The sequence below is a fragment of the Candoia aspera genome, chromosome 4 (genome assembly GCF_035149785.1).
Source record: "Candoia aspera isolate rCanAsp1 chromosome 4, rCanAsp1.hap2, whole genome shotgun sequence".
In the NCBI taxonomy this organism is placed as follows: domain Eukaryota; kingdom Metazoa; phylum Chordata; class Lepidosauria; order Squamata; family Boidae; genus Candoia; species Candoia aspera.
This window is the reverse complement of record NC_086156.1, coordinates 49,882,754-49,954,842: the sequence shown is the minus strand read 5'-3', so window position 1 is coordinate 49,954,842 and position 72,089 is coordinate 49,882,754. Positions and strand designations below refer to the sequence as shown.

At 40.7% G+C, this 72,089-nt stretch overlaps 1 protein-coding gene across 1 annotated transcript; it reads right to left on the bottom strand.

The window, feature by feature from the left end:
* Positions 1-31,006: 31,006 nt before the first annotated feature.
* DCLK3 (doublecortin like kinase 3) lies at positions 31,007-64,471 on the bottom strand. The gene is made up of 5 exons (XM_063304091.1): positions 64,341-64,471; positions 38,731-40,616; positions 37,232-37,364; positions 35,586-35,753; positions 31,007-33,017 (listed from the first exon to the last, which is right to left on the bottom strand). Exons 1-5 carry the CDS (start codon positions 64,420-64,422, stop codon positions 32,821-32,823), a joined length of 2,466 nt encoding a protein of 821 aa, XP_063160161.1. The 5' UTR covers positions 64,423-64,471; the 3' UTR covers positions 31,007-32,820.
* Positions 64,472-72,089: the final 7,618 nt, after the last annotated feature.

Genomic DNA, 72,089 nt, shown 5'->3' with positions numbered 1-72,089 from the left:
CTTCCGCAGCACCATTCATACCATGCAAAACTTCAGCCATCACTTTCAGAGGATCTTCAAAATGGTGCCAACATAGTACCCACAGTACTTGCCTATGCAGGCAGACACAATAGATACCTCAGCATGTGTGAGCAGACTGTCCACCTGGTCAACAGGCCACTCAAGAGAGCTGTGGTCTTAGATGCAATAAAGCAACTGCTCTGGACTGGAAACAGAGGAACAGGCTGGGGACTTTGAACTAATTTGCTGCTCATCCAAGTCCACATCCTGTTTCATTCTGCCTAATGGTAGGATCAACCTTCTACTTCTTCCAGCAATATATCCTCTTTCAAGTAGGAGTCCTCCTCTGCAGACAGCCATGCCATTTCCTCCAAATAAAGCAGTCTACATCTCCTACTCTTCCACCCATCCTCACAGATCTCTCCCACAGATCTCAGACAGTATTAGATAAATGAGTATGCTGAATCCTCACTGAGTTATTTTGACAGAGATTTTCTTCCTTTTAGATTATTTTCCCCCCCTCTATGTATTCATTTTTAACTTACTTTACTTACTTGGCTACTACATTATTGCATTAAGCAAAGTCCAACAGCAATGTTCTATGCATCTATTGAAGTAGAGTGAAGCTTGTTTCATGCCATGATAAATGTGTTAGTTATGCAAATGTCAGAGTCCTATGAAGCACGCTGGTACCTCTTTCCTGTTCCTGGGTGGACTTGTTTGGCTCCAGAACCCCTCAGGATTTAACCTTTGAACTTGCTAGGGCCATATCAGAATGAACTGAACATTCCAGGGCTGGGAATAGAGATTCATCAGTCTCCCAGGCAGGGCTCCAAAGAAAGCAACTCATCTGGGACTGAACTCTGCTCTCCACCCCCCAGATGTTTTTTTGAGAATTGACAGCCACAGTTGGTGCTACAATTGGAAAGGAGGACCATTTCAGGGCATGGGAGTGAAGATCTGTCTACCTCCTCCTGGGCAGAGCTCCAGGAAAACTATCAATCATCCATTTAACCACAGCACCTCTTTAAAAATAAGCTTCAGGCAGGTGGCTGCCTGTAAAAAGCAGCATCCTCAGGGGGTTTTGCAGGATGGTTTATTTATGGTAAAGTTTGGATGCTTTTGTTGCTTGTCAAATAAATAAATAAATCCATATCATTTTCATTTGGCCTTCTTTCCCTCACCCTTCCTGCTGCAATTTTTCAACTACTTAATTCTGGAGGGCCAAGCTATGCTAGAAGGAAATTTGTGACTAGGTCTCTATAGCCTTAAAACTAACCGCTGAACATCAGTTTATATAGGGGCTGTAAAAATGGTGGACTATATTCATTTTTCCAAATACCCACTTTCCTTGATGGAAATATTTATCCCACAGAAAGTCTCAAAATAAAATTTTGGTAAGCATTACAGCTAGAATTTCTGCATTTAATTTAGTTATAGCATGAGCATGCTTGGGTTAAAACTGGGCTTTGTCTGCATTTATAGCATACTGGCCAAAATCTGCCCAAACTGACTAGTACTGTCCTTCCTGTGAGGAGGAAATGCTGCATGCTAGTTACTTTATCGACACGTTATGTATCTATTAAATGGTTTTATGCAAAGCACTAAACCAAAAACAAACAAGAAATCTTGTATACACTCAGGTACAAGGAGGATTCTAATTCATGAAAATGTATGCCTGAATACATTTCTTAGCTACAAGACTCCTTGCTGTTTTCGCAGGAGAATCTAAGCTGAGCAATGGCTAGAACAGGTTTGCAGGGGCCGGGTGCAAAGTGTTGTCCTTCAAATGTTTTCAACTCCCTCTATCCCTTATCTGTCATGCTGGCTGGAGATTTCAGGAGTAGAAGACCCTCAACTCTGCTTTGGGAGAACTGAAAATAGAGGGGGAATAATACTGTTCCCCTGAGGACTCAACTATAGCATGCTTATTCAATATTACAAGCTGTTTAGAATTATGAATGAGCTTTATTTTTAAGATGACTGCTGCATGGAACACCTTTTTGTGAAAGTCTTAACTAAGTTGTAGAACTTAGGACATATTTTGTTCAAATAACATAGTGAACTACTGAGATTTGATTCTGTACTTTTCTGAAAGGTAGGCTTTCCAATTCTTATCTTTTAAGTAGCTCTTGAGAACACACTTTGTCTTCAAAAATCCCCTGTTAATACCTTAAAATATGACAAGCGTGTTGAACAATGTGTACCTTCATTGATACAGAGAAAAGATGTCCTGTGTGAAAACATATTTAAGAGTTTTAAGCACTGGATGAAGGAAGTAAAATTGAGGGAGACCTCTTCAGAACTGTCAGTAGAAAGAAAGAAAGTCTTTGCTGCCCCAGAAAGCAATTAAAAACACCATTCACATGTAGCATTGTATGACATTTCACATAATTTCTTATGTACCTTTTCTAGAATTTCCTGTCAAGATGGGAGTGTACTAAAAAGGATACTAAAGAGCGACTGAAAGTCCATCTTAGAACTCCGATATGTAGTAAAGCTTGGTTTGCTGTACAAGTTGAGCTAATTTTTGAGTTGTGTTTATCCTTTGCAACCAGTTTATAGCTTAGTGTGTTGTTTGAAACAATAAACCAGATGTGGTTTATTCAATAAACCATGGCTTGGACAGGAGTGAGAAGTCCATTGGCCACATCCAGCATCCCATCTGTAGTCCCTGAAGTACCCCAAGATCATGTTATTGAAATCTGATGGCAAAATGTTTGGGAAATAAGCAGTGTTAACACCTGTTTGGGAAATAAGCAGCTTAACCTACTGCCAATGAGGGAGAACATGCCTTTGCATTATCAGATGTTGGGAAACAATTGTGGGAAAGAACACTTGCCTCCTTGTGGGTTGAAGACATCTGTCTAGCCATTATGGATGCTTGGCTAACTCTTCTTATTTTGCATTATATCCTCTGTTCTGGGCAATTGCTACAGTTACAGGTAGTACTCACTTAATGACCATTCATTTAGTGATGGTTCTGACTTACAACAGTGCTGAAAAAAACAACTTACAGCCAGTACTCACACTACTGTCGCAGCGTCCCTGTGGTCACATGATTATAATTTGGGTACTTGGCAACCAGTTTGCATTTATGACTGTCACAGCATCCTGTGGTCATGTGAGTGCCATTTTCAACTTTCCCGGCTGACTTATGGCAAGCAAAATCAATGGGGAACCTCATGATTTGCTTAACGACCACATGGTTTGCTTAATGACTGCGGTGATTTGCTTAATGACAGCTGCAAAAATGGTCGTAAACTTGGGTCAGAGTTGCTTAATGACCACTTATCAACCAACATTCTGGTCTCAATTGTGTTCGTTAAGCGAAGACTACTTGTATAGGAATCTTTGCATCTGCCACTCTCAGGTGATGCTGGCTTCATAGTGAAAACACATAGGCATCTCCAAAAGGGTTTTTTAAAAATCACTCTAGATTTCTAATGTCTTGCTTGCTTTGGTAGATTTTATTATTTAGCTATGAACTGTGATTTAGAGTGAGGTCATGTGGGTGTCCTTATTTTATTAGGCTGAATAATATAGGAATGTTTTCCAAGTTCTAGAAATGAAGCATTGCCACCTGTACATTATTCATAGTTATTAAGCTATGTTTGGCATCAGGCTGTTAGAAATGTTCCCCAAGTCAATGATTTTCAAATAAAGCATAGCCAAATGCTATTCTGGCTATGAATCGTAGAGCCAGAGGTGCCAGATTAGGAAGGTGGCAAACGTAGGAATGTGGTATGAAAAAAAACATTTTACCATCTTTGGTGGACATGTAGGAAAGCAAAAACATTTTGGAATCAGATTCATATTATAATTCAGAAAATATTAAAAATTAGAATAATAAAGAAACCAGAATTGTTCCTACTAGGTATTATGGATGAAGAATTGGAAAAAAATCATGGAAATCTGCTTCTACACATGACTATGGCCGCTAGAATGCTATACTGAATGCAATATTGGAAAGATCCACGAATACCATCAGAAGAGGAATGGATAATTAAACTGTTGGACTTAGCCCAAATGGCAAAATTAATGGACCGGATGAGAGACAAGAACACTGTCAGTTTTATGGAATCATGGCAACCATTTGTGGACTATTTGTTAGAGACCGAAAAAGATGAAGTAACGATTATGGGATTTTTCATAATAAGGAAGTTATGGAATAGAAATAATGGAAATCTATATATATAATCAGTAGCAAGAGAATAAGATATTATAATCTAGATATTTCTAGTCACTTTTCTTCTTTTTTTCTTTCTTTTTCTTTTTTCTTTTTTTTTTTACTTCTGGTATGTATGTATCAATGTGTACGTTGTATATACATGTGTTGTTATTCTTTTCTTTTTCTTTCTTTTCTTTTTTCTTTCTTTTTTTAGGGTTTTCTTATGTTTCGAGTATTTGTTATTAATGTTGGTTATTACTGTGTTGACTGGTCTGTATTTAGAAATTCGTTTGTGTTCGTTATTTTTGTTTTAGTTTTTGAAAACAATAAAGTTGATAAATGTCATTAAAAAAACTCAGTAAGGGCTGAAAACTAAAGTCGGGTGTGGTAGTGAAAGAGTTAAAGGAGAAAAAACTTTGTGGTGTCTCCATTACCTTGGTGCCTTAAACAAGTGCTTATTTTTGCTTAATGGTTAATCCAGGGCTGATTCCTAATCATTAATGCTAGGCCATAGGTGGGACCACAAACAGGGCCTCCTTAACTGATCTCAGTGCGTGACTGTATGGATATCCACACCCACACCACACACGCATAGACACATATATAAAGCTATGTTAAAAACTGTTTTGCAAGTGCATTGGTGCAAGCAATGCACTCTGCTTGTTGGAAGCCAGCTGTGAGGCACCCAAATCTTGAACATGTGACCGTGGGACTGCTGCAACAGTCGTAAATGCGAGGACCAGTCATAAATATACTTTTTCAGTGCTGTTGTAACTTTGAACTGTCGCTAAATAGCGCAGTCATTAAGTGAGGTCTGTGTGTGTTGCACATACACCTGTATGTGTGGCTGCAAGTTCATATCCCAGGGGATCTGTCTCAGCCCTTTATCCTTCAGAGGTAAAATGAACTTTTCTGCCTTCTTTGTATAGATCATTAAGGGAATCCTCATAGGAACTGAAAGAGAACAAAGACTAAGTCTGTATGTATGTATACTGGTCAACAATAATTCCCATGATGATACGCTGGGTCAATTTTTTATTTGCATTTTATTGTGTTTTTAAAACACTGAAGTGATTGTTTTATTATTTCATAATGAAATGAATGAAAATTTACATGTGAGTCAAGTATGCCTAAGTTCTTGTCTATAGCCCCAGTATTTAAAATCTGTCAGGACTTTTTGTCAGGATGGTCAAAAGCATTATTATACAACAATGGAATATTTTCTTGAAAAACTATGATGGTTTGTGTTGAAGGAGTAATTTTTTCAGGGAGCACAATTATATCTAAGCCCAATAGGATATTTGAGAGAGAAAGAGAGGGAAGTGATTTGAATTTAAAACCTGGAACTGTTTTTGCCAAATCCAAATATTCCTTAGGAGGAATCCAACTGCCTTCCCTCAGAGAAAGAAGAACAGCAGCTCTTCAAAATCTACCCTTCTCTAGAAAGATGAATGATCCTCCAGAAGAGAAGAGAAGGGAAGGGGAAGAATGGCACTTAACATTTTAAGGAAGCAAGGGCCACTGTGGAGAGAACAATTACATAAAATAGGCCATGTCACCTCATGGATGGAGCCTGGATCTTTTATCTAGGTTTCTGGAAAACAAGGGGTTCTTTGTTTAAATGGGGTTAGATCTATGTTAAAACTTCTACAAAGCTTTCATGTGACCCTCACCTCAAAGTTCCTGATTAGAAGGGGCTCACAGGCTATAAAAAAGAAAGCTTGGTGATGTCATTTGATCCTAGATTTAAAGGTTGCCCACCTTTGCACTTTTTTTTTTAATCTATTCACTCATGTCCGATTCTTGGAGACTGCCTGGACTAGTCCTGCAGTTTTCTTGGCAAGGTTTTTCAGAAGTGGTTTGCCATTGCCTCCTTCCTAGGGCTGAGAGAAAGAGACTGGCCCAAGGTCACCCAGCTGGCTTTGTGCTTAAGGCAGGGCTAGAACTGATGAGCTCCCGGTTTCTAGCCTGATGCCTTAACCTCTACAGCAAACTGGCTCTCTGCTTTTGCACTACTGTGATGGTTGCCTTATTCCCAAAGAGACACAGACTCACTTAGTCAGGGCTAAGGATTTCCGGTTTATTAGGAATAGAATGCATACACAGAAAAAGATGGGAATGAGCACATGGCGTGCGAGGTAGCCGGTAAATACCCGCAGTGCGGACCTGGTCCTTCTCCATCCCCCATTGTCCCAAAGTCCTGATCCGGAGTCTTGATGGGCGATCAGGGTGCGATTCCGGAGTCTCGATGGGCAATCAGGGGGATTAGCACTGATCACCTCTGTCCTCTTCCTGGGTCCGGCGCAGGTGTGTCCCCCGGGGTAATGCAGAGATGTCAGGGAGATAGGATGATGGCTTCTCGGGTCAGGGCAAAGGTATGGCTCCTTTGTCCTTTATTGGTATTTGTCTTTTAGTGCTTAAAGGATTATCACTAATTCCTTCCTCTTTCCTTCCCTTCTCCGGAAAGGCATGTTCCCCATTGTGATGCATGTATGCATCGCAATGGGGGACATGACAACTACAAGAAGCCTATTAGATTTTCTAAGTAAAGAAGTGGCCTTTCATGACCAAAATAAATCCAAGTAGCTGTTACATGTGATAAATCAGATAATTTTACAGATTATCCTGTAACAACTTGTATATAATGTTAATGAACATATTGTATTTTACATACGGATAACTATATGAATACATGGGCCAAATATCTGCATAAACAGATTCTGTGTCAGCTGTAATATCTGAGTATCCTTTTATTTTACCGAGACAATATAACAAGACCCAGGTAAGTATCTTCTAAAAATGGCCACTTGGAGACTGGCCTTTTGAATCAGAAGCTAGTCCCCACCTCTAAAAGAGAGTTTGGCTTCCATTGATGGAAGCAGGCCTATGGGCATACCCACTTTTCTCTTTTTTTAAAAAAAATCATTGGTACACTGTTTCTTTATTTTTCCTGTAACTTGAGATGGAAAGATTTCACCTCAGCTTCCAAATAACCCAAATGAACTGGCTGTCTGGGAGCTGAGTTTAAAAGGACGAGCAGGGGCGGGGGGGGGGGTGAGGGGAGGAGAAGAAAATTCAGTGTTTCAGGCCCTGAAGAGTAGTTGATAGTACAAGGACATAAAAATTGTAATTAAAAAATCTGCTAGATTTCAAATCAGTAACATTCTGCATGTTAGGCAAATGTTATAACCCCTAAACTGTTGGAACACTTGGCTACATAAAAGAATAGCAAGCTGCAGGGCATTCCTCTCTCAACATGCAGTAGCCAACCAAAGTGCAGGGATTTACCAAGAAGAAAGTAGTGCAGCAACAAACCAGACAGCAAAATTTCTGCTGTCACAATCCAGAATCAGTACTTCCAACACAGAGCAGGAAAACACAGGTGGAGGTGGCATTCACATTGGGCTGGGAGCAAAAATAGGTTGATATCGTCAATTCCAGGAATGGTAGGTTTCCCATAGTCATGATGTGTCAACCTGGCATTATAATATGCTCCATGTGAAGTAGGTTCAAACTCTAGTTTAACAGTAAGAAGGTAATTTTCTTGGTCTATGGAGAAATTTATTTTATGTCAATAAAAATGTTGTGAAGTTTCAAGAAAGCTCTGTTCAAAGAACTATTTAACACATTTTGAAATCTGCAGACCTAGAGATGGATATCTTTATAGCTTCTCCGTTTGTGAGTCCCCAATGCTCTACCTCATCAACTAAACATATGGCAATGTTGCAAACTTCTCTCAAAAGCTATCAAAGGATGTCTTGCGGGTTAGCTGATGTCATGCTTTTTTATTCTTAATATTTCTATCAGGTGGCAACAACCTGCTTCTTCCAGTTTCCATCTGGGTTTCAAAATATACTAGCTTCCTCTTTTCCTTCCAGAAGCTTGCAAGTCTATTGCATTATACATATAACTGTCTTCCCATTATATAAATTTTAACAACAGCAACAACCACCACCACCTCTGCTGAGTTCTTGAAACGTTTTTGATCATGGAGCTTTTGTGAACAATACACTCATGAATTTTACCAGATTTATTCTGTGAATATCTGATTCTTACTTACATGAACTCTCAGGATTTTGAGACCCTGGCCTCCTTCAAGAACAATTTCCATCCAAAAATAAGTTATTCAAGCCTCAGGTAAATATAGATCAGTGCCCTCCCACTTGCTGTTTCAGCCAGATTAGCCTCTATGAAATTCTTCAAAATTAATCATTTTGTGTAGAAAATTTAATATACTATAGACCAACTTTTCCTCAAAGAAGAAAAACCTGCTGCCAATCCTTAGAACATCGTCCAAAATCAGCTCAATTAGCTGAACTAAACTTAGATTCTTAGTAGTTTAAACTTGACTTTCTCTAGTCCTGATCTAATATGGAAAATATAATAATCCCATAACTTCAATAAGTTTCCCAATGTCCATAGTTACTGTATATCACTGGACAGTACTCAAAGTAGTTCAGGACAAAATACAACTGTACTTATTTGAAGAGAAAGATGGTGCAAGCATAACCCGAGATGGTTCACACAAGTATACATCTCATATCATTTGTTTTACTTCATTTACAGGTGAATACACAAACAGCTTCCACTGAAAAATATTCATTCATTCATTCATTCATTCATTCATTCATTTATTTATTTTTCAAACTTCTATCACCGCCCATCTCCCCCAAAAAGGAGCACTCTGGGCGGTTGACAGTAAAATCAACAATTAAAAGCATGAAAATATAAATTACAGTATAAACAAACCAATAAATAAGAATAAAATAGGTACAAAATCCAAGGAGCAAAGATCTTATGTGTTGGGAAGGGATCTGTGGTGCCAGACACCCCCAGGAGGAACTGTTGCCCCTCCCACTCCAGGCAAGGTGGCAGAACCAGGTTTTCAAGTTCTTCCGGAAGGCCGGGAGCAAAGGGGCCTGCCTCACCTCCCGGGGCAGAATGTTCTAGAGGGCAGGTGCCACTGCAGAGAAAGCCCGCCTCCTGGACCCCACCAAGTGGAATTCCCTTACCGGTGGGGTATTCTGTATCAGAGGATTCTATTCATATATTGTATAAAGCAAAGTACAGAAGGGTATATGGATATGGTTGAACCATATATAGAAAGCTATGAGGAGGTATAATGAGTGGTATTAGTGTAAACTGCACTTAGCTATCTTTCCTTTTCTTTTTCTGATTTCATGCCTTTAATTTCTTTTTTCCTACTCTTTACTCCATTTTTGTGCTTTGTATAATTTTTCTTATCCTGTAAGGGAATAGAATGATGGGGAAGAGAAAAAGAAAGAGGAAGAGAAGGATCCTAAGCCTCTTTCTGGATAGCTAAACTGTCCTAACAGCCAGGAACCATGCTGAGACAAGGAATGGGTCTCTAGTGTTTATTACTGCTACATTAGACAGAAAATCCTAACAAACTGAAGAAGCGTGGGAAAAACCCAGACAGATAAACCCCAAAGGTTAAGGTGGGTCTGATCTGTGTCTCTTTGAATGGCTGCTTAACTCCTCAGTACTACGCATGCGTTTTCCCCCCTGGATAGGGGCCCCTTCCTGCTCACCATCAGTACTCATGACATAAACTGTGTTGGTTCACTTCCATATGTTGGACATCACCTGATGTTATTATCCTCAGATAGTGACTGTGCATGTGTGGAGTCATCTCCATGGAACTGTGGCATCTAGATTATTATACAATACAGCAGCACAATACAAGAAAGTTGTCTATGTCCAGCTGGGTACCCTTTGATTCACCTACTGCTGCCTTTATACATGAACATCCTTGCAATGACATGCATTTAAGTGGACTGGGCACACAGCTCTCAGACACAGATCAACTAGATTAGAGCCTTTACTACAGACAAGAATGAAGCCTGAACACAGCAGTGGAATGCTTTCTGCAGAGCAAAGAATTCAAAGACGTTAAATACCTATTTTCCAGAGTTTGAACTCTCACTTTTACCTCCCACCTTCCTGAATTAACAGATACTTGGCAACTTGTTTGGGGACCACTGGTTTCCACCTCACCAGCTTCAGCCACTGCAGGTGCCCAGGTTGGATAGGCTTATCTACTCTTTATCAGCATCATATATAAGGAGTTCTGTTCAGCATATAGATGCCCCTATATCTCAAGAAGTTGTGGGCTAATCTATGCTGCAGCCCATTTCTTTTGGCCCCACTGTAATAGCTTGTTCTTGTAAATACTGACATTGGAACTCGTGCAGTGCACAACTATCCATTGTGTTTACAACACTGATGCATGATATCTAGCTGCAAGAGAAATATACCAAGTTGGGAAAGTTACTTTCTTACTTGTTACTTAGGTTACTGATTATCATTTCCATATGGAACAGAAATTCCATACATTTGAAATAGCACTGCAACTGCAGGAAAAGCAGGAGATTATGCTGTCATTTCAAGTACCTTTTTTTTTCCAGGTAACTCTGTGAAAACTGCACTAGCATGCAAGTTTCTGTCTGAAATTCTTTTCCCACCTGCTGGAGATCAAAGGAGAAACTGAGGGAAAATGGAGCAAAACACGTTCTAAAGCTTTAGAACCCCTCCCAACACATTCACCCAAAGTCATGATAAAATTGGCATGGTGAGAAACACACAAACACACATACACACAAACGGGGAGAGAGAGAAGTAGAAACAGGACTAAGAGACCAGATTGAGGAATCCTTTGTGGGCCAAAAGAGTGATCCCATTAGCACCAGGCAGGGATGTCTGCAAGAGAGATAAAAAAAATCAAGATGACAGTGGTAACTGTGTAATCCAAGCCCTGCCCCCTTTTTACATGCTGCAGTCTTGACTTGGATCCCCTGCACCAGGATAAAACATTAGATTATGCTTTCCTCAATCCATTTGTTTACGCAATAACTGACAGTGAGTGGGCGGGTGGGAGGAGGATTTAGTCTACCTACATTTATGGTTCAGACTATTGTCAAAACCTTCCCAGAGAATAGGATGATGCTGCCACCAAAAGATAAGAAATGGCAACATATGTATGTTGTTAGGAAAAGAAGACCTTGAATCCATTATAGCAACTGCTATTGTCCAGATCTGTCAAGCTCTGGCAGTTTAGTATTAGTTAGAGGACCATGGAACGTGCTTGAACAAAACCCACCTCGATAGAAAAGTGTTCTCCTAGGGCTGAATGTCTCCTTACAGTGGCCTCATTCATTTCACCATCATTGGCAGCAATGTCCATTCAAGGTATGGCTGTGAGCTGAATGCAATCTCCAAAATGCACCAACGGCAGGATGCATAACAAGGTTATAGCCATAAGCAGCGTAAATGTGCTCTTTGGAAAGAATTCTAAAAATGGATTACAGGTCAGTGTTCTTGCAAATTGGTTATGTTTTGCTCAGGTTGGCTCACTGACAAAGGCTTGACTCAATGCCTCTTATATGTAGGCACTGTCAACACCTCATGATTCTAAAATAAAATGGTGCTTGGCTTATTCATTTCCTTGCATCTAAAATATCTGCTCTGCTTTTACCGGTGTCTGTTTGGATGACACCTCCACCCAGGATTACAGAGCTCCTGAGACTCCAAATATTGTCTGTCTAAACTTCTAGAAACTGGTGTGCAAAAGAAAGAGACAATGGCTCATAGGCTCTAGAGTAGGTACACAGTTTTTCACTAGGGATAAATGTACAGAGAAAAAATAACCTGGGCTGAAATAGCCAGACCTCATAGTATGTTTCAAAGAAAAAGAGAGGGGAGATGTTATTTAGATTGCCTACATTTGCTTCAAAGACAAATGCATAAACATACACACACACTAACACACATGTCCAGGCTGGGCTGGCAAGTTGAAAATAGTTTCTAAGGATTCCATTAACAAGAGCTAATAAATGACAATGAAGATATCAAAGTGGTAAATAGTTTCTGCCTTGTAGAATTAACCATCTACAATAAAGCAACAAGCAGTCAAGAAATATGCTGCAACATAGCACATGGTACAGCAGCCATGAAGGCCTTGGAAAAGATTATTCAGACGCTGTGATGTGTCTATACCTACAAAGATGAGATTCATGCAAGCAATGGTATTACCTATGACACTCTATGAAAGTTAGACTTCAAAGAAGCGGGAGAGAAAGAGTATTGAGGCTTTTGAATTTTAGTGTTGGAGAAGACTCCTGAGAATACCATGGACAGCCAAGAAAACAAACAAATGGATCAACCCAGAGTTCTCATCTAAGGCACTAATAACCAGGCTCAAATTATTCTACTTCAGACACATTATGTGAAGACCTAACCTTTGGAGAAGGCTCTAATGTTGAGAAAGAGAGAGGGAAAGACAAGAAGAAGATGACCAGAAGCAAGGGGGATGGATTCAGCGTGGCAATGGGTGCACCATTGGAAGACCCAAAGGATCAGATTAGGACAGATTGTTATAGAGAAAATCTATGTGGTTGTGACCTCTGGGGAAGTAATGACAAACTGAAGACAGCTCCGCGAATAGTGGAGCTGACGACCATGGCTGAATGAAGAGCTGGTGAGTAAACCAGCTATTCATATTCCTCTCCAGACAAGAAGAGGACTTGAGATCACCCACAAGTGGTCCAAACAGTTGCTCCTTGTGAGGAGACTGCAAGACAGTGGTCTCTGGCAGGTTTAGAGCTCTGGGAGTCATGGGAATAGCTGTCTTGCTCAAACTGCAGTTGGTGCCTTTAAAGACACTGGGTTCACGTACTTCCTTTTCTAATCACTTTCACAAATTGCTTAGTAACTGCTTTTCAGCTATTAGGAACTTTTGGATTGACAGGTTTTACAGCACCAGGTGAGTTTCCTTTAACTCTTAGTGAAGGAAGTTTTAAATACAAGTTTAAGTACTTCAAAGAATTTTTTTCTGGAATTAACAGCAAAAGGATGATCAAACCTTTGATTTTAGAAAGTTACAAATGGGGTAAGGGTCCAGATAAATTTGTAATAATATTTCTGAATTAATTATAAGGAATTCTTCCCATGGGAAAATGTTTTTGTTTTGAATTCTTTAAAAAAACATAGTAAGTCTTTAAAAATTGGACACTAGAGGGAACTAGAAAAAACTAAAGATTACAATTAAAGGAGAAGAACACTCAAATTCAACTTATTAATACAGAATGAAACAAAATGTTTTAACATTGGACATATTGAAGGATATTTTTGAACAATAGACCCAGAAGTTAATTTTAAGGGTGTCTGCTTCTATAGATAAACTGTGTTTAAAAGATGCTATGGAAGAGGAACAAGTTTTATCTGACACGATTGAGATTGATTTGAAAGTGAATTTAAAGATGACAAGCTACAAGAGTGACATGGAAAAAGATGCTGCACTGGACATACAAAAGAAATCAGCTGATGTCTTAATAATTAAAAGGGATATACAAATAACAAACCAAGAGAGTGACCTGGATAATTTTCCTATATTGGATTTACAAAAGAGGCTTGTTAAAGCTTTGAAAAATTTTGTGAGAAGGGACAAAGAAGAAATCTCTTTTGGGGGAGATGGACAGCAACAAAATTTGAAAAATAAATAAATAAATAATAATATGAAAAGAAATCAAGTTCTAGGACATTATTTGAAGGGACTAAAGATCAAGATTGTTAGAAGCAAAAGGAAGGAATATAAAGTTGGTTTATTTGATCAAGGTTAAAATAGATATATTGTTATCTCTGGTAACCCTTAATGGACTTTTGCTGACATCAGGACTGAAATGACAAGGTTTTAAGGATTCGTTTATAGATAAGAGACGGGATATGGGAAAAAGAGATCATTTGTTGTAGTTTAAGAGAAGGTGATAAGTTACTAAAATTGTTTATACTTGTGATGAAGGGGGAAATCACTTCTTTATATATTTTTTTCTTTGCTATATTCTTATTTTTTAATTTCTTTTCTATTTTTCTTTCTATTTATTGTCTTTTTTATTTCCTGCACCTTCTATTTTTTCTTTTTATTCTTTTATTCTTTTTTTTTTAGTTTGTTTTAGTTTTTATTGTTGTAAATTGTAATCTTTAATAAGATTACTATAAAAAGGGACAAAATTTATGTGGTCGCTAACAGTCAACACTAACTTGATAGCATGTAATCAATCAACCAGTAAATAACAATTAGCAATCGCAAGGTGCCTACTAAATTGGCAACCCATAAAGCATCACCATAAAAATTAGGATTATCAGATCTGAGCTGCAAAAAACTGGGGAGTTACAGTTTTCTACATCTACTTGCTGCCATCCAATGGTCACTCAGAGTTTTGCAGCCCAGATCTGGCAGCCCTGATCAAGATTGGCTACAGCTGAAAGCAAATGCTAGCTAGCTGGCTTAATGTAGAGAGTAAAGAAAGATGGCCTTGATATGCAAACTCTGTTACTAAAGCGATGGGGGATGAAACATATCTTAAGCCCACAACATAATATTCAGAAGATATTCAAACACCTCCATAATTCACAGGAGTATAAGAAGGGGATGGAGGTACAGCACAATCAGTCTTGCAAGATTATAGCCCATCTCAATAATAGTAATTTTAGCCTTCCTGTGGAGTTGATTTCCTAGTCTGGTCTATATTGTGGGGCTGACAGTCTAGGGAGACACCACTTTCTTTAGCTTGAGAAGGTTGGTATGCCATATTCGGGGTGGGGGGAACAAGCTTTGTTTCATAGTAGACCCAAATCATTCAACTGACTGACATGCCACAGAAGTTCTTTCTCTTCTTTACAGCTTGCCCCCAGATCATATGTCTACCCCCATGCATCCCATTTCTGCAACACCAGGACATACCCTGCTCCTTCCCTCCCATTTTTTCCATGGTCAAATGACACCCTACAGTCATTAAATCTTCATCCCTCCTCCAGGCTTCTTTTTAAAAAGCATGCATGAGCTCTTTATGGAAGGGTTTGGGGGTCTTTTTCCTCCTGAAAAGCAGGATTAAAATGAAATGAAAATGCCTGGTTTCTGCTTGTTCAGAATCAGCATGGGGCTTCTTCCTTGATGAAGACTTAGTAAACAACAACAACAACAAAAAAGCCAAGGGAGTTGAAGAATAGCAGCAGCAGATGGTCTGAAGTGAGGGCATCACTTGTGAATGTCATTATAACTGGAAGAATTTTCATGAAATACTTTTCTGATTTCTCCTCAAAGATCAAAAGGGATAAACATGCAGTGCAGGCTTAAAACAAAAACAAAACCTATTTGGTTCACAGAAATATTTAGTTGGGAAACCATGTTATCTACCTTTTTTCTTTGCTAATGCTACCATCTGCTGGTCACAATGAAAACTGACTGCTAAACAAGCCCTGCCAACAACTATTTTAGAAGGTGAACACTTCCACTGATTTGCCTTGATGGCTGAAATCATGGGCATTGTAGCTTAATACATCTGGAGGTCACCAGACTGGAGAAGGCTGACTTATAGACTGCTTCTAATCTAAAGTCTCAAAAATGTTCAGTAGATGCAACTTATTTCAATGCAGTAAACAGGAAAGTATTTGCTTCAAAAAATTCTGTCTTACTCAGTGCATGAATTATGGGAAGGGTGACCAAGAGAAGCTTCTATGAAATCAAGAAACCCTTGAGGCGTTTTAGTCTTATATGTAACAAGATTCTCCATATCACTAAAAAATAGTAGCAAAGAGGATAACCGAGGTCCTTCTGCCCTCTAGTTTTCACCTCCCTAGCCATTCTCTGTGATTTAGGATAAACTTAGATGGTTCAAGTTTCATTTACCAAAGTAGCCTAAGTCATCAGAAGAACAATCTAGTTAAAGGAAGTAGCAACACTTGAGTCTGTGAAGTGATTCAGCAGCCATGAGAGCTGGGAAATATAACTCTACCCACAAATTAGCAACATCAGCCATTTGTTTCTTGCGTCCTCTTAGATGGTCCATGCAATTAGATTCATGCTGTGCAGATCTCTCATTAATCAGCATTGATTAGCATCTCCATGTCCCAATAATGTTTGTAAAATCTGTTTTATCCACAGCACAACTGAGCTGAAAGCACATGGCACTCTGCTTTCGGAGGATTCACACCAAACTTCCTTTATTGGGGGCTTGATAGAACAAAGGTGGATAAAGGCTCCAAGTCTCTGTATATAAATGAACTTAGGAAGAAATGGTGTTGGCATTGACAGATTTCTGCCTCATTTCTCCAAAGATCATTGCTCTTAGGCCTGAAATGAATTTAATCTATCCTTAAATCCATCTAAACATATCCTGCCTCAGGCAGACAGGCAGGCAGACCGGCAGGCAGAAGGACAGTTGACTAGGAAGACAATCATGGCTCCAATTGCCCAAAATGATGAGGATGCTGGAGAAAAGATACCACATTTAAGGCTTTTTAGCCTATGGAAAAACAGTGAGGGGGCACAGCAAAATGTATAAAATGTAGCTTGATGTGGAGAGAACAAATACAAACAGGGTTATCCAATAAAGCAGCACATATACTAAAATTGGAATAATACAGAGATAGAGCTGAGTGGTCAAAAGTTCAAGACAAAGGGAAGTACTTTTTCATGCAGGCCATGGTTTATCAAACCAAGTTGCACTTTAACACTGATGTTAAACATAACAATATTTAACAATATTTGTAGAGATCTTAGAAGTTTCATAAAAGCATTGAACGTGTGATTTTTCATATTGGCTGAATGCAACCATTGCACTAAACCCTGGTTTGTTTCAGTATAGCTGGGTTCCCACAACATGCTAAGCAATAAATCATGAACCAAGATGGCTACTTTTTTCATCTTCTTTCAAGATGGAAGGAGAGCCTGAGGGTTATGCTTTGGTGAGATCACAAGCAGAGCACAATGGTTATGGCTTTATCCTTAGTAATCAGATTGAGCTGGTAGGTAAAAAAACATAGAAACACTTTATGACACTTTTCCAGGCACTTAAATATAAATGTCATTGGAATCATTCCTCAGTTGACTCTTTCTTAATTTATTTCTGTAGTGGGGCAGTGACAGTTTTATGACTGCTAAGGTTTTGCTTTCCACCAACATATACTCACTGCCTTTGCCTCACATCTAGGGAGTGATAATCCCTACAGAGGAATATAAGGTTATCCAAGCGTTTATGCAGAAGCAACTTCCCCCAAAGCCACACAGAGATAACTAGCAAATAGCAAATGGAATGCTAACTAAGCAGACAAAAACATTCTTTCATCTCATCCCCTGAAGATTTGTTTGGCTGTTTACAATGTTGATTCACATAAGAAATTACCATCAGGGAAAAGAAAAGGCCAATCTTCTAATTACTGAGGCTCACTTATGCAAGATATGCCTATTGACTTCAGTTTGGGTGCCATATCTAAGCCATATTCTAAAACACAAATGTAATGCATTATTCCCAAATGTGCCATTGTAAATCTCAACTATGACTCATAGACTATATATAAGGGAATGCCTTCCCTGCCTGTTCAAGGACTAAGCCTGCATCCTGCCCTCAATGACTCTGATCACATCTACATATGCATCAGATTCCTAATATAGGTATTTACCCTATATGCTGCTGGTTCATCTCCCTGGGACCAATTTCACCAGCACTTGACCCCTACCCACTCTTATCCATGTGACCAAGGTTTTCCAAATTGACTGTCTTCCAAGCAAGCATGCATTAAAGCCAGCAAGCCTTAGTGGTGCTGGAGGGCTTCAAAACTGGCTACATTCAGTGTTTGCTGAGGCCATTTTGCATTGCTCCCAATAGTCAATATACTGAAGCCTTGCACATTGGAAGACCTTCATTGCACAGGAGGAAGGACCAGAGGGGCAATTTCAAGCCCATGCTGTTGGCAGTTCCAAAGTTGCCCAGTCTTGGGCTAATGAGAAAATTCTTCTTTCACAGTGTTGACTGAAGAACTTCCAGACTGAACAATGCTATAAAGCCTGCAGAATTGCCTGCCATTGTACTCTGAAGGCACCAAGCCTAGAACCCCCTTGGTACATGAAGAAGTCTTAAAGGCTGGTTGGCTTTAGTGAATGCTTGTCATGATCGCCGTTGCGATGTTTGCGACATCGTAACAGCTCGCATAACAAAGCGTGGATGCGTGTCAATGGCTGGAGAGGTGCGGGCGATAAACCGGACAAAGAAGGTAATGGGGTTGGGAGATCTACTGAACAAACGAGGTCCCATCGCCCGGTAATCGGCCATTGACGCCCCTGATAAAGAAAGGATCAGGGCGAGGTTTGGAAAGGCGCGTCCGGGCTTTCGAGGAATATCGAGGTCTAATCGCCCGGTAATGGACCATTACCTCACAGGAAGATAAACAGGGCGATGCCCGGGGCGAATGGGGCTGGACGACCTCTCACCTATCAAGTCTTGATGGCCTGTCACTCCGTGGAACTCGTGGGGCACACCCGGGAAGTGTGGGGGTGGAGCGCCGTTTGGCGCGAAACTATTTAATTCAACTTTTGGCGCGCTTCCCTCACTCTCAGCTTTTTACTGGTGTGCATTCTATTCTAAATAAAAGCCAGAGCTTAAACTTGATTTAGAGTCTGAGTCTTTTATTTGGTCTGAGGCGTTCCTTACATAAAGCTGAGAGTCTTTTAAGAACGAACCTCACTAGCCTCTACCAGGAATATTTTTTTTTTGCGAGAGAAGCAACTAGCGATGACTGAACCGGGGATGATCCTGGAGTCGACGCTTCAGAGCGGAGACGCAAAGGACTCAACGCGAGTGGGGGAGGCGACCAGACAGCTTCTGGAATCGGCGCTCCCGAGATGGGACACGAGACCCCTCCCTACCCACACCGCACCCCAGTTTGGAGCCTGGAGCCCCAGCCCGGAGTGGAGGCCCCCGATGGAAGAGGGGAGTTGTGAGTCAACAACACTTCAGGTGGGATGGCATAGCGGACCCCCGGCCGGGGACATCCCACACCACTTGGAGACTCCAATACCCCCAGATGCCCAAGAGGGAATTTGCAGGACTGCCAATCGGGCAACAACCAGCAGCACCGAGGATGGACGATCCCATCACACTGGACAGGATCAGGGCTCTGGAGTCCAAGGTGCAATCGTTAGAACACATGCTGCGATCCATGTTAACTGTGGTGAGTGAACTCACGAAGAGTGCTGCTGTGCAGGGCGCAGGGAGGGGTCTCGGCATCCCACCCACCCTATCGCCGGCCCCGAGAGGAAGGGGCCAGGCGCAGGACTTTTTCCCAGGGCCCCGTGATTTTATTCTGGTGGGGGTTACCCCTACTCACTCACAGGTTGGGGTTTCTCCAGTTGGTGGGATCGCTAAAGACTTTCCAATAAAATTTGATGGCGACCCCACGAACCTGTCATTTTTTTTAACCAATGCAACAAATTATGTACAGCAATATGGACATTGTTTTGCATCAGAAGGGGCTAAAATCTCGGCTATTGCCACAAAACTTAAGGGCAGAGCCACGGACTGGTACGTACAAATGTCAGAGTCCAGAGCCCCAGCCCTGGCTACCTTCCACACCTTCCTGACCACCTTGAAGCGGTACTTTGAAGACCCCCTGGCGAAGGAGAGGGCTAAAGGCACTCTTAAAGAACTCAATCAGGGGCAGAAATCAGTCGCAGATTACACCCTAGAATTTAAGGTCTTGGCAGGGAAGGTCCCTGAATGGTCAGAGGCCACCCTAATCAATATGTTTAAGGATGGCCTCAATCGAGAGGTGTTGCAATGGGTGCTGTACAGAGACGATCCGGACTCACTGCATGACTGGATCTGTCTTGCCGGGAAGGCTGAACATGCCCAGCGCACCTTCATGCTGGCGACTAAGAGAGACAGGCATCCTCCCAGCAGGAAAGGGCCAGTGCCACAGTCGGGCCTGACATGGGACGCCGAAAGACAACGTTGCTTTGCCTGTGGGCAATGCATCAAGTGCAGTAAGTCAGGTCACCATGCGGCAGAATGCCACAAGGCTAGGACGGCGGATCGCCCACCTAGACCGACGCAGAAGGCTCCGCAGAAACCACCCAACCCTCCCCGACGGCTGACAGGGGCACTAGCGACCCCGATCGAAGAAGAGGATGTCTACCTCGCGGGGGACGGGTTGGCCGCCCTGGAGCAGCCAGAGGAAAACACCTTCCACCTGTCCTAAACAGCACCACTGGGCAGGTGGTGGAGAATGGGCGCGATACCACCAGGGTGAGTGTGGACTGTCCCATCCTGGCCATAAAAATTGAACTGAGCTACTGCTCCAAGACCATCGAAGTTGGGGCTTTGGTGGACTCCGGGTGTTCCAGATGCTTGATCCACCCCAACCTAGTCGCTGTGCTAAATTTACCCTGTTTCCCTCTCCCGAAGCCGCTGATCTTCCAGCAACTCAATGGTTCCACAGTGGGGGGGGGGGGGCAGCCACCCAGGGTACAGGGAATGTTACCCTACAAATAGGCATGCACAGGGAAACCATAGAATTCGTGGTCACCTCGGTGGGCAAGCCTACAGTGGTTCTGGGAATCCCCTGGCTAACTTGCAACAATCCCTACATTAACTGGAGGACCCGTACAATAACGTTTGAGGATGGGTTCTGCCAGGCGCCAGCTAAGAGGAAATCCCTCACTTTGACTGTGGGGAGGGCTGAGATTGTTGACCGTCAAGTTCACGCTTCCCCCATGGAGGGGTTGCCGGAACAATACACAGACTTCACTGATGTCTTCGGGGAGGAGGAGGCGGACCAGTTACCCCCCCATCGCAAGACGGACTGTGCCATTGAACTGCTCCCTCATGTCCCATTGCCTAAGCCAAAAATTTACCCAATGACACAAAAGGAATTGGCGGCATTGTGGGACTTCCTCAATAAAAACCTCGCTCGGGGCTTCATCGAACCGGCAAACTCACCGGTTGGAGCGCCCGTTCTGTTCTGCGAGAAGAAGGACGGTACCTAAGACTGTGTACAGACTATCACGGGTTAAATTCAGCCTCCTTGTCAAACAAGTACCCCCTCCCCCTCGTGAAAGACATGTTGGCACACTTGTCAACTGGAAAGGTTTTTTCCAAACTTGACCTCCGCGAGGCGTATTACCACATTCGCATCAGGGAGGGGGACGAATGGAAAACAGCTTTTAACTGTCCCTTGGGCTCCTTCCAGTATAAGGTACTGCCTTTTGGTCTTTCAGGGGCCCCGGGGGTTTTCATGCAACTAATTAATGAGGTTCTGCATGACCATTTGTTTAAAGGAGTACTGGTTTATCTGGACGATGTCCTGATATACTCCAAAACTGAGAGAGAACACGAAAGATTGGTAAGACAGGTTCTCACCAAGCTCTGGCACGCTAAACTTTATGCTGAGCTTTCCAAGTGCAAATTCCATAAGTCGCGCCTGGATTACTTAGGTTACAGAATTTCAGATAAGGGCATTGAAATGGATCCTGCAAAGGTTCAGGCTGTTTTGAGCTGGGAGCGCCCACGCACCTGGCGCCAGCTCCAAAGTTTCCTGGGATTCGCAAATTTCTACAGATCCTTCGCAAAAGGGTTTGTGGAGATTGCCCTGCCCTTGACTGATTTGTTGCAGACCAAAGGCGTTGGGGAAACACGCAAGGTAAAAAACCCAGGGGCCATGCTCAATTGGACTCCCACCTATCAGGCTGCTTTCGACCAGTTGAAAGCTCTCTTTACAGCGGAGCCAATTTTATCCCATCCCGACCCCGAATGACCTTTTGTCGTTCAGGCTGATGCCTCTGATTTTTCAATTGGGGCTATCCTATTACAAAAGGATTCTGCCGGACTCTTGAAGCCCTGTGCCTATCTCTCCCAGAAATTTTCCGAGACGGAAAGGCGCTGGCATGTCTGGGAAAAAGGCATTTGCAGTAAAAGTGGCACTGGAGGCTTGGTGTCACCTTTTAGAAGGGGCGACTTGCCCTTTTGAGGTCTGGACAGACCACCGCAACCTTGAGGCGCTCTGCACGCCCAGGCACCTCAGCCCTGAGCAGATTCGCTGGGCTCAATTTTTCAGCCGTTTTAACTTTCAGCTGAAGTTTATTCCGGGGAAGAAGAATTTTTTGGCAGATGCACTTTCCTGACTGCCCCAGGACGCGGAGCCTATCTCCAACGTCGTGGGGACTGTGCTCTCTGAGTCTCAATTGGGTTTGGCCACTGGCACCCAGAGCCATGCTCGGGAACAGCCTCCCCCCCCACTTGCAAATGACTCCGGTGCAGCCCGCTCCAGGCTGCAGGCAACCACAGATGCCAGGTGGGTTGCGTGCAGATTTTGCCCTCGCATTAAAGTCTGATCCCTGGCTCCTTGCTAACCCTGACAAGGTTTCCATGGAACAAGACCTCGCCTGGGTGGAGGGACATTTATACGTCCCTGACTCGCAATGATCAACTATCCTCAGCCGGTCTCATGACAGCAAACAGGCTGGTCATTTCGGGTTTCTCAAATCCCTCCACTTGACCCGACGCCAATTTTGGTGGCCCTCGCTGAGGAAAGATGTCAAAACGTATGTGGCATCCTGCCCTGTTTGCGCAATGTCTAAGCGACCATCCGGTAAACCCCAGGGGCTGCTGCAGCCCGTGGCTAACCCTTCACGCCCTTGGGATGAAATCTCTATGGATTTCATCGTGGATTTACCACCCAGTCAAAAGAAAACAGTCATTTGGGTAGTCAAAGACTATTTTCCCAAACAAGCTCATTTTGTCCCCTGTGCCTCTATCCCGTCGGCGCAACAGCTGGCGAAGCTCTTTTTGGTGCACATGTACCACCTTCACGGCTGCCCCTCTTGCTTGGTGACCAATAGGGGCACACAATTTACCTCACGGTTTTGGCAGGCTTTTTTGAAATTAATTGGCACCGAGCAAGCATTGTCAACCTCCTGGCATCCCCAGACTGACGGATCTACTGAGATCCTCAATGCCACCCTTGAACAATTCCTCCGCTCCTACATCAACTACCACCAGGACGACTGGGTGGATTTGCTTCCTTTCGCGGAGGTTGCAAACAATGACGCTGTGCATCAAAGCACAGGACAAACCCCCTTCAGGGTGGTATCGGGTCGGGACTTTGTCCCCATTCCCGAGCTCCCACAGCCCCCATCTCCAGTAGTGGCAGCCTGTGATTGGGGTTCTAAACTTGCAGACTCCTGGCCCATCATTAAGGACACTCTCAATGAGGCACAGACCTCATACAAACTTCAGGCTGACAAGCACAGGCACCAACAGCCACCTTTTCGAGTAGGGGACTGGTTTATCTCTCCACTAAATTTATCAAGTCACCTCAGCCTTCCAAGAAACTGGCCCTCAAATTTATTGGCCCCTTTCAGGTTACACAAATTGTGAACCCGGTCATGGTGCGTTTGGATCTACCTCATAATTTGAAGCGGCTGCACCCTGTGTTCCACTGCAGCTTACTCAAGCTGGCCAGTGACCCCTCCTGGTGGCATCCACGCACTCCCCCCCCCTCCACCCGTCATGATCGATGGACAGCAGCACTTCGAAGTCAAGGAGGTTCTCGACTCCCGCAAGCTTCGTGGCTCTCTCCAATACTTAGTGCGGTGGAAACACTTTCTCCACCCTAAGTGGGTCGCTGCCCGTGACATTCAGGCCCCCGAGCTAGTCCGCAACTTCCATGTTGCATATCCCTCCAAGCCCTCGGCTTGATTTTCTTCAGGGGGGCGGTATGTCATGATCACTGTTGCGTTGTTTGCGACATCGTAACGGCTCGCATAACAAAGCGCGGATGCGTGTCAATGGCTGGAGAGGTGCGGGCGATAAACCGGACAAAGAAGGTAATGGGGTTGGGAGATCTACTGAACAAACAAGGTCCCATCGCACGGTAATCGGCCATTGACGCCCCTGATAAAGAAAGGATCAGGGTGAGGTTTGGAAAGGCGCGTCCAGGCTTTCGAGGAATATCGAGGTCTAATCGCCCGGTAATGGACCATTACCTTGCAGGAAGATAAACAGGGCGATGCCCAGGGCGAATGGGGCTGGACGACCTCTCACCTATCAAGTCTTGATGGCCTGTCACTCTGTGGAACTCGTGGGGCACACCCGGGGAGTGTGGGGGTGGAGCGCCGTTTGGCGCGAGACTATTTAATTCAACTTTTGGCACGCTTCCCTCACTCTCAGCTTTTTACTGGTGTGCATTCTATTCTAAATAAAAGCCAGAGCTTAAACTTGATTTAGAGTCTGAGTCTTTTATTTGGTCTTAGGCATTCCTTACAATGCTATGGGCTGCTCATCAGGACTCGACTTAACCTTTTTCTCTAGAAGATTGGGCCTCAGATTGCTTACATGCCCCATAGCCCTGAAAGACTGTATTGCGAATGATTGGCCATTCACAATAGTCATATTCTATAGAAAATAATGTATCTCATCATCTATACAATGCAAAGTAAAAATATTTAAACTTATTATTATATGACTTGAAAAACCTCCCCATGTGCATCCTGAATGGAAGATTAAACCTTTGTTTTTCATTTGTTTAAACCTAGAAGCCAGCAGCTTATGAGATTTCTCACCTTTTATTAGGACTTCCCAGCCTGGTGCCTTTAATAAAAAAAAAAAATCTGTTTCAGCAGCATAAAGCTTATTCATAGTTAACAGAAAGCAAGGCTCTATATTACTCAAGAAATGGATGGGAGGCATAAAAAACTGTTAATTCTATAACTTTCTCATCTGGGATTTACTTTTAACTAATTGCAATAATACAACCTCAAATAAATGCTTTGACAATGTCATATATAAGAGACAGAGACTTCAGTATCTGTTAACAAGGAGAAAAAAATTCTGCCCTCTCCTGTTCCATTGGCTTAATAAAATATTTAGAATTTAACAGAGATATAATCAAGAACCAAAGTAGATATGAAGAAAGCGGCAAAGGTTAGAATAATAGAATATAAGGGTTGGAAGGGATTTTAGAGATCATCTAATCCAACTCTCTGCCCAGTGAAGGAACTCACTACTACAGCATCCCTGGCAGATGGCTACCCAGCATCTCTTTAAACACCTATAGGAGAATCTACCACCAACCACCTCCTGAGGCAGTCTGCCTCACTGTTGAGCAGCTCTTACTATGAGGAATTTTTTTCCTGATGTGCAATAGAAATTTACTTCCTTGTAATTTAAACTCATTTTTTTTAATTGTCTTCTGAAACAACTCTGAACAATCCAGCCCCATCTTCAACATCAAGACCTCTTGAAGTCAGCTATTTCTCCTTGCAGTTTTCTCCAAGCTAAACATACCTGCCTCCAACCATAATTCCTCATAAGTTTTTTTTTCTTCCAAATTTCTTATCAACTTGGTTTCTTTTCTCTGGATATGCTCTCATTTGTCAATGTCCTTCCTAAAATGGGTGCCCTTAGCTGAATGCAGTATTTTCTGTGTGGTCTGATCAATGCAAAATAGAGGGGAATTAAGACTCTTCTTAATCTTGGTAATATACTGTTATTGCAACCTAGGTTACATCTATTTTGGTATCTGCATCACACTATTGGTTCATTTTCAGCTTGTAATTGATCAGTCTACCTACATCCTTTTCTCATATACTGCCCGATATGGTTCTCACAACCTATAAATTCCATTTTTTTATACCCAAATTTAAGATTTTGATTTGCATTGTTCCAGCTTGTCAAGAACCTCCTGAATTTTGATAATGTCCTCCCTTTTGTTATCCCACCTTTGTGTCATCTATAAATCTTATAAACATATTTTATAATTTCTCACCCAAGGCATTCATTATAAATATTTTGCCATCTTCTCTGCTAGAATCTCATGAGAGAGATGCTTTGCTGAAGACAGCAATCTGAAACATAACTCTGAATCAACCCTGAAGTATTTACAGGAAAGCAACATAATGGTTTTGGAGTGGCCTTTACCGGAGTAATATTGAAAAACTGTATGGGCAATCTCAAACATGCAGTGCATGCAAGGAGATGTAAGAATATTTCTGGGCTAGAAGAGCACTGCAAGAAAAGTAGGAAAATTTTCAGAAGTAGGAATAAAACTTTTAGCTGGTTACAGAAAATGTTTGGAAGCTCTCATTTCTGCCAAAGGAGGTGCTACAAGGTACTGACTAAAAGGATGTCCAGACTTTTGCACCTGCCATATTCACTCTTTTCTTATGTTAAACATATAAACAACTTCACATAAATAGTATGCATGTATTCAAATTTGCAGAAAGCTGCCATGTTTAATATGTACTGTGTAGAGGTTGTGTCAGCTTCTGTTCACTTAGGAATTAACTGAAACATGCAATTTGACCAGAGGTATCTAAACCTTTGCAACTGTAGATGCTATTACTATTGCAGACCATGTTCCTAAATAGCTAAATTAGCTGGCCTATTATAAAGAAATTTCGTACATTTGAAAGACCATGTTTTTCATAGTTACCATCTCAAGGTAACAGACAATCTGAGACTAAGCCAACTAACCATAGAAATATGCTATCTATTTATGTGTATATGATTCCTACTGCCAATGATATAATCTGTTTATATGTATCTATCTACCCATATCTACTCATATCTGTATGCGTATGTATGTATACATAGTAGAAATCTCCCCATGGTATCTTCTTAAACTGGGACTCCACCTAGTCTCGGGAGGCAGCATAGCATCACACCCAAATCAGAAGGCAAACAGAAGGGAAGGAGAAAAACAAGTGAATGCAACATGCCCAGTTTAGCTCTGGTTTCCTGGGCTGTTGTCTGTATAACTACAATGGGAGCTAAGTAAACAGAGAATTACAGTCTCCTTTCTGGGCTGTAGTAATACAAAGAACACCCTTAATAATTTATTGTAAGCAAAATCTTCCCCTCCTATACGGAACAGAAAATTTTGTGTGTCTTAAAGGACAAGAGAGCACAGGCTCATTCCAGTGCAGAAGAGGCACTGAACCTGAGAATATATAATCATCTCATTCAATTCTGTCCTTTCAAAACTTACTATTTGACAAAGCGGCAGGCATATCTGAATTTACAAGCCAAAGTGGTGTTCAGTAAAAATCCATGAAATCACCAGTTTGAGAAGCAGCCAAACTTTACAGCAATCTCTTCAGTGAATATGGATGAAAGGCACACTTTAGGCAATATTTGTGTTGTTGTTTATTCATTCAGTCGCTTCCGACTCTTCGTGACTTCATGGACCAGCCCCCGCCAGAGCTTCCTGTAGGTCATCAACACCCCCAGCTCCCCCAGGGACGAGTCCGTCACCTCTAGAATATCATCCATCCACCTTGCCCTTGGTCGGCCCCTCTTCCTTTTGCCCTCCACTCTCCCTAGCATCAGCATCTTCTCCAGGGTGTCCTGTCTTCTCATTATGTGGCCAAAGTATTTCAGTTTTGCCTTTTATATCATTCCCTCAAGTGAGCAGTCTGGCTTTATTTCCTGGAGGATGGACTGGTTTGATCTTCTTGCGGTCCAAGGCACTCTCAGAATTTTCCTCCAACACCACAGTCCCAAAGCATCGATCTTCCTTCGCTCAGCCTTCCTTATGGTCCAGCTCTCGCAGCCATAAGTTACTATGGGGAACACCATTGCTTTAACTATGCAGACCTTTGTTATCAGTGTGATGTCTCTGCTCTTAACTATTTTATCGAGCTTTGTCATTGCTCTTCTCCCAAGGATTAAGCGTCTTCTGATTTCCTGACTGCAGTCAGCATCTGCAGTCATCTTTGCACCTAGAAATACAAAGTCTTTCACTGCTTCTACATTTTCTCCCTCTATTTGCCAGTTATCAAGCAAGCTGGTTGCCATAATCTTGGTTTTTTTGAGGTTTAGCTGCAAGCCAGCTTTTGCACTTTCTTCTTTCACCTTCATCATAAGGCTCCTCAGTTCCTCTTCGCTTTCAGCCATCAAAGTGGTATCATCTGCATATCTGAGATTGTTAATGTTTCTTCCAGCAATTTTAACTCCAGCCTTGGATTCCTCAAGCTCAGCATGTCGCATGATGTGTTCTGCGTACAAGTTGAATAGGTAGGGTGAGAGGATACAGCCCTGCCGTACTCCTTTCCCAATCTTAAACCAGTCCGTTGTTCCGTGGTCTGTTCTTACTGTTGCTACTTGGTCGTTATACAGATTCTTCAGGAGGCAGACAAGATGACTTGGTATCCCCATACCACTAAGAACTTGCCACAATTTGTTATGGTCCACACAGTCAAAGGGTTTAGAATAGTCAAGAAAACAGAAATAGATGTTTTTCTGAAACTCCCTGGCTTTTTCCATTATCCAGCGGATATTGGCAATTTGGTCTCTAGTTCCTCTGCCTTTTCTAAACCCCGCTTCTACATCTGGCAATTCTCGCTCCATGAACTGCTGAAGTCTACCTTGCAGGATCTTGAGCATTACCTTACTGGCATGTGAAATGAGTGCCACTGTTTGATAGTTTGAACATTCTTTAGTGTTTCCCTTTTTTGGTATGGGGATATAAGTTGATTTTTTCCAGTCTGATGGCCATTCTTGTGTTTTCCAAATTTGCTGGCATATAGCATGCATTACCTTGACAGCATCATCTTGCAAGATTTTGAACAGTTCAGCTGGGATGCCATCGTCTCCTGCTGCCTTGTTATTAGCAATGCTTCTTAAGGCCCATTCAACCTCACTCTTCAGGATGTCTGGCTCTAGCTCACTGACCACACCGTCAAAGCTATCCCCGATATTGTTATCCTTCCTATACAGGTCTTCCGTATATTCTTGCCACCTTTTCTTGATCAATTCTTCTGTTAGGTCCTTGCCATCTTTGTTTTTGATCATACCCATTTTTGCCTGGAATTTACCTCTGATGTTTCTAATTTTCTGGAAGAGGTCTCTTGTCCTTCCTATTAAATTGTCTTCTTCCACTTCCACGCATTACTTGTTTAAAAATAATTCCTTATCTCTTCTGGCTAACCTCTGGAATTTTGCATTTAATTGGGCATATCTCCCCCTGTCACTGTTGCCTTTTGCTTTCCTTCTTTCTTGGGCTACTTCTAGTGTCTCAGCAGACAGCCATTTTGCCTTCTTGGTTTTCTTTCTTTGGGATGTATTTTGTTGCCGCCTCCTGAACAATGTTGCGAACATCTGTCCAGAGTTCTTCCGGGACCCTACCTACTAAGTCCAGTCCCTTAAGTCTATTCTTCACCTCCACTGCATATCCCTTAGGAATATTAGTGAGCTCATATCTAGTTGATCTGTGGGTCTTCCCTAATCTCTTTAGTCTGATCCTAAATTGTGCAGTAAGAAGTTCGTGATTGGAACTACAGTCAGCTCCAGGCCTTGTTTTTACTGACTGTATAGATGTCCGCCACCTTTGGCTGCAAAGGATGTAGTCAATCTGATTTCGGTGTTGTCCATCTGGGAAAGTCCATGTATAAAGCCGTCTCTTAGGTTGTTGGAAGAGAGTGTTTGTTATAGGCAATATTTAGGCAATATCAAAAAGTTCTTTTTTTAAAAGTAGAATAAAAATGTCCATTTCTCACCTGCATTAGAAAATCACTTGTGGAGATGGGCAGCTATGGAAATCAAATAAACAAATAAATAAATTTAAACATCTCATTTTTCAGTGCTGAATCCATATGGGAAAACTTGACATCATAATAAAACTTTCTGTCTTCTTTTGTTTTATGAAGCTGGGGCCAAGACTGTATTAATAACAATTGTTTCTCAAGGATGGATGGGGGGACATAACAGATAAGATAAAAGGAAACCACTGTAAAGAAGAAAGCATAAAAGAGTAAAGCATAAGACAGTAAGAAAGAGGACAAAAAGATCTTACACTTAAATTCCAAAGAGGTATGCTGCACTAAAAACCTTCAATTTTATGTAATAAATGGATACCTTAGAAAGCCAAAAAAAAAAAAAACCCTACTACTCCACTTGACTTGTCACAGGAAACGCCATTGCACAACCATGACAAATCACCCTCTTTGAATTTCAAAAAGGGAAATGAGTATACATCTAAATTTCAATTGTTTCAACTGGGTCCTAGAAAGGAGGCTCCCCAGGTGAATTAAGAATTATTGCTTCATGCAAATCAACCATAGAGAGGACCTATGCTCTCAGAATGAGCTTTCTGATGTACTAGTAATCCTGGAGGAGGTGAATCCAAAGGATGTACAATGTATTAATTTTGAGGATTTAATTTGGTGGGCAAATCTTCAGGTACCAGTTTCTTCATGAAGAGGATACAGCAGCATTTGCAATAGAACCAGCTCGGTTTGCAGACTGTTTATTAAGCCAGCATAAGAATTCCCTTGAGGCTTGGAATATTTGCTGTAGAGAACTTGAATTATCATGTGAGAAGGCCATAGAAAATAAAGTAGTGGAAAAAAATACCCATTTTGATACAATAAGATAAATCCTTCTTACACAGAATTTTAGACATGAATGAGGGAAGTACATAAAAAATGTTACAGTATGTTCTAACTTGCAGTTAGTCTTTCCCAGTATAGTACCTTTCCGAAATGTTGGATAATTCCCATTATTCCAGTTAACATAGCCAAGCAGGCTGGCTAGTAATTATGGGGAGTATTTTGATGACACCAGCTTGAGGAAGACTTGAGTAGATTGCCCCTGAAAGTGTGATTTTTTTTCTTTCTTTAACAATAAAACACCAAAATACTGCAGAAAATCAGCTTTATACCATTAAATACTAAATATATTTCAATTCCATCAATATACTGTAGGTGACCAAGGAAGTAACCCATACTAAATAAAGATCAAGAGTATTTTCAAGTGTCCTTTCCTTTAATTAGTCTCAATTCCAACAGTTCTGGAGATGAACTTTTCCCAAGGCCAATATTTCATAAACAAATACAATTACCTTTTTTCTGATAAAGAAAACAAAAACCAAGAGGAAGATATTCCTGAGTTTTTTAATTTTTTTTTCTGCTCATCAGTGTTACATTCAAGCCCTGTCAAAAAAAGAAAAAAGAAAAATACAGAGAGAAAAAATAGCCTAGAAAATAAACAACTGAGGTCTAGCAATAGATTCAATTCCTCTGACTCCACCACAGTGGAGCCAAAGAACAAAATGTCATTATTGTGCAAATTGTGTCACAAACATCTATGCTAAAGAGAAATGTACACATTTGGATGCCTGATCCACATATTCCTTTACAACAAACATCTAGTGTTTCTGCTGGAACTGGCCTTTGCATTGTGGGAACACACACATACACACAAACACTCAATGAGCATTAGAATTTTTTTAAAAAAATCTTCCTATTTTTTCTTTAAATCTGTTATTCCTTTGTGTTTCTTCCCATTGCTTATCACAGTATTGTCAGAGCTACAGTAAGCAATATCAGATCTATATCAAGAACCAAACACAGAAGCTGGATTCCTACAGGGAAGAGCTATAAGACAGAGTTCTAGTGATTGAATTAGGACCAATGGTGAATCCTTCACTACTTATTACAGAGGTGGTCATATCTCAGGATTCATATTGCTAATCCCTTCCACATCTGAGGTCTAAATCTAACAGCCAAGGCAGCTTACTACTGTAAATCGCAACCTCAGATAGTTCTTATCGAAGGTCCAGACTTCTTATTACAAGTTTTATCAGAGCAGCAACTTTGTCTGAAGCACAATTCACAGTAGCAATTTAAACAAGAAGGTCCTAAGAAAAAAATCACAACATAAAAAAATCTCTGGTTATGCAATATTGGAAATAATCAAAACATGTATATAGACACTATCTGGGATATATCTAGCAGTTTACCTAAAAGAAGAGGGCCATTTTTTTTATTTAATCCCATCTCTCTCTCTCTGTCTTTGGATAAGGAAAAGTAAATAATCTATTGGTTTTTCTCATAATCTGTATTTTGAATCCGAAGTGTAATATGTATCTACACACAATTAAAACAAGGCCCTGGCATGCATTACACTGTGCATGATTTATACAAGAAATCACTCCCACCCCTGATATACAAATATTTTATATATTCAAAATGTATAATATCAAGGATATGTTCAATAGTATGGTTCCAAAAAAGCTAGTTTTATATGCCCCAAAGGATTTTTAAATTTTTATCTCTTAAGCAACTCATGCCACAGCATGCTTTTGAAACCAATATTTTCAAAAAAGAGACAGATATTCACAATTGTTAATTAAAAACTCCAGGTAGACAGTCCATTTCCCAAGACATTAAGCATGCCTAAAATAATTCTCTGGAATCTGGCCTTTTTGTAAATATATTTAACATATGTGAATGGTTCAAAAATAGATTCAATCTTATCCATTTAACCAGCAGTTTGACAAGTTCTTGGATGAGTCACATTTTTCAAGATCTATTTTAAAAATATGTTTCTGTAACAAGAGCATTTCCTAATTCCTAAAGACAGGTGTAAGACAGAAATATACTGTACAGATAAGTAGGTTAACACTAAGTAACTGTTTAGATATCTATGGAAAAGACCACATATATATTACCACCACCACTAATCCCATCTCCTTCCACTTTGGACCCCAAAGAAAAATGTCTTAATCATTAAAATGCATGGCAACTGAATCAAAAATCTTGCCTTTTTCTCACATTTCAGGTGGGTGTTCAAGACTTTAATTTGTTCACTTAAAAAGAATTCCTTTCTAAAAAATGGAAAACTAGTCTATAAAAAGAACCAGGATGTGACTGCATAACACCATAGAAGTCAGTCATAATGACGTACTCAGCAGACTTCAGCCCCAACAGAAGTAATGTATTAGGCTAACATTTGATCTCTGAAAGAAGATTACATCAGTACAGAATGGAAGAAATACGTTTCCTCGGTGGGTAGGATCCTTTATGAATCTTCTTTGGTAACTTCTGACTTGCGCTGACTTCGAAAGTGTCGCTCAAGATTGATGGTCACCTCCCTTTGGAGATTTCTATTGTTGGTTTTTCCAGCTGTGTGGATCCACAGATGCCGAAGAACTTGTTGAGCAGTATAACGCTTTTTGGGATCAACTACCAGGAGTCGGTTTATCAGGTCTTTTGCAGCTATTAAGAGCAAAGACAAGTATAATTAACATGACCTTGCTTTGAACAATTTCATACAATTGGAAGAAACGTAATAAAAATTTAACAATTTGGAAGGCCAAAATTACAAAAAACATTCAACTGTTCTGCACCAAGAAAGATTTATAGACAGATCCTGGGAAACCTTTCCTCTGCCTGTCACAATTTTAGGATAGAGTGTTAAAAGTAGTTATGAAATAAATGTTCAATACACTTTCACTTTTAATAAAGGTAAACTTTTCATACCAAAAAAAAATGGGACACAGAATAGGAAAAAATGTTTTGCACCAAAAAAAGGTAGCATTCTGCATGATAATACTTCAGATTCTACACAAAAGAATTATTATGTAGACAAATCACAGCATGACTTTGCTTCTCCATTGATAAGGCTGCAACATCAAAGTTTGTTTTTAGACTTGTCATTGTTTGAAGTATCTTCTAAACCACTGTTTTGTTTTTTTCAAGGGATTTTTTAAAAAATTATAATCTCTATTATTTTTATAACAAAACAACCTTTAATCTTAAAGAAAAAATACAAACCAAGAAAACAAAAGGAAAAAAATCTATCTTATATTTTATACTAATCAATAGTCCTTGGTTTACCAATGGATTCACTACTATAATATGAACAGTACAAGGAATTATTGTAAGATATCACAGAATCTCTGCCATAGTAACACAGATTGCTGCTTCCTTTGATTAGTAGAGAATAGTGCCTTTTCCAAAATAGATAAATCACTCATTTCCAACAATCATTCCTTGACATCTGGAATAATACCTTTTCCAATTTCTTAATATAATTCCTTTTGCTACTCCCCATGCTTGATGCAACCACAATTCCTGATAAACAGTCAAATTCCAAAGCACCGGTATACAGGTAGTCCTTGCTTAATGACCATTCGCTTAACAATGGTTTGGAGATACAATGGGGCTAAAAAAAGTTACGTACAACCGTCTTGATGTTACGACGTTGCACCACCCCCCACGGCCATGTGATTGTGATTTGGGCACTTGGCAACCGGCTCGCATTTATGACTGATTGCAGTGTCCTGCATTCACATGATCACAATTTGTAACCTTCCCAGCCAGCTTCCCACATGCCAAATCAGTAGGGAGCTATTGATTTGCTTAACTGCTGCAATTTGCTTAACAACTGAGGTAAAAATGGTTGTACAATCGGGTCCAGTCATGTGATGCCTGACTTAATGACTGCATTGCTTAGTGACTGAAATTACGGTCCAAATGCAGTCATTAAACGAGGACTGCCTGTATAATTCAACACTACATTAACATCTTTAATATTTAAAGATTTTCCCATAAATCTACTAATGTACATTAATACGCTATCCCAAAAAGATACTAAATGACCACATGTCCATATCATATGGGTCAGTGAGCCCTCAAATTTTTTATACTTCCAGCATAGAAAATCTGATGTCCATCATTTCAAATACACTCTTTCAGGATTCCAGTACACCCTAAAATACAATTCAAATACAAATACAATCTTCTTATCCACTGTGGTTAACTTTAATTAATGAATATAAACAAAAGTTATGAACAATGGTACAGAGCTGGCTTATTTCTATTACACATATTCAAAATGAATTGCAATTGAGCCCAATTTGAATATTATGACAAGCTGCAGTTTAACACAAAAACTTCCAAACTCAGCATCCTTTGTGGAAGAGGAGAAAGGAAAATATACAATTCAGGGTGCTTCTGCAGTCCATATTTATAATATTAAACAATGGTTATGGTCACATATTTCACCAAGCTATGTGCTTTGTCTGGTTTTAACTTACTGTGAGATATGAACCTAATCATTATGGTTTATAAACAATATTTATAGCTTCTGTGTAAATCCAGCTATTTTAACATTCCCCAAGGCATACTGTATTTCAAACAAGTAAAGGTAAATCCAGAGAGCCAGTTTGGCGTAGTGGTTAAGCCACCAGGCTAGAAAGCAGGAGACCCTGAGTTCTGGTCCTGCCTTAGGCACAAAGCCAGCTGGGTGACCTTGGGCCAGTCACACTATCTCAGCCCTAGGAAGGAGGCAATGGCAAACCACTTCTGAAAAACCCTGCCAAGAAAACTACAGGATTAGTCCAGGCAATCTCTGAGAATCGGAAACAACTGAATGGATTAGGGGGAAAAAAGGTAAACCCAGTTTACAGTTTAACATTGGGTGTGAATAAAAACGAAATTCTGCATATATGCAAAAGAGCATACTATTTGCTTATTATAGAACTGGTTCTAGTTCTGCTACTCAAAGGGATGATAGAGGAGATACATAACATAGCATAGGCACCACCCCAGGTTCAACTATGTGCACTTTCCTCTAGCTTCTAAAGTTTTACCAGCAGTAGCTACACATTTTCAGTCCTATCTTTCTAGTCTCATGGCATAAAATTGCATCTTTAAAAATTAAAACAATTTCCCAGAATATTATATCAAATACTGATTTTCATGTTGCTGCAATCCCAGAAACATGAAATAAATACAGCCACAACTACAACCTGCTCAGCCTGCTTACTAAAGGAAGCTTACCAGCTGAAATGTTGTCCCAGTATGGTGAGAGAAATTCATAATGTCCAAGCTGAATAATTTGAAATAACTCCTCCTGATCTCGTTCATGACTTCGAAAGGGGGGGAAGCCACAAAGTAAAATATAGAGTATTACACCAGTAGCCCACATATCGACTTCTAAACCATAGCCTAAGAGAGAAGAAAAATATTTGACATTGGCAAATGATTTGTTTAACTTCTGCTTTCATATTTTAAAATGTGAATAAAATATCAGAATAAAACAATTTCCTTACGTCTTAGGTGACATGCAATTCTAAGTATATTCACTATCCTAATCCTCCTAAACTTAATCAAGCATGGTTGGTGCCCACTATTATCACCTGTTCTTGCCAGGGTTATACAGAGGCAGCTGCTATTATATTTAGGACAGAATGAGTTCAGGTTTTCCAACTCACTCCTTACATCATGCATATAGCATCTATGTCTAAGTATGTATGTATGCATGCACGCATGCATGCATATACAAACACACAGATTCATACATTTGTGCACACATACATACACAGACCTTCTTTCCTGGTCATAATAGGGTGACAGAGCCTATACTCCTGACTTACACGTGATGCAGCTTGAATTACCGAGCTCTTAGCTAAAACATAAGGAAGTTATTACCAGCCTTTAGATTTATCCCAGCTTTGAACTTCAGAAGTCCCTCAAGATGCCACTGGTTTCCCGTAAACAATAAGAGACTGCCACAGTTTAGGAACTACAAGTCCATAAGCATATTGTTTCACATGATATATAGAATTGAAATAGAATCTGTGAAATTAAGTGACAATATACAAACAATTTACACTAGTGTGGTCTCAGTGAGATCACTGTGCGACACCAGCAAATTGGCTGATTTCTGTACTGTGTGCACCACTCTTGCCTTCTCTCCCCTGTCCTTTGCCGAAATCATTTTTGCTATCTAATTACTACATGGCGATAACACGATGGCCCACGGTCATTCATCTGTTTGGGGCAGACTAGCAATTGGTGTCTCCACTCAGGGCAAAGTGGCAACTACCCAAAGCAGGGCAAGCTACACACCAGGTAGAACTTCATGCAAAATCCCTGTCCTTAACAGTGAAAATACAGCATTAAATAACTAACAACCTGCTGAACTCAGAAAATACTGCTTGAAGGTCTGGCTCTGCTGAAGTGTGTACAAAGCACAATAACATGGCCAGATTGTTATTGTTATTGTGTACTGAACTGCTCTTTTCCCTAATTAACACTGTTAACTAAAACACAAAGACTGCATAAACCAGTTGTACCCCCACAGCATAAAAATCCCTACTTTTTCAGGAAGAGAAAGGGGGCCAATGTAAAACAATTCCTAAAATTAATCTGTCCTCCCCTATCTCCATTTCTGCACCACCCCTTTGTGTGTTTTCAGACATGCATTCCTGGGGTCAATTCAGCATTCCTCAACAAAGGGGCAGCCGAACAGTAAGAGATCAAACAAATAATATAACACAAATGGAACACACCTAGGCTATATTCATACATTCGTAGTGTTGTGAGAATACTTACTTGGATAAAAGCTAAGCACAATAAAACAAGATCATCAAATGCTCGCATAACTTGACATAAACTAATACTTAACATAAATATATATTCACCATTCTCAGCAAGTATTTCAGGAGCAACATACGTTGGAGTTCCACACACAGTGAATATTGGTCTTGTCACCTGCTTTGCAAGGCCAAAATCTGCTAGTTTCAATGTGGTAGTTTTATCTGCATTACGCTGAACCTGAGCAAGGAAAACAAAAACAACATTCAGATTAGAGGGAAATGATTAGCTTAAGTTGCACACAAGCATAAGGCTTAACCATCAACTGAAGATTAAAGCACATAATGGATCTTTATTGCTACAAAACTGATAGGGGGATATAGCCTATCCTATGTAATTGCCTGTCACAAATAAATAGATATTGATTGAATTGCTATGATGTCATATTTTAAAGATTTTAATGGGCTGGGCTGGCTAGTTCTATATGGAAATCCACTTCTTGCCACACTGAAGTTCATAAATTACAGTTCTAGCCTTTCCAAAGTACAGACATAAATTCCTTGAATGGGAGGGCACTGTTGCAATAGCTACCTCTTCATAGCACACTCTGGCACCTCAATTAAAAAGAACCTTGAGGAAAATGTCCTGAAATTCTTTGGAGGTTAGTTTCAGAAAATGCAGTAATATACTTGATAGACCAATGATGTGAATCAGTATAAGGAAAGCTCATAAGTCTCTGGTGCTTCCAAATTACATTAAAAATTAACTGCACGCTTTGTCTTTCTGAGTAACAAACATGCAAGAAGTTTTGATAAACTAAGCTAAGTGTAATCTTTATGAGCCACTGTAACTGATCCTCACAATGCCATTTAAATGAATATTGGAAAGCTCTGCCTTCAATTTTCTTTTTGGTTTCTTTAACTGGGACATGGCTTTAATATGTCTCCTGAACACTTGTATGGGAAAACAGGAAGCTAAAAAGTTAATTAAAAAAGAAGGCATGTAAATGTGCATGTGCTGAACTGGTGAGCAAAGAAAGCTATGAGTGACTTCAATGAACACCCTTAAAGGTACATGCATTCTTCTGTACAGAAATTACAACCGGCTTCCATTTTTCTCTGCTGTTGCCTCTAGCCACACAAGATGGCAACACTATATTTCCAGATATACAAAATTCTATTATGCATCTATTGCAAATTACTCTCAAGCTCATCAGAGAAACTAACTACATGTTCACTTTTGCATTCTACTTTATAGAACAATTTTGTAAAAGCTGTTTACCAGTTTTGGAGAGAGGGTGTATTCTGTACTGTTACTTTTTAAAAAAAAATGTATTAAAGCTGAGTAGAGTTACATGTAATGCAAAGCAGCAATTCCTTATCCCAAGAAATTACCCCAAGCCTTTCCAAGTGAGCTTGACTAGACAATCTAATCAATTCAGACAGTCCAAATTCCTAGATTAATCTTTAAAGGGATAGGAACAATTTGCACCATTCTACACGTTCTTTCATACCCATGTTCTAGATCATTTTTCCATATACACCAAAACAATGAATAGCAACAATTTCAGTTTATCAGAAGACACAATGTATTTTGCAGTTCTTACCAGAAGATTTTCAGGCTTGAGATCTCTATGAACAATGTTCTTGCTGTGAATATATACAAGAGCTTCACACAGATCAGTTATCATGAGAGCAGCATCATGTTCTGTGAACTTCACACTTTCTATGATGGCATCAAACAAGTCCCCACCAGGGACATATTCCATGATTAGGTAAATTTCTGCTTCAGTTTCAAATACTTCAATCAAGCTTACAATGTTGGGGTGAGAAAGACTCTTGATAATCAAGATTTCATTTTCTAGCATATCCTCCTTTCCCTTCAGCTTTGACTTATCAATTATTTTCATTGCATAGATCTGGTTGGTGCTTTGATGGTGACACTCCATCACAACAGCGAAGTTCCCATCTCCAATAGTTCTGCCAATTTCATAGCAACTCTCCACATCTGCTCTGCTAGAGACATCATGTCTCAGTTGTACATCACTGTTCTTATATGTTATATTTCCTTCTTTGTTAATTTTAAGTTCTTCTTCCCTTTCATTGTTAACCTGTTCACTCTTCCCATGCCCCACTTTCTCATCTCCAGTGTTTTCTTCTTTTAATTTCTGTACCTCTTCTCTCTTTCCCTGAACTTTTGTTTGCTTCTCTCCATCAATCTGAGAACTTTTTATTAACCAACAGCTCTGATTCACTCTAGAACATTTTCTGTGTTCCTTCTTTAGCTCATAGGTATCTCCTACTATAGTGTGCTGACTTTCTAGTGGGTTTGTCTTCATTTTTCCTAATTCTTCATCATGGTTCTGCAGGATCTGATCTCCATCAATACTTCTTTTTTGCTTCTCAAGTTCTTTACTAACATGACTGTGTGAAGTTGTCCATGTACTCTGACAACCAGCTTCATTCCATGTAACTTCAGCTTCTTCTACTGAGTTTTCTGATAATTTCTGAAAATTTTTCAATTTTGCAGGCTTTTCAACATTATATCTCTTACATGCTCTTACACTCAAGTCTCTGCTCCCAAACGGAAGATCATCCTGTCTTTCTTTTTGCAGTGTTTGCCTCAGCTGTCTTTCTCTTTCACATTTCTCACATCTGATAATTCTATCTGAACTCTTTTCAGCTTCGCTTTCACAATTTCTCTCTTCATTAAAGTATCTCTCAATATCTCTAAGTTTTCTAGAAGGCTTCACACCATGCTCCCCATGAGAGTTGTCTCTTATCCATCTCTTTTTGGGTCTCAATTTCTCTTCCTGTCTGATCCTGGTATGAGCTTTTATGTCACGCTTGTTAATTACTTTAGGAGACATGATATCTATACAGTTGCTAGCAACTGTGGGTTCAAGGCTCTTTTCTAACTTGGAAGCCTTTTCATACATCCTGTGTTTGGGCTTCTGAGGATGTTCCCAATTTTCTGAAGTCCCATTAAGAGGAGCATAAGGGTTATCTGGATAAAGTTCTTGAAATGCCATTTCAAGGATTTTCAGGGTTAACTGTTCCTTTCCCATAGCTATGAATACATCACCCTCTCTAAAGAAGTCAGAAACACTTCTGATTTCTCTTCCTTTCAAATTATATAATTTTCTCACACGATCATTCTTCCAGCGTGGAAATCCCAAGGCTTCTGAGATGTCAGCAATCAGCTGTTCAAATGTTTGAACAGAACGCCGATTTAGAAGCAATGTTATCTTCCTGACTGCATGCCCACAGGGTTTCACTACTGTGACAATCCTTGGCTTTACTGGACTGTTCTCAGAATGGATAGTGTGGAAACCAGTCCGAGAATTTATAAAAGGAGAACTGAAACCGTTTGTACCAAAGTAGGGCTTTCCAAAACCTCCACGGGCAATTGGTGCACAAGTACCTTGTAGTCTTCTCTCTGTTACACTTGAGCTTATGCAGCTTAAAGTGTGATCAAAAAATCCTCGAGGTTCTGCAGCAAAAGAAAGAAAGCAGATTAAGGGACTAGGACAGGAGTCTTACCCTTAATATTTATGGCATATGTTCCACATGCTAGATGGAGAAATAAAGATATTCTGGATTAATGAACTGATGCCCATCAACTGATCACCAATAATCATACACATATCACTTAATACGTTCCTTATACTTGTCAGTTGTGGTTCACTATTTAGCAGAAACAAGTCTATGGGCCTGTTAAAGCAAAGAATTACACAAATATGCCAGCCAATTTCTGTTTTATGATGTTTCTACCAGGTTGCTACTTAATTTCAACTTTTATTAAAAATATTTTCAGATAAATAAGCTAAAAAACAGGATTTTCTGATAAAGATGTCAAAAAACAGTATAGTTAATACTAAGAAGTGTTTTTTTGGAGCATCTGAAGTTGCATATTCAAAAATATTTTTAAAGAAAAATTTCCTTAGGAAAAAAGGCTTTTATCATAACATAGAATGCATCAAGATGCTATGTAAGTGCATTATTATAAAAAAAATCTCTCATTTTTCTGATTTAATTATGACTGAGATTGAACAATAACATAATCTCAAGGATCAAGTAGGTAGCTAATTTTTTTTTTTTAAAAAAGACTCAAATTATGTTCCCATGTACCTTCATTCAAAAACTACATTGTGACAGGGAAATTGGGCTATAAAAGATTTAATGTAATTGAAATTCCCAATGACCTTTATTTAAATGGACAAAGGTAAAGGTAAAGGTTTCCCTTGACGTAAAGTCCAGTCGTGTCCGACTCTAGGGGGCGGTGCTCATCTCCGTTTCAAAGCCTTGGAGCCGGCGTTGTCCATAGGACACTTCCGGGTCATGTGGCCAGCATGACTCACGGAACGCCGTTACCTTCCCGCCGAAGCGGTACCAATTAATCTACTCACATTTGCATGTTTTCGAACTGCTTGGTGTGCAGAAGCTGGGACGAGCAACGGGAGCTCACCCCGCCACGCGGTTTCGAACCGCCGACCTTCCGATCGACAGCTCAGCGGTTTAACCCGCAGCGCCACAAAACCGATAGTCTAATGGGAAAATCCTGAAAACCTCATATAAAATGAATTCACGTAAGGCAACGCATTGAACTAGTGGAAAAAAGACAGTGGTGTGGGTATGGGGTATGGTGTCAAATTTTGTAACTCAAATGCACTGATGAATGGGTTCATAAGTTTTCAGAACCTTCTTCTTACTCAGACGTATTTTCTTCCTTATCTCATGTTCTATGGACAATGAAAGCGTTTTCTCCTTTTTTTTTTACAGCTGGATTTCTAATGTGCATGATGTTCACTGCAGAGAAATAAGGTATTATTATTATCATTATTTTATCCCGCCATTCATTCGTGTGTGTGCGAGAGCTCAAGGAGGCGACCATATCTAATACTCCTGCCTTGTATTTTCCCCACAATAACCACCCTGTGAGGTGGGTTGGGCTGAGAGGGAGTGACTGGCCCAAAGTCATCCAGCCGGCTTTCATGCCCAAGCGGGGACTAGAACTCCCGGTCTCCTGGTTTCTAGGCCAGCATCTTCACCATGATACCAAACTGACTCTGCATGACAGAACTACTAACTTTATTAGCATTCTTCATTATATGTCCAACTTTGTTTCGAATGTTGGGGGGGTCTTCTTTTTTATTTTGGGTAAGGGGTTTGGATAAAATATCAATAGCTGTTTTGACCCCGCAGTAACTATAGTTGCTATCGCAGATTCGGAAGTAAGAGGGAGACAGGGCATTATTGGTGAATAAGGAAAAAAGGAGTTGGTGGGGGAGGAATGTTCAAGCAGTTTTGGTGGGAAGAAACCCTGGCATATTTCCAGACCTTTGGCACAAATTGAGTATGCTGGACCAAAATATGTAACAGTGGTTTTTTTCACATAAAGTGAATTATTGGATAAAAATGATCTATTGCATAATTGCTATTCACTAATGTAAATTCATATAAAGCTAGGGAGATCTGTACTTCCTTTCCATACCACCCTTTTCTAATCTGAGGCCCTTCGAATGAATTCATGCTAGAACTCCTACATTTCCAAACAAGCAACAAACAATGGTTTTCACCTCATTGCAAAGAACTAGACTCTCATAAAAACATTACATACTCAATCTGCCTCACTTCCTAATCAATGCAAAGGAATTCAGTTTCTCCCACCTGATGTAGACACTCAGAAGGGGATTTTAAAGATAATTAAGTTCTATCTAAAACCTAGTAAGGCCCTTTTGTTTACCAAGTGTATTTCTTCCTTCCAGGATGATCTCATTTTTCTGAGAGTCATTGTAATCAAACACCATTCATTAGCTGCAATAGCATTTCCACTGGACACGCCTGACAAAATCTTACTATAAACTTGGAAAATCTTTCTTCTTTTTTGGTTTTACCCAGATATTATACACATTTCCTCCTTCTAAACTTGGCTGGAAAATGAGGAGGGAAAGATATACCTCTTTCTTTCCCCACTAGAATGCTCCCACATTTTTTCCTTTCTAGGGGGTGTCAAAATAGTCACAATGCAGTCTTGTTGCAACACTTCATCCCTCCTGTCAATCTTCCCACTTCTGACAAGCCTTAATAGTAAAGTGTGTGATGATTTTGTCCATGTTACTTAGCCAAGAATCTTAAGAAGAAACAGACTACCTAGACACTTATATGCATTCTTGTTTCTTTCACTATGCAACGAAATTGGTACTAAGCCTCTACCATGCTTAACACATTTATAAAATGTAACATGCCTTACCCCCCCCACACACACACAAAAGATCAAATTTCCAATCCCACTCTATCAGAACGGTATTTCCCAATTTGTGCCTGCTGCACTTTATACAACTACTTGGCAAGAAAAAGGGGAAATCTTTGGAGAAGTCACAATCTCTAAGAAGAGATGTGTGTCAACAAACCTTCTCAACTACTGTGCTGCCCCTTAACAATGAGGCAGCCCAAGAAAAAACTTGTCCCAGAATAAAGCTTCCATATGTAATTTGCCTTCACAGGATCAAAGTTTGAAAACATGGAACTGCTTAGTATATAGTTGTATATACTATATAGTATATAGTTACGTAACTGAATAGTATTAACAGTGTCAGCAACCTTTTCAGGTAGCTGGTATCATGTTGGAAACAATCTTGTGATGGTATGGATTCCAAAAATTTTAGATGTTGTTCTCAGGTAAGCTCTTGGGAAATGTTTAACATCACATTTTGTGTAACGATTTTGAAATCCTTTAAGATGCAGTGATCACATGAGATTTTAGATATATAAAAAATGTTAATTAAAATTTAATTTGAGAGCCAGTTTGGTGCACCCTAAACTTCAGAAGTAACTTTTGCATACTCACGGTTAATCATTTATATAGCTATAAATAATTATGTATTATGAAACAAAACAGTGCATTGTTTGATTAATAAGTATAAATTCAAATCAAGATAAATAATACTTTCATTTAAGTGAAATTGTTAAATATTTTTCTAATAGTTCAGTGGGATTTCTTATATCTTAATAATTTCTACTTCTATGTGTGGCAGATATCATAAATTACAGAAATGCAGAATAGATTGAGATTTTATAAAAGCAGGCAAATGAATTTGTATGTGTCATGCCAGTAGAATTTCTCTTTGTAAATAACCTTTGGTGTAAAATATTTGGTGTAAAAATCAAATAATCTTTTTATTCTTGCAGGGGCCATTCAACACTGCGTAGCAAGGTTGGGTAGAATGAGCATCTGTAGCCTGGAAGATAGAACTACAAACTCTACTGCTAATTTATGCATCTAAGAATTTATGCATGGTCAGTTAAATATTTGAAGACATCCTAAATAGATAGAAGTATTTGGGTCAGAAGACCAGTGTACATCATGGGAATCAGGAGTGGAGTTTCCCAGCATAGTCTTTCTCCCCAGTATTTGTTTAAATGAAAAATTCAGTCCACTTATAAAATAATGAAGACGTGCGCTTCAAACGGATAAACTTTCCCCTCTTGCTTCACTTGAACCACTTGATATTCCAGTCTGGAAACTCATAACACTTCTAGCAGCCATTACAATGTATGAAACATTATTCTAGCCAAATATATCATTTGGTTTTAAAAATAAGGGACTTTTTATATTCTAGTGCCTATTTCACTGGCCTACTAAAGAGGGAATGTGCACATGAGCAAAAGGAAGATTTTTTAAACTTAAAAATCTTTTTAAAGGTTTTAAAAAATTTTAAAAAGAGCCTCTTTTCTCTCATATGCAAAATATGAAAAACTAGAACAAGTAAATCAGTGTTTATACCCTGGTATAAACTGGTTTACTAAATATAAGAACAGCGTACATAAAACATACTGTATATATAGTGAAACAGTGAGAAATGGGGATCAAGAAAGAATAATTGCTGGACAAATGTGGACTGAATACCAAAGTCAGTGATCAGTGGTAGTTGGTGATATAGATGAGGAACAGATGAGGATCTAATTGAAAAACAAATTTATGAAGAGTGATATATGGGTTGAGAAAGTGATGGTTGGATGGAACTGATGATATCCTCCAAGAGAGTGAGGTCAGAAGTGTAAAAGAACCACAGTCAATGTATGAAGCAATGTATGAATGAGGGAGAAACTATGGTGGTTCGCAAGGACAGAAGGGTAAGGATAAGTATAGTAAACCTACATTTCTTTTGTTAAGCATTTTAATTTCTTTACTACTTTTCTGTACTCAGCATAACCATGCCTATCCAAGAAAAAAAGCTGATGCGTATGCATATATGTAGTCTCCCTACATGTATGTATATTGTCATGTTCATCGTTCCAATGCTTTGCCTACATCGTAACGTTTCGCATGTCATGTTTCTGACCCGTGTCTATCACCTGCGGGGTGGGGAATTCCAGCCCTGCCAGGCTGTTATCTTTGTGTTACCCTGAAGGAATGTGTGTTTGGGTTATGACATGTATTCAAGGTTATTTTCCCAGGCAGATGTGTGACGCTTGCCAATGCTGGGAGGGGGTGGTTGCGGTGTTGGGGTGGGGGGCGGGATCGGCTTGGAGGCGAGGGTTTTTAGTTTGTATTTGGCGCGCTTTTGCTTATTCTCAGCTTTCTTCGTATTTGCATACTATCCTTTCAATAAATCAGTTTTATTCACTAAACTCTGGTGAGACTGACTTCGTTGGGATAAGGCAATCATTACATATATACTATATGTATACTACATGCACATACATGTATACATTATGAGTATATGTAGTGTAGGAAAAAAATAAAGCAGTCTTTTGGAAGAATATGACTAATAAAATATTTGAAATTACGTTACCAGTGTTAAACAGTACTAAATTATAATGCAAAAGAAATCTCACTGGCCAAACCAATTATTGTTTTAAATTAGAAGTGGCTTTGGTTTTTCTCCCCACTCAACAGATTGTAGTAATATCAATAGAATATAGAATTATAATACAGAAGAGATTGTATCAGGACAGATTCCAAATAATTGCTATGAGAATGCATAAAGGAAAATAACCTATTTTACATATGCAAATCTGAAATGAGCACAGCTCAGGACAGTCTTTTGGATGCAATTGTTTCATTGTTATACGCACAACTTTTGCATAAGCAAGTAGCTATTGTCTGTAGAATGTAACCTGAATCTTTTAAAATTAAATTGCCTTCAAATCTTCTATTCCTTAAAAGTAAATTATTCAGTGTTAACTTGCAAGACCAATGTATAATGTGCATGCATAAGACTGTATAATCAGGAGAGAAAAGGAGGTAGGCATTAACAGGTGTATTACATTATCAAATGGAAACAAAATGTGATCACACGCATCCTTTTACAGCAAATGAATTTTACACTGGCATTGTTTACATACACTTTAGGAAGATAAGCTTGCCTTCTTAGACTGGCTCAGCCAGTGGAAAATACAGAAAAGGAAGATTTCAAGGAGTACTAATGTTTGTGAATTATAATGGGGATAAAACACACACAGACAATTTGAGAGCCCAAGTATACTTTTACTGCACTAAACACTGTATATTTGGTGCAATTAGTTTAACAGTACACTAATGGAACACATATTTGTAATACTTGGTGAGAATGTTCTGTGCAAAACTCCCAAAGAAAGATTTTTATGTACTGGTCTTAGGTCAGGTGCCATTCAACAAGGTGAATTGTGGAAGAAAACCATGAAGTGCTCTCCTTAACTTGAAAAATGGTCCTAAGCATCTTCAGCATCTGTCAGCTCCTTCATTTATATCTAAAGCCTTAAACTAATTATGTTGGCTTAATTTTAGCCAATAAGATGAATAATAGAAGACAGATAGCATCAGAATATACACGTAAACTGCTAAACTGAAAATTGGTTTTTATACTTAGGTGCATAGTTCCATACTTAATAAAACATTAAACCTTCTTATCCCCCAAAGTATTTGCTTAAAATGATTCATACTATTAAAATTCCTTTGTAGCATTTTATAAATACCTAATCCTGGAGTGTACCCCACTCCTTAAGCAAAATGTAAGTTATCATTTATTTATCACACATATCCAGCCCTCCTATAATAATAATAATTGTCCTTACTTTGAAAACTAACCTCAGACAGTATTATTAAACAAAAAAGCCAATGTGGGGTAGTCTAGATTTTCCTCCTGAATGGATTTACACAGAAAAGAAAAAGGATGAAATCCTCCAATTTGGGAAAGTATGAGAAGATTATTAATAGAATGCAATTTAACATTTTGTGGTGGTTGTTGAATAATGATCCAATAACAGATCTTCTGGAAGCATCCTTAGCAACTCACCTAATAAGCTTCATGACCAAGAATGATCAAAGTCTGCCTACTACTGAGTACACAAGCTCACTTCTTCCCATAGGCCACTTAAAAAGTGAAATGGTAATTCAAAATTACTAATAGTACTTGAAATCCCACAGACCTAATGGTATTTTATAAGATACTCTATGTTACTACAAAGTGTAAGAATTCTTATTCAGCATACAAACTGCCTGAGTGATAGATGATTCTAAAAATTACTGAAAGTCTCCAGTCTGCTTACACATAACTGCATGCATTAGCATAATTTAATAAAATAATTTACATTATAAAGCCAGGAAATGGTCCCAATTTCAATCTGCAATGCAGTTAATTAGTTCTAGGTAAGATAAACAACTTTCAGCTACCACAGAAAACTGCATGTAATTCAATAAACTAAGATAAAGAGACAGACTGTCTACTTTTCTGAAGCCAGGTCTCAGGCTTTGTCGCAGACATATTTTAAACATAAATTTTTTAACCGGTCTGAGAAAGTGTTCAGCCATTGGGAAATTGAAGAGTCAGCCAACCGGAAGACTCTTCAATTTCCCAATGATTTAAAACAGGAGCAGATTCTAAAACAGTCTATTTAATTCTCAGCAGTATCCTACAGCTAATTACATTTAATCTTGCTTAAACGGCACCAAAGATAGATTATTTTTTAAAACACCATGATTTTATGTGGGTGCTAACAAGAATCATGAGCTAAGATGTAATGTTAAGGCTAAGAGAGAAGAAACAGCAAATAACAAATGGGCCTAACCACTGGGCCAATAACAGATTCCAGTAACCAGCCTGTATCAGTTGCTTTTTTTTTTTTAATGGAATATTGCTTAGAAATATTATGCTCTCCTCCCAGGAGGCAGCACACACAGAAAGTCAGTCTTCCTCTCTCTAGAATGTTACATAACGCTCAGAAACACTGCGATGGTAACTCTGAAAATAATAAGCTATTACCTATTTTTTCTCATAAAGTGAGAGGATAGACCATAAGATCAGCAGGCATGAGGAAGCACCTAGTTCAGTCTTCAGCGTCTTGAAAGAGTGGTGGGAAAGGCTCCAGTTCTGAAATACATGGATGCCATTGCCCATCATCATAGCCTACACTGACCTAGGTGGAATCTTTTCATCTTAAAGATAATGATCATGTTCTTAGTTATTCCACAAGCTTCTCTTCTGTTTTCAGTCCACCATAGCCTCGGACGATATATACAAAATCAGTGTCTAACGTCACTGTTGTTTCATTATAATGGATCATGTAAAAAGGCATCTACTGGCTGATCTCCTATTTCTTTTCCTTCAGGTATGCCATTATAACTGAATTGTCATTCCCAACACTGTTCTTTATAATACAAAGAAATGATTGTGTAGGTATATCAGAACTTCAACTACCTTGTTGTTGTTGTTTATTCATTTAGTCGCTTCCGACTCTTCGTGACTTCATGGACCAGCCCACGCCAGAGCTTCCTGTCGGTCATCAACACCCCCAGCTCCCCCAGGGACGAGTTCGACACCTCTAGAATATCATCCATCCACCTTGCCCTTGGTCGGCCCCTCTTCCTTTTGCTTTCCACTCTCCCTAGCATCAGCATCTTCTCCAGGGTGTCCTGTCTTCTCATTATGTGGCCAAAGTATTTCAGTTTTGCCTTTAATACCATTCCCTCAAGTGAGCAGTCTGGCTTTATTTCCTGGAGGATGGACTGCTTTGATTTTCTTGCAGTCCAAGGCACTCTCAGAATTTTCCTTCAACACCACAGTCCCAAAGCATCGATCTTCCTTCGCTCAGCCTTCCTTATGGTCCAGCTCTCGCAGCCATATGTTACTACGGGGAACACCATTGCTTTAACTATGCGGGCCTTTGTTGTCAGTGTGATGTCTCTGCTCTTAACTATTTTCTCGAGATTTGTCATTGCTCTTCTCCCAAGGATTAAGCATCTTCTGATTTCCTGACTGCAGTCAGCATCTGCAGTAATCTTTGCACCTAGGAATACAAAGTCTTTCACTGCTTCTACATTTTCTCCCTCTATTTGCCAGTTATCAAGCAAGCTGGTTGCCATAATCTTGGTTTTTTTGAGGTTTAGCTGCAAACCAGCTTTTGCACTTTCTTCTTTCACCTTCATCATAAGGCTCCTCAGTTCCTCTTCGCTTTCAGCCATCAAAGTGGTATCATCTGCATATCTGAGATTGTTAATGTTTCTTCCAGAGATTTTAACTCCAGCCTTGGATTCCTCAAGGCCAGCTTGTCGCATGATGTGTTCTGCATACAAGTTGAATAGGTAGGGTGAGAGTATACAGCCCTGCCGTACTCCTTTCCCAATCTTAAACCAGTCCGTTGTTCCGTGGTCTGTTCTTACTGTTGCTACTTGGTCGTTATACAGATTCTTCAGGAGGCATACAAGATGACTTGGTATCCCCATACCGCTAAGAACTTGCCACAATTTGTTATGGTCCACACAGTCAAAGGCTTTAGAATAGTCAATAAAACAGAAATAGATGTTTTTCTGAAACTCCCTGGCTTTTTCCATTATCCAGCGGATATTGGCAATTTGGTCTCTAGTTCCTCTGCCTTTTCTAAACCCAGCTTGTACATCTGGCAATTCTCGCTCCATGAACTGCTGAAGTCTACCTTGCAGGATCTTGAGCATTACCTTACTGGCATGTGAAATGAGTGCCACTGTTCGATAGTTTGAACATTCTTTCGTGTTTCCCTTTTTTGGTATGGGGATATAAGTTGATTTTTTCCAATCTGATGGCCATTCTTGTGTTTTCCAAATTTGCTGGCATAGAGCATGCATTACCTTGACAGCATCATCTTGCAAGATTTTGAACAGTTCAGCTGGGATGCCGTCGTCTCCTGCTGCCTTGTTATTAGCAATGCTTCTTAAGGCCCACTCAACCTCACTCTTCAGGATGTCTGGCTCTAGCTCACCGACCACACCATCAAAGCTATCCCCGATATTGTTATCCTTCCTATACAGATCTTCCGTATATTCTTGCCACCTTTTCTTGATCTCTTCTTCTTCTGTTAGGTCCTTGCCATCTTTGTTTTTGATCATACCCATTTTGGCCTGGAATTTACCTCCGATGTTTCTAATTTTCTGGAAGAGGTCTCTTTTCCTTCCTATTAAATTGTCTTCTTCCACTTCCGCGCATTGCTTGTTTAAAAATAATTCCTTATCTCTTCTGGCTAACCTCTGGAATTTTGCATTTAATTGGGCATATCTCCCCCTATCACTGTTGCCTTTTGCTTTCCTTCTTTCTTGGGCTACTTCTAGTGTCTCAGCAGACAGCCATTTTGCCTTCTTGGTTTTCTCTTTCTTTGGGATGTATTTTGTTGCCGCCTCCTGAACAATGCTGCCAACTTCTGTCCAGAGTTCTTCCGGGACCCTATCTACTAAGTCCAGTCCCTTAAATCGATTCTTCACCTCCACTGCATATTCCTTAGGAATATTAGTGAGCTCATATCTAGCTGATCTGTGGGTCTTCCCTAATCTCTTTAGTCTGATCCTAAATTGTGCAAGAAGAAGTTTGTGATCTGAACTACAGTCAGCTCCAGGTCTTGTTTTTACCGACTGTACAGATGTCTGCCACCTTTGGCTGCAAAGGATGTAGTCAATCTGATTTCGGTGTTGTCCATCTGGTGAAGTCCATGTATAAAGCCGTCTCTTAGGTTGTTGGAAGAGAGTGTTTGTTATGCAGAGTGAATTGTCTTGGCAAAATTCTATCAGCCTATGTCCTGCTTCATTTTGTTCTCCCAGGCCATACTTACCTGTAATTCCAGGTGTCATTTGACTGCCCACCTTAGCATTCCAGTCTCCTGTGATGAAAATAACATCTCTTTTAGGCGTGTTGTCCAGTAGGTGCTGCAGATCCTCATAGAACTGCTCTACTTCAGCTTCTTCAGCATTTGTGGTTGGGGCGTATATTTGGATCACTGTGATGTTAGATGGCTTGCCCTGAATTCGAATTGAGATCATTCTGTCATTTTTTGGGTTGTATCCAAGCACTGCTTTAGCCACTTGACTATTAATTATGAAGGCTACTCCATTTCTTCTGTGGTCCTCTTGTCCACAGTAGTAGATCTGGTGGTCATTTGATGTGAAGTGGCCCATTCCAGTCCATTTCAGTTCACTGATGCCCAGAATGTCTATCTTTAATCTTGACATCTCACCAATAACCACATCCAATTTGCCCTGGCTCATAGATCTTACATTCCAGGTTCCAATGGTGTGTTGATCCTTAGAACATCAGATTCGCCGTTCACCACCAACACCATCGGCCGCTAGCTGTCCTTTCGGCTTTGAGCTAGCTGCGTCATCACGTCTGGGGCTAGTTGAGCTCATCCTCTGTTCCTCCCCAGTAGAATTTTGACCATCTTCTGACCTGGGGGTCTCATCTTCCGATGGTATACCGACATATCTCTGGTTGTACTGATCCATTTAGTTTTCATGGCAAGAATACTGGGGTGGGTTGCCATTACCTTCCCCAGGGATCGCATTTAGTCTGACCTCTCTGTCATGACCTTCCCGTCTTGGGTGGCCCTTCACCGTTTAGCTCATGGCATCATTGAGGTGCTCAAGCTCCAGCACCACGACAAGGTAACGATCCTTTGCTGAAGAACTACCTTGTTAAAAATATATAAAAATAAAAAAGCAACGCAGAAAGCAAATATTCCTTAGTAATGTTGCATTTCCATGCACATGCACGCACACAAACACACACACACAAACATCCTGTCAACAAAATAGTAAAAAGAAAAGAACTTCATTTAATTTTAAATGAAGATAGATGGTTGTTAACTATCTGACCCTTTGCGGTCACGGTCTGGGTTCACAAAACACACTAGGTTAGATTAAAATGTAATTTGGTAGTTTTTGATTCAATATGTTGTGAGAACACAGCCACTAGCTTGTTAAGTGAACTAAGCTACCACAGTAAGCCTTGGTCTATTTGGGCATAGTATATTAAAATTAACAGAACAATTGTATTTGGTCAAGGCATATTTAGAATTTAGCATGCTGTGAACCCAGTCAGACTGGACAGCCAGGAGCAAATTTGCCTTTTACTGAGCCACAGGATGAAAATGCTTGGCCTTTGTATTTTCATGAGAACAATGGCATGGGATACATGTAAATGAAAGCTGAAAATTCAAGAAAGAGAGACTGAACATTTATAAGAACCTCCAACTTCGTATCTTCCAGATGTCTTTCTTTCAGATCCTATAATTCAGCTGAGGGCTTTGTTGGTATTACTTTCAGTCCTACTGACTAAGGGTTATAGATGTTAAAGACCAATATTTCTTGAAGTTGGAGAAGAACTAAGGAATCTGTTCTAAGGGATCCTGGACTCAATCCCAAAAACATCCACCTCCCCTGGCTTCAGTTTTGATAAACTGAAAACTAGTTATATATTTGAAATGGAATTGTAACGAAGTTGCAGATAACAAATTCTAGCCCACAGAAATCCTATGCCATAACAAATGTGTGAAGACCAACTAGTGCCACCTGACTCTTGGATGATGTCTTACAAAAATGTAGTCACAGAGAGAGTGGGTTGAAAGAAAGGCAAAGGGAAGAAAGCATGTAAGAGAAAAGAATATTAGGAGGCAAAGCAAGAGAAAAAAACCATTCTGCATCCTCTCATGTATGATGAGCACAATGACTTCATTATTAACTATATCATAATTAGCTTATTAAAATAAAGACAACCATTTGTCGTCTTCAAATGAATAAGTACAGATATATTAATGTTTTGAGCTAACCAGCATTTCTTTCTTCTTGGTTGCTGCCAGGAAGTATTTCCTTGGAGACCATCAGAGCTTCAGAATTTTTTTGATTTGTAAATCTTCCTCCTTGGCTCCAAATATGCTCTACTGTTCATACAAGTTTACCTGCACATCTGGTTTCCTGACTGTAATTTGTTTACAAATACTTTATTCAACATTTCTTCACAGGGAAGTATAGACAAAATAATAACCAAGTTTAGGCCAGACAAATATCTTCAACACAACAAATCACAATAATTCATGGGTAACATCCAGGTTTTGTGGAAAGAAATTACAATTAAGATTTTCATATTATGATTCCAATATATGCATTCAGAAGTCCCCTTTTTTTCTTTTTACACATGATTTTGTATAACATGTGTATGGAATATCTAAATCTGACCCATTTTAAAAAATGTCAGACTGTTACAAGTGTTTTTTTTTTAAGTGTGATTACATCATGACAACAGCTCCATGTTTGGTATTCAGAGTCTACCTATGACCATATAAATTAAGCTACTAGCTCATTTTTATTATGAAGTTGCAGATTATCCATTTCTGAATAGCTCAGGGATGGTTTAATTGATTTTTCTGCACACTGCAGAGAATTAGACTATACGATCCTTGTGGTTCCAGCTCTATAATTCTATGATCATAAACAGGTAGTCCTCGCTTCCAATGGTAATTGGAATCAGCAACTCCCTTGCTAAATGACGCGGTCGTGAAGGTTGCAAATGGTGATCACGTGACTGCGGGACATCACAATGTCGTAATTGTGAACCAGCTGCCAAGTGCCCAAATCATGATCATGTGACTGTGGGGATACTGTGACAGCCACAACTATGAGGACCCATCTTAAGTCTTCTCTTTCAGTGACAGTGTAACTTCGAATGGTTGAACAAGTGATCATTAAACGAGGAGTACCTGTATTTGTTTTTCTACATTTATCTGCAATTCTCCAAACCATGGTTCTTCTTTCTTCTCCCATTCCCCATACTAGTTCTTTCATCTCCAGAGTTTCTCTCATATATTTCACATCCTTCAGAAATGTACTCTGGAGCTCTGTTTCATAATCCAAACAATGGCTTGCAACCCAATTTCAGACCATACTTGCAATCAAGCACTGGTTCAGATATAATGGCAAATTTTATTTTGAACAAACTCTGAAATGATTAAAAACAAACAAATGTCATGTTCATCGTTCCAATGTTAACGGTGCATCGTAACATTTCGCATGTCATTTTGCTGATGCATGTTTCATTTGGGAAGGGAGGAGGATTCTGTTTCCTGGGCTTGTTATCTGTATGCAGAGGGATTGGAATGTGTTTGGGTTATCTCGTGTGTTCAAGGTTTCCTTCCCAGGACATCAGCAGAAACTGTTACCGGCACCTGGGGTGGGGAGTTTGAAACTGTCGGGCGAGGGGTGGGATTACGTTTGTGCCGAGGGTTTTTAGTTTGTATTTGGCGCGCTTTTGCTCATTCTCAGCTTTCTCCATATTTGCATACTATTCTTCAATAAATCAGATATCATTAAGTTCCTGCTTGTGAGTCTGAGTCTATTAGAGTAGGCAACCGTTACATAAAGCTGAGAATCCAAAAAGTTTACTGTTAGCCCCTTTCCAGATTTATCTTGTGAGGGAGAAGCGCTAGCGATGAGCGAACCAAATCCTCGAACCGCGGAAAACGAGGAATCGAGCGATGGGGAACCCGACTCCACGGTGATAAGAGCAGAGCAGGTCCCTACTCGAGAGCTCCCGGAGATTCAGGAGATTTCGAGCTCCAGCCTGGGAGAAGAGGAGGTTGGAGGTAAAAGAGCCCCTGAACCGACCGGCAAGTCACCAGGCAAGCTGATCATCTGGGATGAAACACTGGGACCCCTACCAGGGACATCCAAAACACCTTGGAAGCAGCGGTACCCGATGTCCCCAATCGTGGTGAGGCAGGAGGGAAAGGAGGATTCCCAAACCCCTGACCGGATAAGACTAGTGGAGGCCAAATTGGAGTCAGTAGAATTTATGCTGCAGAAAATGTCCATGGACTGGGGCCCTCGGGAAAGGAGGAGCAGGGAGTCTAGTAATAGGCATTCATCCCCTTCTTCACCCCTCCCTTCTTCAGTGGAAAGAAGTAGGACTCGGCACAGAGGTGAGGCAAAGGCGCCTAGAGTGAGAATTTCAAAGTCCCCTCCTCGGGAGCGGAAATCCCCGGTAACTAAAGGAAAGACCGACCGCCCAGATGTGGTGAGGGGACCGCCCGGATTGGGGGTTAAGGACTTTACAGTTAAATTTGACGGAGATCCAACTAAGTTGTCGTTCTTCCTTACCAATGCAAGGAGTTATATGGATGAATGGGGACCGTATTTCCATTCGGAAAGAGCCAAGATTAATGCCATTGCCACAAAGCTGAAGGGGCGGGCTGCCGACTGGTTTGTGCAGTTATGTCAATCGGACGCTCCTGAGCTGGAGGAGTTCGAGGAATTCCTGTGGGCATTAAAGCTACATTTTGAAGATCCGTTGGCGAAAGAAAGGGCGAAAAGGGCTCTAAAAGAACTCAGCCAGGGGCCAAAATCTGTAGCAGATTATGCCTTGGAGTTTAAGGCTTTGGCTGGGAAGGTTGAGGATTGGTCCCAGTCCACCCTAATAGAGCTATTTAAGGATGGTCTGAACACGGAAGTCCTGAGGTGGTCGTTGGGTAGGGATGACCCAGATACCCTGTATGAATGGATACAGCTGGCAGGGAAGGCTGAACATGCCCATGAGACTTTCGCTCACAGCAGGAAGCGCTTAGCGCTCAGCAAGGGATCCCGCTTTGGGGCAACAACTGGAAAGTCCAGCCAACGTGCCTGGGAGGAGGAGAGGGAGCGCCGCTATGCTAAAGGGCAGTGCCTCTGTTGTGGGAAAGAGGGTCACCGCGCGGCAGCGTGCCCGAAGGGCAAGACAGATGATCGTGCCGGGAAGTCGGCGGCCAAATCACCCTCTCTACCCAGAAAGATGAAGGCAGCCAAGGGAGAAACCGAAGTGGAGGAGGTTTCTTACTTCGGGGATGAGGGGGAGACCAATCCACAGCAGACGGCGGGAAACGCCAGCCACCTGCTCTGAAAAGCGCCTGTGGGCAGGTGGTGGAGGAGGGGCGTGAAGATGTTTTGGTGAGTGCTAACTGTCCCACCCTGAACGTGAAAGTGAAGTTAGGCTCCCGCACGAAGACTGTCGAAGTTTGGGCATTAATCGACTCGGGGTGTTCGCGTTGCTTGATGCACCCTGATGTGGTGGCTGCTCTAGAGTTACCCAGCTTTCCATTGCAGTGTCCCATGATTTTCACCCAGCTGGATGGTTCTACTGTGGGAGGGAAACCAGTCACCCATTTTACGGGAATGGTGGCGTTGCAATTGGGCAGCCACCGTGAGGGGCTGCAGTTTGTGGTGGCGCCTGTGGGTCAATCCCTGGTCATTCTGGGGATTCCTTGGTTGGTCGAACAAAACCCTTATATAAATTGGGCACACAGGACTTTGACTTTTGCCGATGGTTTCTATCAAGCCCCTGGGGGGGAAGACGCTCCGTTTGCTGCAGTGGGGAGGGCGGTGGCAGCAACCCCGCATTTCGATGTCACACCACTGGAGGGCTTGCCGGAGCAATACCAAAGCTTTGTGGATGTGTTTGGTGAGAAGGAAGCGGACCAACTCCCGCCCCATCGAAAAACTGTGCAATAGAGTTGGTCCCCAACGCTCAACTGCGCAAGCCGAAAATTTATGCCATGACTCAGAAGGAGCTTGCGGCGTTGAGGGAGTTTGTGGACAAGAACTTGGCCAGGGGTTTTATTGGACCAGCGAATTCGCCAGTGGGCGCCCCCGTCCTGTTCCGGGGAAAGAAGGATGGGACACTGAGACTCTGCACAGATACCACGGATTAAATGCAGTCTCGATATTAAATAAATATCCTCTGCCGTTAATAAAGGACATGTTAGCACATCTGGCTAAGGGGAGAATCTTCTCTAAGCTGGATTTGCGGGAAGCCTATTTCCGCATCCGCATATGGGAGGGGGATGAATGGAAAACTGCTTTCAATTGTCCACTGGGTTCTTTTCAGTATAAGGTTTTGCCTTTTGGGTTGGCGGGGGCACCAGGGGTGTTCATGCAATTGATCAACCAAGTGTTACATGAACATTTGTTCAAGGGTGTACTGGTCTATTTAGATGATGTTTTGATTTATACTGAAACTGAGGAGGAGCATGAGCGCCTGGTGAAACAGGTGCTTAGCAAACTGAGAAAGGCTGAGCTGTATGCCAAGCTTTCTAAGTGTGAATTTCATAAGACTCAGCTTGACTACCTGGGGTACAGGATCTCTGACAAGGGTATTGAGATGGACCCTGGGAAGATTCAAGCCATTTTGGGGTGGGAGCGCCCGCGCACCCGTAGGCAGCTCCAAAGTTTCCTTGGATTTTCCAGCTATTACCGCCAGTTCATCCAAGGCTTCACGGAAATTGCATTGCCCCTTACTGACTTGTTACGTACCAAGGGGTTGGGGGACACGCGCAAGGTAAAGAAACCGGGGGCATTGCTAAATTGGACAACTGACTGCCAGGTGGCTTTCGACAAGCTCAAAAGCCTGTTCACTGCTGAACCAATTCTTCAACACCCTGATCCCACTAAACCGTTTGTGGTTCAAGTGGATGCTTCTGATTTTTCAATTGGGGCACTCTTGTTGCAAGCAGATGCTGACGGCCACTTGAAGCCTTGTGCGTATTTGTCCCGGAAATTTTCCGAGACGGAAAGGTGGTGGCATGTCTGGGAAAAGGAGGCTTTTGCGGTCAAGTCTGCTTTGGAGGCATGGCGCCACCTCTTAGAGGGGGCTAAATGTCCTTTTGAGGTTTGGACTGACCATAAGAATTTGGAAGCGCTCAGCACGCCCCGTAAGCTCAGTCCTAAACAGATCTGCTGGGCTCAATTTTTTAGTCGCTTTGACTTTCAATTGAAATTCATTCCGGGCAAGAAGAACTTCCTGGCTGATGCGCTTTCCCGCCTGCCTCAGGATGCGGTCCAAGTACCTGACATTGTGGGTACAGTGTGGACAGAACCCCAATTGGGTTTGCAGGCTGTCACACGCAGTCAAACTCGTGCGCAGCTGCCTCCAGCTTCAGTTTCACCGTTACAACAAACCTCAGCATGCAGCATACAATAACTGGAGGGCAATTCACAAAAATCACAGCAATTAACAAATCCTCTGAAACTATGATCTGGAGGATTAGAACATAAAGTAAATTTAGGTATAGGAATGACTTAGCATTACATAATCAAGCTTCAGCCTCCAGTACTTTCTCCTCTTCCCATGCTCCAATTCACCCAATGGTCGTGACTGTATAAGACACCTGCTCATGATCTACCACTTTACCCAATTAATCCAACTATCTGCTTTGTATTACACACTGAACCATAACTTTACCACATGTGGGTTTATGAAACACACTCAGGTAAAATGTGGCTGGTTTGCTTGTGATTCAGCATGTCATGTGAAACAGGAACTTATTTATTTCATGATTTGTACCAAACTTTTGTGAGTCCTGCTTCTGAATTAGAGTGAACTAACATCTTATTCTATTAATAACCACTTCAAACACATAATTTGGCATAATCTTTATTATACTGCCCAAATTTTGAAGGATATACAGATTTTGTATATCTACATTACTTAGATATAATATATAATGAAATATTGTGTATTGAGCTACAATTGGACAGCTTTTTCAGTGCTAGGAAAGTTGTCTCATGAGCTAAGAGAGTTGTCTAAGTTGTCTCATGAGCTAGAAAATAGTTCTGTCTCTTTCAAAGTGTTCTGATCCATTGACAAAAACATCTCTGAACCCAGGAACAAAAAAATGTTTAACCTCTTTTTTATAACAAGGTCTATTAAACCATTAAAACACAGGAAATCGAAGACTACTATAAGAGAGCCACCCACTGTGCTGAGAGTATCTGTACTATTCAATTCCTTAATTTTTGGTTCCTGCATTTGTGAAATTTAGAATGTGTGACATAGCGAGACAGTCTAGTTTAACATATTGGTTATATATAGGCAATTGGGATAGCTAGCAGCTACTTTTTCAACTGGGGCTCAGATCTGATTCCACTATAAATAGAACAGAATAGGAAGAGTTAAAACTGGGTGAGGTTGCTTCCTGTTCTTTGGAAGATGATGATAGAAATAAAAAGACAGTGCAAAGACTTCACCAAAGAGAAGATAAGACTCAGCGTATAGGCTTTGTAGGCAGATTCTGTAACTTTCTAGTTAGTTACACTTCTATGGTCAATGGCCAGGGCTGAGTAAAGTTTTAATACAATTAGAATGAAGTAAACTAAAACAGTATAAACATTTTTTAAAAAATAAATTATTAAATGAACTCTAAAAAACACAAAAGAGATTACCATTACCAAAATACAGAATTAGTAAAATATTAAATTTTAATTAGTTACTAAAATTTTAAGCTTTTTCCTATCTGTACACTTATTGATATGAATGACTATTATTAACAGTGTAAAACTGTTAAATAACAAGTTTAAAATTCTGCCCCAAGGATCCTAACATTCTAAACAACAAAGACTATATAAAGTTGCAGTGAACAGTGATGGTGATCAAGCAGAATTTAGCTACTCTCCTAGAAGTCATATCTAAGTGTCTCCTAACAGGTGAAGATTTAGGTTGGTGTCTGTTTTACTATATCTGATAATGCAATTAAATCTTTTTACCAGTTTGAATAAAAGGGCAGCGAAGAAGGACATCTGCTCTTATTCTGATTTCTTTGAAAGAACATGAGCACAGATAATCTTGAATAGGGTTAAGGCATTCTTCATTTTAGATGCAGAATCCTAGTGATTTATCTGGCTACTGCCAAGGGTTTCCCTAGCTTGCCTAAGCTGCAGATTTTGGAATACGGTTTAGGTCCTTTTGTAGATCTAGGTCAAGTAAAAAATCTGCTGTTTCATCTCAACAGAGTTTTCTCATAGCCAATTGAGACTAAATAATGGGTGGAAAATCCACAAAAATCTTAAACTGGACTTTGTTTCAATTAGCCATGAAAGGGCAAAGTTATCTTGCAAAGTCAAAGAAACTAAAAGGCTTTCAAGAGCCAATATCTCTGACAGAAAATTGCATTTTGGTCTCTAATGAAGTCAGATCTGTTTTTAGTCTTACTGAAAAATAAGAAACGTACCTGGATAGAAAGAACAGAACCCTTAGGAATTTGATTGGACAGTTGCTGTAGGGGCCATCTTTGGCTAAGATCAAGCACAGCAATCTATAGCTCTTCAGATGGCAAAGAAAAACCTCTAAAAGCCTTCAAGGTTTCTTAAAGTTAAAAACTTAAGTGCAGTTTAAAATAAAGCACATAAATTAGCCTGAAGAATTAAACAAATATATGGCATCTCCATAACAGCTAATTGCAGGGAATCTGTTTTATGCCAAGAGAGAAAATATAGAGAAAAAATGCACAACAAATTCTATACACTCTCAGTTGCTTGACTGTAACATGCTCTATTCTTATCTGGAGCTCTTGAACTTGAGATCATTTGTGCCAATAATTTTCGTATGATTCCATCCTAATTTAGAAAACGTTTATTAGAATTCTTATGAACTTTCCATACCACAGTAGTAAGAAACAATGAAGAAGAAACAATGTAATATGGACAGTTTAAGTAATGCCGCAGGTCTCATTTACAGCGCCTTGTACATATCAGCATATCAAGATCTCTACGTGCTTTTTATGCAACAGATGGGCAATTCCAATATGAGGTTGGGGAAGAAGACATGTGCATTTCAAGAGGAATGGCTGCCAGTTTCAATGCCTAACAATATTTCCCCAACAGGCATGGACTTTACCCTGTAGAATGAGAATAACTAAAGGAGTTTAAAAAAAACTTTAGAAGAATTTGCTTTTTTTCTACCTTAAAGCAACAAAATTTCCCGATGCACCACAAATGTATTTTATATTTTGCAATGCAACACTGCAATATCTTTAATACTTAATCATAGCTAGTTTATGTTAAACGGCACCACATATGTTACCCTGCTGGACCAAACCAGGATTTATGTGTTTTAGAATTGTTTTGTAAAACTTGCAGCATGTGATCCATGAGAAACAGGCAGTAGTCCACCATCAAATCAAAGTTTATTATCTAAGCTTTTCCTAATCTCATGCTCTCCAGATGTATTTGATTACAACATCTATCATTCCCAGACAGTGCACAAGCAGGAAGAGATGGGAACTGTTTGCTTACGAAAAGTTACTTCCGGTGGGGACAATGGTGGCTTGAGCTGGTTTTTTCTGCTGTCTGAGGACTGACCTGTCAGAATGGCTTTTTTTCTTGGGCTCAGGCAGGCTTCCTTGGAGCCCAGAAGCATTCTCCAGATTAAGGAGAGCTCCAGGAATCACCCCATGTGTTCTCCAGATGGCTGGTCACAGCCAGAAGACCGCAAAACAGCATTTCAACTGGTAAGTGATCAGCTGGGAGACAGGGCCCTCTTCTTCCCAAGCCACTCTGAAGCCAAAACAGACCTTAAAGCTGCCCACCCCATTTCTATAGCATTAAGGGGGTTTTTTTGTTTGAATTTTACCAGAGAAAGGTTTTCTAGAACAAAGAAATGCGGAATCTCTTGGTGACTCTCATAATTTTTGAAAATTATTAACTTAATTTTGCTTTTTTATTGCTTTTTTTATTAAAGTGATTTTTGAGGAATATAAAACTTTCTCTGTTGAATCTGCGGATTGGAGTTCTGATCTATTTGCTTTCACTTTCCCATGGGAACGCTGTTTGTTATTACATTTTGTTTTCCTGATTGGCCACACCGGAGATAAAAAGGCTAGAGGATGTGTTCAGTTACAGTGTTAATGACTTTACCCTCCTGAGGCACTAGAGGGTGCCATAATCTATCTTACTGTTAAGAAATATGGAGGAAATTAATTTGATATTTAAAGATCTCTGGTGAAAGGTGAAAGGTCCCCTGTGCAAGCACCAAGTCATGTCTGACCCTTTGGGGGGGACGCTGCTTTCGCGATGTTTTCTTGGCAGACTACAGCGGGGTGGTTTGCCATTGCCTTCCCCAGTCGTCACCTTCCCCAGCAAGCTGGGTACTCATTTTGCCGACCTCGGAAGGATGGAAGGCTGAGTCGACCTGAGCCGGCTACCCGAGAATCCAGCTTCCACTGGGATTGAACTCAGGTTGCAGGGAGCGTTTTTGGCTGCAATACTGCCTCCTATCACTCTGCGCCACATGAGGCACAAAGATCTCTACAGTGCTGTTATTCAAGTCTTGGAGCATTTCTCAGAATTTGTGGAGTCCAAATTGTCACAAGAATCAACAGAAACTGGTAAGGCTGAAACTACCTTAAGAGTAAAGTGGTTTTGCCAGAGAAAAAGATAAGAATTGGTGACTTACTGTACATTTAAATAGTCAAAGGAAAATTGAGTTGTCAAAAGTTGAAGATAAGAAGACAGTGTTGCCACCACACCATGATTAAGAAACAGAATTAAACTGTAGAGGCTGGAAGATTTTGGACAAATATTTGGGCTTTTTAAAGCAGGTTGTAGAATTTGAAATTGACAAGAGAAAGCTCTGTACATAATACTGAGACATGTAAATGCCTTGGTTTACTTTGAAGTGGGATAATTGTCTAAATATCAGGATGGTTTCTTAAAGGTTTGGATAAATGGTTATGCTGTTTTGAGAATTCTTACATTTTTGGTAAATGCCTGTTATTGTTTAAATGTGGTTATCAGTGGTTATCAGGATGGTTTAGATAAATGTTTATGCTGCTTGCAAAATTTTTATATTTTTGGTTAATGTTAGTTTAGTTGGTAGATAAGAGCAAATCATAGTGAAGAAGGGTAGTGTTTGTTACTGTATTAGGTTCCAAATTATGTTTCTCTTTAATTGGGAGGGTAATTTTGTTTTAGAAGGGAACGTAATAATGAGAATTTAAATGCTTTATAGAAATAATGTTTACTATAATATGAATTGGAGCAAGAGACTGATATTGATTTATGTATATCTTTGTCACAGAAAGTCAGAAGTCACTTTGTAGTAGTTTGTTTTGTGTGCCTTCACACCTTTTCAGTTCTGTATCTTTTTCTTTGTAGGCTTCTTTGTTTCAATCTTTTTAGTTTTTATGTATATTTTGAAAATGCTTTAATAAAGTTTTTTTTTAAAAAAAGGAACTGTTTGCTTACACATCTAAACTTCCTGATTACTGTCCTAATCTATCATTTGCCCACACGAGTTGATTCTGGGCAATAGTTGGGGCCACTCCTACAATCATTCAGTCCTAACCACCAGAAGGAAATGGGTGCAACTGTTCTATCCATTTTCAGGAACAGAAAAGTTGTTGGAAGGGGTCTTGGGTTCCCCTTATTCTAGAAGATGCAACTAAAAACAAGCATATAACAGCCAATACAGGAGTAACTAAATGTGTTGATCCAGCTGTACAACTTTTTATACACCTGAAATACGTTACTCCACCTGCCCCTACCAAGTTGATTAGTTTCTTTGCATTCCCATTAAGAATGAGAAAAACTGTCTGACACCTCTCGCTCGCTCGCTCTCTTTTTGGTAGGGGAAGTGTAGCATGAAGGTTGCTACAGACAGAATCCGTCAGCAGCAGTTACCCGTTGCTTTCCAAGCAACAACCCTCCCAAGGGCTTAAGCTCCGCTTCACCACAAATCTTCGGGGTCGTTCCCTCCCTCCCTGCCCAGCTGCCCAGCGCCAAGTCAAAGAGGTGAAATGCGACAGTAAGCCTCTCTCCTGCTACGCCCTACCCCATCCCTGAAGGGTAGCCATCCAAAATAACATAGAATACAGACAAGGGAGAACAAGCAAACTCAGACAAAGAAGGCGGTTGCAAAGACGGTAGGCGAGCGGAGATACACTCCGGCACGTTTTCCCTCGGCACGTTTGCCGATCTCTGGAAGTGAACGACACAAGCAGACCGGACCGCAGGCAGAACTCCGGGGAACGGTCGGAGAGAAGCGCGGGCAAAAGCCACGCAGGATTCGAGACCGGGGGCTGCAGAAGGGGAAGGGTTAGGGAGGATAGCCTCCGTTATCCTGGCGGGAGGAGTGCGGGGCAGGAGAGCGCAGCCTCCCCAAGGGAGCGCAAAGTTTTTCCGCCGCAAGGGCCCACTCACCGGGATGATGGGGGTAGGGGCAGCTACAGGAGACCCCCGGCCCCGCTGCGTGATGCAGGGGAGGCGGCGCGGCAGCAGGCATGATCCGCACGGCCCCGACTTCTTTCCCCGCCTCGCTGCAGGCGACTTCTCCGGCTCGGGCTATGACAGAGGCGACGGCGGCAGACTGAAGGAGGCGGTGGCACCACGACACCTTCTCCGCCCAGGAGGCCCGTCAGCTCCCCGCCGCGCCCGCGAAACCGGGGGAAGGAGGTGGTGCCAAAGTTCCGCCAGCCCCGCCTCGCGCGCGCCGACTGTCCTCGCCGCCGCTTAGTCTCCCAAAGGCCGCTGGGGCGCTTTTTGCTCCCGCCTCGCCCAGCTTTGCCTCCCCCTCAAGCCCATCCATTTCCCCATAGTTTAGGAACTTGGTGGGACCTTATGTAAGGTTGCCCCTGCCCGCATCATAGGCCTTTCGTTGTCCGGGGGTTCTCCATATTCTGCCCAGAGCCTGATGAATGCAATACATGATCAGTATATTGCAGCGAAGGAGTGATATTATCATCCCTATTTTAATTCCACCAGCCCTGCCCTAGGTTTAGCAGCTTGATGGCATGCAGATGTTAAGAGTTCATTCAGAAGCAAGCCCAACTTGTGTTTGGCTGAGAAAAGTTTTGCTTTTCAATTCTTACCAGGGCATGGTTGCTGAAGGCCAGCATTCTAGGACTAAGAAGATGGCAACTCACACTGAGCGGTTGTCTATCAACAATCTTACTTGAATGCTGAAGCCATCAGCACTTACCTCTTGGGCACATGGCTGGAATGGTTCCTGGTTCATCTTTGTGTCAGCAAGCCTTAAACAGGTCTCTCTTCCCAACTGTTGAGATGCAGGGATGGCAAAGCTTTACAGGCTGGCTGTCTGCCAGTTAATTCCACAAAGAATGAGAAGAAAAAAACCAAATTGTTCAGACATTTCACTAAATCGTGAGCTGCTCAGTCAAGGTGTATTGAACAACCATAGTGGGCCGGTTTGTATGCAACAGCCATTAACGGTAGTTTCCACATAGAGCTAAGCTGGCTTATGTTAAGCCAGATCCCAAACAATTAAACATTTAATAAAAGTATTTTACTTCTTAAATCTGATTTACAGCCAATTCATGGTCATCAGGTGAAAGGCCTTAACTAATTGTAGTTGAAGACCAGTCATTTGGACTCTTGCTTCTTCTACTAAGATACCCTCCGTATGGCTTCAGTGGTGCTATCGAGACAACTTTAGGACAGAAATAGAAGCTGCATGAGACATAAATTCCCTCTGTCTTAAGGTTAGTGAAATGGTTTAGGCCAGTATTTCTCAACCTAGGCGACTCCAGCCTGGCTGGAGAATTCTGGGAGTTGAAGTTCACACATTTTAAAATTGCCAAGGTTGAGAAACACTGCTTTCAGCAAAGTGAAGGAGATGGGAAGGGAGGTGACGAGTTCTTTCCTTTTCCATTATCCTCCATTCTGCCAATTTTCAGAGCACAGCATGAGCCAGATGAATTTTAAGCAACTTCCTACCACTCTGTCAAGAAGGTCTTTGGAGAAGAGGTGAAGGGTTCTACCCTCTGCCTAATCAATAGGAGGAAGGCTTCCAATCATAGCAGGACTGGCAAAGAAGAGATCAAATCCAAGCCTTCCAGTATTCAGCACTGCTTCCATTCGTAGCCCAGTTTCTGATGCAAGAACAGGTAAGCAGGAACACTGCTGAAGAGAATAGAAGTTTGGGCCTATAATTATGTATTAGTACTCAGGTTTGTGCTTCTTGTCTGGACTACCTTGAAGGGCTGACATGAATCTTGCAAGTCTGAAAGCATTTCCTCCTTCATTTTTGCTTTCCAGAAAACAGGGGAGGGTCACTTCTGAGATGCTTCCTACACCCCTTTTGCTTCTGTGGGTTGAGATATCTTTTGCATTACAGTTGTCTAGTCTGCAGCTCTTCCTCCTGTCTCTTAAGGTCATTCCCACAGACCATTACATATATGACAAAGTAACCTACTTTTATTTAGCCTGTTCTGCAAACCCAGCCCTTGTGGGTTGTTTCTGGTTAAAGTGTGTCATACCAGCCTGAAAACTTGGGTTCTGTAAACCATGGTTGAATTAACCATGGGTAAATAGAGTGTGAGAGCCAGTTTAGTGTAATGGTTAAGGCATCCAGCTAGAAACCAGGAGACCGTGAGTTCTAGTTACACCCTAGGCACAAAGCCAGCTGGGTGACCTTGGGCCAGTCGCTCTCTCAGCCGTAGGAAGAAGGCAGTGGCAAACCACTTCCAAAAAACCTTGCAGAGACTTGTCCAGGCAGTCTCCAAGAATTGGACATGATTGAATGGGAAAAAAAAAATAGAATGTGCAAACACATGATCCATAGACCGATCCTAGCTGGCTTTGTTCTGTATAACCTGTCTATACTGTGCTTTTACATAGTCAGCCCTCTGGTTCTCAGGTCTTCACTATTGAAATTATACATAGATAGACATTTTTAAAAACATGTTCAGTTACTAGTTTAGAATTCATGAAAATGTTTTTAGTCAACATACTTTTTATGTTTAATTCAGGCTGGTGTTCAGTGATCTGGACTGGTTGTGATGTTCAAGTTAATCAGAACGTGAATGAATAAATATGTACAGTAATAAATGAAATAAACAGTTTTCTCTTTTATATTTCTCTCAAGAGCTAGTTCAAGACTCCTTAATGCCTGAAATGTGATAATTAAAAAAAAATTTACATGTGTTACTATGGTGCTGTTCAGCCTTAACAGGGTTTTCAGACTAGCAAGATGGTACCACTACTGTTACTACTGTAGTTTTCTTTTGATATTCCACATATCTGTTCCCTGAGATGGGCTACAACCCTGCCACATTATAAGGCTGGTTCTGACACTGTTTAAAAAAAAAAAGGAGCAACATCAACCATAAAATCAAGAAAAATAACGTAGGTGCTATAGAAAAAGATGTAACTCTATTACGCTTACACCGTTGCTATAGTGATCACCTGCCGCTACTTCTTTATGCAGTTTTTTCATGGTCATTTTGTTACTCTCGTTTTCTTCCAAGTATGACTAATGATAGCACTGCTACTCCCCCATTCTGTATTACGCTGAGAAGCAAAGAGCACTATAATTACAGAGCAATGTTGGTTTCTGATCTCCCACTTGTTAAGAATTGCTAGAGTGAAAGTACCCAACATTTATTAGTTGGTATCAGGACTGTGACTGACTCTACTTTGTGTATTTACATCTGCCATCAAACGTTGGCCTCAAATGTTGCAAGCCTGATTCCTGAGCTATGACACAGATACTGGCTAGAAGCACTACAAGCTAGCAAAAGAGCAGCAACCGATGAATTGCTGGGCAAAGAGCTGTGTGCTCTAGAGACCCATGAGCATTTTAAGTCCCATTCCACTCCATTTTGATCCTTTTTTGTAAACAGCCATTCAGAAGCAGAAGCGGGTGGGAAACAGCTTGCAAGATCAAGCCTACAGATTCTCTCATGTTCAAATATTTTTATTTGGTTTCTTTATAAAACACATTACAGCTGTCTGGGAATGCAAGATGCTACTTTAAGGCTAGTCTCTATTTTCAGCAACTCCTGGGAACTGCCATCTGTCCTGCTGATTAACAGACACCTGATACAGAATATAGTTGAAAAATCTACTATTATGTCCATAGTATTAGCTTCAGTAGTAAACTTTTTTTTTTTTAAGTCTCGAAGGAGAAAATGAAATTATTTTCTATTAATGGTCTTCAGTGTAACATTCATGCTTTGCCAACTTGCAGTATAATACCAGAGTCATTTGTGATGCTTTTTGGTGCTATGATATTGAACCTGCCAGGAGTTAGATACCTAGCTGTGATGGCACAGCAGCTATTAGGGAAGTTGTATGAATCATGAAACTCACCTGGAGTACTACAAGATACCCCCAGTCAAAACACTCTCTTCTAATCAACACAGTATTTGCAGGCTTGAAACAAATCAACATTCCTTAGACAGCAGATGTTACAGCATATTGAAGGAACTACATTTAGTAGTAGCAGTTGGAGGGAAGGGAATCCAAAATATCTCTAGTAAATTGTTTGGTAAGCCTTATAAATCATTTTGAAAGGATAATTTGCAATAAAACAGCCAACATCCAGAATATCCCAAGAGAATGGCAACCTGATTAGAAAATAAGAGTGAAATGCATATTTCTTCGGCAATCATGTATTCTGAGTGAGATGGGTGGTGACTATATTTGACAGACAAGCAGACAGACAGACAAATTCCCAAACTCTCAGTTGCTGAAAGGGACACAGCTGTAAGAGTGGATAAGATGTTTGCAGTGAAGAACTGAAAGGAAGAAAGGAAGGACCTTCCATGCCCACCAATCTTCAACAAATGGACCCTCCATATCATTTTCCTTCAACTGTCCTTACTTCTGGTATGAAGCCTGGCTAATAAAAAAGGGGAAAAGTGCACCATAGAAGGCATTTTCAAGGGAGAAAATTGTAACTGAAAGAATTAAGCTATCTCATTCCCCATTCACTAAATGTTCACTGATTTATCAAATTCATCTCACAATTAAAGGGAGCAACCAAGTAGTTTCATTATAAATTGTCAGGCATGCTGCTGTATATGCAGCAAATATTTGTACCATGTAGAGCAGGGGGCACGGCTTATTTCAGCATGGGTTTTTTGAGTTGCATGCCAGGAGACACACTTCAAAAACGAAGGGCAAGGCAAAAAATTAAAATCAATGTTACGTAATTTCAGTGTAAATTTAAATAAAATTAAATCAACTGTACATAATTGATGTGTTTATTCTCCATACTGTACAGCCAATATTTTTTACCTTCAGTCATATAAAAGTAACTTTTAGGTGGTTCTGGGGGTCACACATATGGCCTTGAGTCCACCAAATATACACCCCTGATATAAATGATCAAAGGGGTCATCTTTTATCTAGTACATGCTTTCATAATTTGTCTTTCTGCAAGCTGGATATAGTCCACCAGCCATCTATAGCAGTCCCCCCAGGAGCTCAGTCAAATTTCTGTCAGATGGCCTGCTTTAGCTTGCAAAAAAAAAGAATGAACAACTATAAAACCCATCAGATTCCAATTCATAGCTGATGGCCTAGATTTTAACTGGGTGGTCATATGTATAGACCAGACCTAATAAAAAAAAGAACAAAAGATTGTGCATTCTTTGTCAAGGAAAAATCTCCTATGACACAATCCTAGACATGTTAACTTGGAAGTAAGCCTAACTACATTTCACTGAACTTATTAAACCCGTATCACCATTTACACCTAACCTCACAAGCATGCCTTGGCAACTTTGTGTGTGTGTGTATGTGTGTGTGTCTACATGTCATTGCCTCCATTTCATCTTCAGCCAATTAGTGAGACAGGCCTACCTCAGTTACTCCAGGACGAGACCTTTCCTTTTCACTAACCCTAGAGCCAGTAGAAAAGTACAGCAGCATGAAATTTGGTTGCTGAACCTGTGGAATTATTCTCCCACAGTAACAAGACAGACAACTGGTGCTGCCTTACCTTTTTAATTCAAGACAAGTTAAAGAAAATAAATGATGGATTCCCCTGGCTTAATTTTTCTTCCTACCAGGCATCACTTTCCAGTGGGAAAACAACCAATGATCATTCTACCTAAGGGGGTGGGGTTGGCAAATGTAGACCAATATTTGGAATGGTGTGTTTAGCCACCTATTAAGTTGCTTGACTAACAGGTCTCAGGTATGGCAACTATGACCTGGCAATCGGGCTATTTCTGATCACTGGTTTAGTGTTTTTTTCTGGGGAAAAAAAATGCTAAACCCATGTCCAAAAGTAACCCAGCGAACAGGTGGCAGGCAGGATTATGAGTGAACTCTGTCCTTGACTAGTGCAAGTCCAATTCTTTTGACCCACCGCACCAGAAAATAGCCCATGGACTGCAATAGAGTAGGAATGGAATAGACAGAATGGTGTCCCTCCACCATAACAACAGTAAAAAGTATGACCACCCAAGACCCCTTGTTGGCAGAAGCAGCAGAAAACCTGCAATGTACTCAGTAGTGACCTAACCAACAACCCAAAGCTAGCAGAACCTGGGTTTGTCTTCTAGTTTAAACGGACCCTTCTGTGCAGCACAGAATTATTGCTGTCTGCAGAATCCTAAACCCAGGTTTAAAAAACAACTAGAAATTATTCAAAAGAGCATTTTAATCACGTTTATAAGGAACCTGCATGTGTTCAGAAAGTACCAGTCAGGCATGATGCAGGCAGATGTCTGTCAGCCTTGCGAGGTGGTCCAGACATGAAACATCCAGAAGTACTAGCTCTATCTTTATTGTAAGACTACATTAACAGAATCTTGCAAGTCTGAAGGTACATCTCTCCCCGCTTGCCTTTACAGCCCAAGAAACTAGATAGGGTCCCTTCTGAGACATTTGCCACACCCCCATTCCTTCTGTGGGCTCAGCTCCTCTTACCTGACCATTGTCTAATCTGTGGCTCTTCCACCTGTTTCTTAAGGTCATTCCCACATACCATACCATTGTCTCTGCACAGCTAGGTGTTTTATCCATTCCTGCCACCAAAGCTCAAATGACCATGGAAAGCAGTGACCAGAGGGGAGGGGGCCTGCTTAAAGCCTCCTCAAGTGGCCAATACAAACTGACGGACCACATCAACCACTATGTTATTAATGAAGTACACCACATCAGAACCACAGCAAAAAATGTGTTGGGAGAAGAGGGAAAACAGTGTTTTACACTAGAATAACTTAAGAAGATATTAAGCTTCCTCAGGGGTAGGCTGGTGATGAGGCAAAGACAGAATCATGAAAACCTGACATAAAAAAGCAGGTCATGTTCATGATGCAGCTAGGGAAGCATGAGAATGAGCTCACTAATAATTAGTTTGAAAGAGCAATAATTCTCTTTTTTGCATTAAAAAAAGAACAAAACAATCTTGCAGAGTCAGTGCCACAAGAATTATATCTACAATAATGTTTTTCTATTGGTAGGGATGTACATAGCCGAAACAGCATGTTTGACAAGGTAATTGAAGTTGTACAGCAACAGCAAAGCTCCTAAACAATGGAGTTGTTAGACTGGAGAGGGAAGATGAGTTTGCGTAGTATCAAATTATTTGGAGTAGAGTAATTTTTTTTAAGCCATTCAATCATGTCCGATTCTCAGAGACTGCCTGGACAAGTCCCTGCAGTTTTCTTGGTAAGGTTTTTCAGAAGTGGTTTGCCATTGCCTCCTTCCTAGGGCTGAGAGAAAGTGATTGGCCCAAAGTCACCCAGCTGGCCTTGCGCCTAAGGCAGGACTAGAACTCACTGTTTCCTGGTTTATTGCCTGATGCCTTAACCACAGTACCAAACTTGGTCTCTAAATATAAACCAATATAATTGTCCTATCTTAGAGCGAAGAACCATGCTGAGACGGTTTCTTGGTCTCTAGTGTTTATTGAACTACTCTAGTAGACAGAAAATCCTGCCAAACTGAAAGACCATGGGAAACCCACACAGATAAACCCAAAACTTAAGGTGGGTCTGCTCTGAGTTTCTTTGAAGGAAAGTTCAAAGCCTCTAAACCATACATGCATTTTTCCCCCTGGATAGGGGCCCCCTCCTGCTCACCATCAGTACTCATGACAATTATATTAATTTAATTTTTATCCTGCCTTTATTATTTTTATAAATAACTCAAGGTGGCAAACATACCTAATACTACTTCCTCCTCCTATTTTCC

What these genes read in the sequence shown, in the direction of transcription:
- DCLK3 (XM_063304091.1), bottom strand. Translation starts at nt 64,422, where the DNA reads ATGCCTGCTGCCGCGCCGCCTCCCCTGCATCACGCAGCGGGGCCGGGG. An exon ending in CCCCTACCCCCATCATCCCG is followed by an intron (nt 40,617 to 64,340) that starts GTGAGTGGGCCC and finishes CTTTTGCTGCAG; the next exon opens with AACCTCGAGGATTTTTTGAT. An exon ending in TGAAATACTTGCTGAGAATG is followed by an intron (nt 35,754 to 37,231) that starts GTGAATATATAT and finishes CTTCTCTCTTAG; the next exon opens with GCTATGGTTTAGAAGTCGAT.